The sequence below is a fragment of the Carex rostrata genome, chromosome 2 (assembly GCF_964058835.1).
Source record: "Carex rostrata chromosome 2, lpCarRost1.2, whole genome shotgun sequence".
NCBI classification, from domain to species: domain Eukaryota; kingdom Viridiplantae; phylum Streptophyta; class Magnoliopsida; order Poales; family Cyperaceae; genus Carex; species Carex rostrata.
In genome coordinates, this window is record NC_135919.1 from 17701084 (window position 1) to 17773172 (window position 72089).

General features: G+C 33.1%; 5 protein-coding genes and 2 long non-coding RNA genes across 13 annotated transcripts; 3 read left to right on the top strand and 4 right to left on the bottom strand.

The window, feature by feature from the left end:
- The first annotated feature begins 5077 nt into the window (after positions 1-5077).
- Positions 5078-12958, top strand: LOC144546576 (protein indeterminate-domain 4, chloroplastic-like). Of its 4 annotated transcripts, none has more exons than XM_078295130.1 (4): positions 5078-5292; positions 5777-5976; positions 6754-7153; positions 11577-12958. In XM_078295130.1, exons 2-4 carry the CDS (start codon positions 5790-5792, stop codon positions 12541-12543), a joined length of 1554 nt encoding a protein of 517 aa, XP_078151256.1. In that variant the 5' UTR covers positions 5078-5292; positions 5777-5789; the 3' UTR covers positions 12544-12958. The 4 variants fall into 4 exon arrangements, with proteins under 4 accessions (XP_078151256.1, XP_078151239.1, XP_078151235.1 ...); XM_078295113.1 differs by having other exon boundaries at positions 5080-5298; XM_078295109.1 differs by having other exon boundaries at positions 5081-5226.
- Positions 12959-23535: 10577 nt separating this feature from the next.
- Positions 23536-29624, top strand: ARC3 (GTP binding protein). 3 transcript variants are annotated; one of them, XM_078295163.1, is made up of 17 exons: positions 23536-23672; positions 24238-25183; positions 25520-25578; positions 26071-26135; positions 26247-26381; positions 26569-26617; positions 26704-26816; positions 26907-26975; positions 27066-27176; positions 27332-27513; positions 27595-27815; positions 27912-28279; positions 28391-28495; positions 28570-28707; positions 28878-29044; positions 29133-29235; positions 29603-29624. In XM_078295163.1, exons 2-16 carry the CDS (start codon positions 24798-24800, stop codon positions 29188-29190), a joined length of 2226 nt encoding a protein of 741 aa, XP_078151289.1. In that variant the 5' UTR covers positions 23536-23672; positions 24238-24797; the 3' UTR covers positions 29191-29235; positions 29603-29624. The 3 variants fall into 3 exon arrangements, with proteins under 3 accessions (XP_078151289.1, XP_078151296.1, XP_078151285.1); XM_078295170.1 differs by lacking the exon at positions 29603-29624 and adding an exon at positions 29547-29565; XM_078295159.1 differs by lacking the exon at positions 29603-29624 and having other exon boundaries at positions 29133-29423.
- A 4899-nt stretch (positions 29625-34523) lies between these two features.
- On the top strand, positions 34524-37567 carry LOC144546632 (phytoene synthase 2, chloroplastic-like). The gene is made up of 6 exons (XM_078295174.1): positions 34524-34932; positions 35039-35089; positions 35723-35895; positions 36366-36601; positions 36730-36922; positions 37081-37567. Exons 1-6 carry the CDS (start codon positions 34524-34526, stop codon positions 37261-37263), a joined length of 1245 nt encoding a protein of 414 aa, XP_078151300.1. The 3' UTR covers positions 37264-37567.
- A 1188-nt stretch (positions 37568-38755) lies between these two features.
- On the bottom strand, positions 38756-39400 carry LOC144550609 (uncharacterized). Its single transcript, XR_013510515.1, has 2 exons — positions 39285-39400; positions 38756-39165 (listed from the first exon to the last, which is right to left on the bottom strand). It is a non-coding gene; the product is annotated as an uncharacterized LOC144550609 (long non-coding RNA).
- Positions 39401-42853: 3453 nt separating this feature from the next.
- Positions 42854-45523, bottom strand: LOC144546596 (F-box/kelch-repeat protein At5g42350-like). The gene has a single exon (XM_078295140.1). The coding sequence runs from the start codon at positions 45144-45146 to the stop codon at positions 43362-43364; it is 1785 nt and encodes a 594-aa protein (XP_078151266.1). The 5' UTR covers positions 45147-45523; the 3' UTR covers positions 42854-43361.
- Positions 45524-54297: 8774 nt separating this feature from the next.
- LOC144571648 (uncharacterized) lies at positions 54298-57425 on the bottom strand. The gene is made up of 4 exons (XR_013517548.1): positions 57296-57425; positions 57044-57119; positions 55454-55535; positions 54298-54423 (listed from the first exon to the last, which is right to left on the bottom strand). It is a non-coding gene; the product is annotated as an uncharacterized LOC144571648 (long non-coding RNA).
- Positions 57426-62459: 5034 nt separating this feature from the next.
- LOC144546602 (protein PIN-LIKES 7-like) lies at positions 62460-66306 on the bottom strand. Of its 2 annotated transcripts, none has more exons than XM_078295146.1 (10): positions 66169-66306; positions 65722-65882; positions 65553-65632; positions 65333-65457; positions 64309-64433; positions 63983-64171; positions 63603-63728; positions 63225-63325; positions 62902-63140; positions 62460-62675 (listed from the first exon to the last, which is right to left on the bottom strand). In XM_078295146.1, exons 2-10 carry the CDS (start codon positions 65854-65856, stop codon positions 62551-62553), a joined length of 1245 nt encoding a protein of 414 aa, XP_078151272.1. In that variant the 5' UTR covers positions 65857-65882; positions 66169-66306; the 3' UTR covers positions 62460-62550. The 2 variants fall into 2 exon arrangements, with proteins under 2 accessions (XP_078151272.1, XP_078151278.1); XM_078295152.1 differs by having other exon boundaries at positions 65722-65926; positions 66185-66290.
- Positions 66307-72089: the final 5783 nt, after the last annotated feature.

The window sequence follows — 72089 nt, forward strand, 5'->3', positions numbered from 1 at the left end:
CTAAAAATGACTTCTTCATTCTGATTTCAAACATGCGACCTTTCACAAAAAAATATTATCTTTGCCACTAGATCAAATGTTGATTCTTTTATTAATCCTAGTCTTATTTACAATCTAACATGAACATATATTTGTTGATAATTAATTACCTAAATAATTGCTGTACTGCAAATAAATAAGTTGGTATTTATGTAATTTACCTATACCAATTTTTCTTTTTTCAGGTAGCAGACAAAATGCTTATAAGATTATTGGATTTATAAAAAAGCAAACGAAAATAACTTTTCAAAATAAATCAACAAAGCAAATTATAAATCATTTTTAACAATCCTTTTAGAAATCCTACAACACAAGATGGAATGTTTTGGCAAGGTCGCCTAACCTAATTGAGAGTGCATTGGGTTTTGCATGATGGAATGTTTAGAGCAAATTAATTAATATAATGAGTTCAGACATAGTACATAGAAATTCGATTAGGTACATAATTAATTTATTATGAAACACATGATAGGACTAAAGCAAAGTCACGGGGGAATATAAATGCTACGGTTTTGGTCTGGCATGTAGTGTATCGGTTGCTTTAAATAATTCTGATACACAGAAGCTAGCTAGCATGAATCGACAAAGGCATCGATATCTATAATCTGAATCAAGGGGAAAATGAACTGCAATCAGCCATGTAACGACATCAATATGTAAAAGAAAACATTCTGATCGAATTTTTGCATGTGGAATAAGAAAATTTAATTAATTAACAAGATTGGTTATTTTGCCGCCAAAACAATGTACGGTCAATAATTACAAGTGCACTACATTGTAAATAAATACTTAATTTAATTAGTACATGATTTTAAATTAATTCCGCAGATCCACTTCAGGGATAGAACTAGAAAATTTAGATCTAAGAGCTGAAACGTAAAATGTATAATATGTGATCATCGGAATTTGTTATCAAGTATATATATCTTAGCAAATTAAGTCTATGAGCTGCGGTTACAATATGTCGTACACAAAGGTAGATATAAACTTAATTTGCTATTTATTTACATTTTAAATTTTAAATTACTACTTATTAAGGAACTTAAATGATCCTATAAATTATTATAAATCACGAAGTATAAGTCACATTTTTTATAACTGATCAGTGACAATTGAATGTAACGTTTAGTCTCTCGTTATATATACTAAACATATCACATGTTCAAGAAGTGGCAAAATGAAATGTTTACTGTACCAATAACCCACAAGTGGCATGACAAAAAGAGAAGTATTATGTTAGTCAAAATTTTCATTTGACAAACCTATATAAGAAGGCCGCAAATTTAAAAATCTGTATGTGCTCAAATCTGACTAAATATCAAGGTTCTAAATAGCGATTATAGCGGCATAGCGGGGAGACAAAAAAAAAAAGCTATTGCGAATAGCGTAGCTATAGCGGAAGCTATCACACATAGCGATTTTTCCTTTTCAAACTTTATATTCTATATTTCTACTAATTATCAACATAATCAATATTAGAGAATTTACGTAACAACTAAATGACAACTAATCTAAGTCTATACTTTTTTATCAATTACGCAAATAAGAAGAAAAAAAATCTAAAAAGTAACATTATTTAATAGTTTATATTTCATGGTATTACATATTATAATAGACAAAGAGCAATTAATTTTATAAGATAAATGAAGTCAATATACATATTTAAACATTTTATAATTATAATAATAATCAAAATCAGCTTTCAATTAAAACGAACGATAATAATTTTACAAATGAATACTATAAAAAGAGTAATCAAAATGAAGAATTAGTATTTGAATATTTCTCGATATAAAATGATAGAATAAATCACAAATAAAAATAGAAGCATATAGTTTGGTTTAGTATACTTATCGTAGAAGACCATATAGCATTAGAAATAAGAATAGAAGTACAAAAGTCCATATAAATTGCAAAAAAAAAACTATGTAGCATAGTGGTAGCTATAGCGGGTCTTATATAGCGGTAATAGCGGTCAGCTATTATAGCTATAGCGGTCGTAGCTGAGTTAGCGCAATTTTATCTCATAGCTTAGCGTTTATGATCCGGAAAAGCTATAGCGTAGCTATAGCGCCGCCATAGCTAGCTATTTAGAACCCTGCTAAATATTAAACATGACTTACCAAATCATGCACATATAAATAGGGGTGTTCAAACGGTTCGGTTTAATAGGTTTTGGACGCAACCGAATTAGTTCAGTTTAAACGGTTCGGTTATTTTGGTTTATTGGATCGGTTCGGTTGGCTTTTCAAAACCGAATTACAACTTTGATTCAGTTTGAAAATTTTCAAAACTGAAATAACCGAACCGACCGAACTTTCATATAATATGAATTTGATCGGAACCACCCCGGTTAATTTTTTAATACTCCGATTTATTTCTTAATCAATTGCTTTATATACTTGGTTTATTTCTTAATACTCTGGTTTATTTCTTAATATACTTCGGTTTATTATAAATCAATTGTTTTAAATAAAAAAATTAATATATTTCGGTTTGAACCAAACAAACCAAACAAACCGAAATAAAACTTCGGTTCGGTTCGGTTCTATTTTTAAAACTGAATTATAACTTTGGTTTGCCAAGTTCAATTCGGTTTCAACCGAACCGAACCGATGAACACCCCTACATATAAACATATCACTTAATTTTGCGTAAATTCTTTCACTACCATATAAACATATCAACCGAACCGAACCGATGAACACCCCTACATATAAACATATCACTTAATTTTGCTAATTTTGGAGGCATCTTTTAAGCTAATAAGAGGTGTCACCTAGCTATACGTTAATATTAACACTATTTCATCAGACATCTCCACAATATCGGAAGTACTAAAGTACATTAATATCTTGATATATTGGAAGTTATTAAATTCGAACAATAAATTACTTAACGGTCATATATTTATTGAATACAGTGTCTTAAAATAGTACATTTAGGTTGTTTAAAAATCCAATTTAATATTTAATTATATGTTAGATATATAAGGCTCAACGAAAGCGAATTTAGCAAAATAAAAAATAGAATATAGAACAAAAATGAAGATTTGACAGTATAAAGAAGGAATGTTGAAAGCATTTAGTTGCTCATCTCATCGGAGCTTACACTAGTAAGTCGAACTTTCATCAATTTACACAATATTTGGTGGTTTAGAAGAAGGTAAAATGAGATGCCAAGAAAAAAAAAAAACTTTTCTAGATCTAGTCCAATTAATCTATTGTTTCTGCAAGATTTGTCCACTCGAATTCCTCACCTCGGCTTCTAGCGTCATATCGGGCAAAATCATATTTCATCTTTTCTTTTTAATGATTGGAGAGAGATTTTGATTAGAGCCTAAAGCAGACTTGAAACATATAATTTTGGTGTCATTTATAATTGCAGAATTATGACCTGTAGCAAGTTTCACATGAGATCTAATTGGTGAAAAATAAAATTATGACAAATTCAGTTTTTTTTTTTAAGTAAATGGTCCATAAATAATATGCAGTAGATTGATTATATTTATTTATTTGAAAAACTAGCTAGGGAGACCAGCGTCCAAGTTTATTTTTGAAAAAGGTTTAATTTTTTTTTCATTTTTTTCAATTCTTGCTGAAAATCAATATTTGCATGAAATTAATTATGAAAAGTAATACTTTAAATAAATCATTTAATTTAAATAATGCCAGAGGTTAAAAGTGTAGCAGCATTCCTCACGTGTGCTTTGTCCATTATTCATATACATTTTTCAGGTCACTGTTGTGTTATTTGTCATATGCATATATTGTCATAAAAAATCAGAACCTGCACTACTGACTTAATTAATATTTTTATTTATTATTTTTCAAGCTATAATCAATACAATTGATCTTAAGTTGCCAAATATATATTTGTTTAATTATTTATTTATGCACATCACATAACTTTGTGCTATATTGCTCATGGATTGACGGTGCATGCATGTTTGACACAAGAAAGGCTTATATGGGATAATAAATGGGAGCTGTTTGGGAAATTATTTTGAAGATATACATATAAATAAAAAAATGAGTAATTATTTTTTCCATTTAAAATTAAAACAGTAAAAATAACCTCTTTTTGTAAATTTACATTTGGCAGTGACAGAGAACAATTAGACGACAAGTGCCCTTATACCTCTTTAATTACAGTCCGTTTGGACTCAGTTGGTAGAGGGGCTGGATTTTTGTCTCCTCCTCTACACAAACCGACATCAAACAGCATATATATGCACCAAGGATATCATGTTCTTCTGTAACATTAGTCTCACTGGCGTTTCATATAACTGCACCTTTAAATACATCATAAACCATGCATATAATCCATGTTTAGTTGTAGGTTAAAGTTACGATGAAATAAGTTTCTTATTTTATGTTATGATCGATGGTATAAGATACTCTTGTTTGATTGTGGGTTAAAATTAAGTCACGAGTTAAATTAATTAATTGTTAAATTATATGTTGTTATATTTTATCGTTGAATTAAAAAATTACAAAAGAAATTTAGAACACAAGAACTAATATTCGAAGGTTTTTAAAAGTAATATTATATAATTTAAAATGCAATAGTAATTAATTTAGAAAGTTAAATGACAAATAAATTGTCCATAACATACAAATGCTAATACAAATAAGTTGTCCATCACATATTATATAATTTCAGAAGAAGAAAAATGCAGCATAAGTTATGCAACATAAATAGGTGGATTAATTCATGACGGCACAAGTGATTTCTTATGCTATACTATTTCATCACACTTTATTCATATTGAGCAGCATACGATAGCGTAAGTAATTTTTTATGTTATACTATTCCATTACACTTTATTCATATTTAACAATATAAGTACTGAATAAGGTACTTATTTAAGTCATAACTTATGCCACAACTATATATGATCATAAGTAGTTACACGAGCAAGTGCCACAAAGATTGCAAAATGAATGAGGGGAGATTGGGGCAAAGGTACGGTGCACGTGTAGGCCCCCACCCGTCTCCACACATAACAACAAGCCACCCTGCGTGAGCCCCCCACCCCCTCTCTCTCTCTAGTTGTTTGTGTATAGAAATCAGGAGAATTTATACAGAAAAAAGAAATCAAAAGCTAGAGAGAGAAATAGAATCGACTGATAAAGGACTCGAACGAAGACCCATGACAACCCTTGGTTTCTAATCTTCAACGAGGTATATAGGGAGAACGAGAGAGAGAAGAGTGGGTGTAAACAAAGCAACAAAGTCTCTTTTGGATCTGTTAGGGTTATTTCATACTCTCTTTTACTATGTCTATTTTATTAAAAATTAATTACTATATTTGTTCTCTTCTCTCTTTCTCTCTCAGCTCTTCATCCCTTTCTTCTTGTATCTGAGCAAAACCTCTTTTGTTCTGTTGTATCTTTGGAGTGTTTCTCTTAGGTCTGTTTTGTTATCACCAGAGATTACCAGATCGATCCATACTTGCTCCCCTTTTTAGTATTTGGTATATCTCTTGTCTTTTAATCAGAAATTCGAAACCTAACAATACAGAGATTTTTTCTTCTCAGATAAATACATAAGTTTCATGTTTTCTTCTGAGAATACCCATCTCATCTGATTTTGACTTCCCCAAAACAACAGTTTATTTTTTTTAGCAGGAAGAGAACAAAGAGAAGAAGAGAAAAATAAAAGCAAAGACAAGGCCAAGAAAGAAAGAAATTGAAAGAGAAAGGAGTGGAAACTAATATATAAAATATTTCAGGTTTGCTTCATAAATGATGGCCGCTGCTTCTTCAACGCCCTTTTTCGGAATTAGTGGAGACGATGATCGCCATGCTCCGATGCCGCAACCGCCTCCAGCTCAGCTGCCAGCATCAGTTCCAGCCGCATCGACTCCTGCTAGTGGATCCCAAGCAACAGCTGCACCTCAGAAAAAGAAGAGGAACATGCCAGGAAATCCATGCAAGTTTCTATTCTAAGAATTTGATTTTGTTTTTCCTATTCAAAAATAATCAAACTCAGGGTTATCTTAAATTTTGATAAATAAATGTTTTTTCCATAAGTACTTTATTGGTTCTCACTTGATTGCTATACTTCGTATAATACTTATTTTGATGCAAATCTTCTCATGAATATATATTAATCTGATTTTATAAAAGAAACGTTGGAGATTTATATGTAAATTGACTCAACTGATTATTTTTAATCGTTTTACTTCGCTTTTTGGTGCAAATCAACTGAAAAAAAAAATCAATCATCTCTTATTCTTTCGATTTTTGTTACTATGATACAGAAGGCTTGAATAATTATTACCTTGTATACATGCATCACACAAGTTTTGATCTTCGTTTTGTATCCTTATTAAAATCCATATTTTCCAATATTTTGAGCGTTCTTAAACAAGAAGTTTCAGATTTCCAATACTATTTGGTTAATATATATAAAAATTTTCAATACAAAAGAATTTATAATTAACGGCTAGCAGCTGTATTTCTGGGTGTGACAAGATAAATTCATTAATCACATCCATTTCTTATCCTCTTGCTTTCATTGCATGTACAATATCCTCTCTTCCCTTATCACTTCAAAGCACCCACCCACCCACCCCCCCACACACACTCAAAGTGAAGTTGGAAAAAACACAATTCGTTATAGGTCTTAATTTTCTGTACATTTACAATAAAATTTCCCAAACTCAAGAACCCAGTAACTGATCCAATAAAACATATATACATGCAGATCCTGATGCTGAGGTAATTGCACTCTCACCAAGAACACTCATGGCCACAAACCGGTTTGTTTGCGAGGTATGCGGGAAGGGATTCCAGCGTGAGCAAAACCTCCAACTCCACCGCAGGGGCCACAACCTGCCATGGAAGCTTAAACAAAAGAACCCAAAGGAGGCAACCAAAAGGCGCGTTTATTTGTGCCCTGAGCCAAGCTGTGTGCACCATGACGCATCTCGTGCATTGGGCGACTTGACTGGCATCAAGAAGCACTACTGCCGCAAGCATGGTGAGAAGAAGTGGAAATGCGAGAAGTGTTCAAAGAAGTATGCGGTGCAGTCCGACTGGAAGGCGCATTCGAAAACCTGTGGGACCCGTGAGTATCGTTGCGATTGTGGTACCCTCTTCTCAAGGTATTTCTATTTGCTCATCTACTGTTGCAATTAGTGAAACATAGTTAAAAGTTCAGTTATCAATTTACGATTACTATGGGGAATACCTGGAATTTGCATTTAGTTTACTTCTTGTCAATGCTATTTTACATAAATTTTTAAGTAAAAGAAAGAGGTATGTTTTTTTTTGAAATTGCACTAAATTTAGCATCATCATTGCACTTCTATCAGCCTCAATGAAAAAATGATGTTATATATATATATTGCACTTGAATTATGCAGAGTTGAAAGGAAAGTTATTAAGCAGGACGTATAGCCTAGTTATACTAATTCATATCTAATGTAGAATAAAATATTAGAAGAATTATATGAATATATCCTATGGAGGAATGTCATCATCTTTCAAAGAACATTAATTTATTTGCGGGGCAAGACTTCTTTGCCAATGACACTATAAAATTTTAGAATGCTATCGATAGGTCAGGATTATTAATAAACAAGAAGTAACCTAATACCACTAAGTCACTTTTGGTGCAATTCGTAAAAGAGGCAATGGCGTGTGGGGGGCAAATCAAATCAATCCAATCTATGTAAAAATATCTGTTTGTTCTATCCATCATTGGGCCATCATGTTTTCATTATATAGGGGGGCATGGGTTTCCGGGCAGTCATTGATTCATGCATGATTATTAGGGTTCCTTTTTGTTTGTTTGAGCTAGGGTTTGGGTTTAGGATGAGGTCTGATTTGATTGGACTGGAATTGTTTGGCTTGGATTCCTTTTGTTTGTGCTTCCAGAGGAGATGCTCATTACTTACCCACCTCTCCATTGGTATCTTAAATGGATCATGCATGGATGCTTTCAGAGATGGAAGTTCATGACATCTCAAAATATAGTAACATATATACTTGTAAACATTAACCAACACAAAAAACAATATATAAATATAATTAGTAGCTAGCATCTTCCTTGTTAATGTATATATATGAATAAGATCATATATAGTTGTACACAATAGGAATCCAATTCTTCATCAAAAGCAAAAGCATATATATAGCTAGTGCTTCCAGTCTCCATTTAGTAGAGTGTCTGAGAGTTATCTTCCCTAAGAGGCAAAAAGTGGAAAGTGGTCAGTGTGAGAGAGCAGCTATGCTTCCACGTGAAGGCTTTCTGAAGTAACTGAAACAGCGAAAGAGCTAGCGAGGTCATTACGGTTTCACAGAAAGGCCTTCATCTTTTTCTCCTAGGAACCAACGCTTCCTTGCGGTTTTAACCCCTTTCATTCCACTAATATATATTCTGTTTCCATTTGGCTCCATCTCCTCTAGAATTATCACAATGGAATTTTATTAATAGGCATGATAGAAATTCCAGGTTTTCTTTTTTAAACAGTTCAACTTGACCCTAATAAATGAAACACATGTAATAAATATGTATTATACATAACAATACATGATGTACGTACAAAACTTTTGAGGGCTCAATATGAACAATATTAGAACAATAAACTCACAAAATACTCCATTGTTTCCACTAATAAAAATATTAAAATATTAAAAATATTCAATAGCATCATTGATTATCTCATGATTATGGCTAGCTACTAAAATGTAACCCCCAATTAATATTTTAGAAATAACGAGTAATATATAACCGAGTATTCAAATGCTTCTATTTTCATTTCTCCATCTTGATTCTAAACAATAATTTTTTTTAACTCGAATAAAAAATTCTAAATACAATCTATGTTACTTTCTTTACATGCACTAAAAGTACATTTTATCTTTATTGGGTAAAAATTAGAACTTGTCCAACTTAATGGGTTTTTATACAAGCTAGTTCGTAATATAATTAAAAAACTATGTCAAAATGTTATGACTTTTATCTGTGCATAATAAAAGTGACATAGATAATATTTAATGATACTTATATTTAAATTTTGAATTTCGAGTTATGAAAGTTTATTATAATGAATGCATAGCAGAGGCACAATAATTTGAGACAATGGAATACTCATCTTTTTAGTGGCATTTTACTATATATATATATTGTTGTAGTTATGTTGTTTATTCCTATTATATATATATATATATATATATCTCAACGAGGAGGGTTCGAATGCACTATCATTTGGTGCTCCAATATGCTCCACGTTCTTTCTCTCCATTTTTAAAGTCCGAACAGTCGATCCGAACTGCTCAACATAATCTTTATAATAAAATATGCTTGGAGACCAAATTTTATATTTTTTAGAATTTGTTTACTATTTTTTTAGATAGGTACAATATGACTTTATCGGATGGTCTATAATCTCCTTAAAAATGTGATTTTGTATCTATCTTAAAAAATAGTAAAAAAATTCTAAAAAATATAAAATTTGGTCTCCAAGCATATTTTATTATAAATATCATGTTGAGCGGTTTGGATCGACTATTCAAACTTTGAAATTGGAGATAAGAGATGTGGAGTATATTGGAGCATCAAAATGACGGTGCATTTGAACCCTCTTCATCTCAGCATGCATCTTGAGATTATTATTAACATATTCACCGAAAGTATTTTTCCAATAATTAAATAGCTCTCAAAATAAAACAAACTTTTATATATATTGACTTCTTGTAAACAAATATTATATATGCACAGTAATATTTCCAAAAATAAATAAATCTGTTACTCGAATAATCTCCCTCCACAAATCTAAATGATTAAAATTAGGAATTCTACGGGTAACAATTCTACAGAAGTTGAATCCTATATATATACACACACACTCACAAGTCCCCTCCTCTCTCTCTCTCTCTCTCTCTCTAGTTCACGTGCTGGCATGTAGAGTACAAGCCTTGGAACCTTTTGTTCTCTTGTGGTTGTTACCTTGTGGGGAAAATGAGCATCTAAATTACTTACTGCACATGGCGACGTACACAGAATGTGGCAATATCTATGGTGGATATGTAAAAATAAATAAAATGCACAGTTTCCTTGGTTTTGGAAATAAAATGTTCTCGTTTGTTTCTTGTCCGTATAGATTTGTGAGTTTGGGCGATACGTGAAGGAATGTTTCTTGGCGCCATTGGATTTTTAAACTGCATGTGTTTTCATATATACTCTCTCTCATACATGTAGCCAAATTTTGTCTTAGCATTTATTGCTAGCAATAGTTAAACTACCGTGCTAACTGTCTAAGTTTTTTATTTTTTTTAAATTACTGACCTGGTTGACCAAGGCGCCACTTTTGGTATTTAAAGAGAGAAACTATACGACGGAAAGAAATGCGGAAGTTTATATTTTTAGTGCATATATTATATATAACTTCTTTATGAGGCTCTTTATAAGTAGTGAATTTAATTTATTCTAACTTTAACCGTTTCTAATATAAGAAGAAAATGCCATAATAAAACTAACTTCTTATTCAATTTTACCTAAAGGTAGTTCTATGTTGTGTTCTTATTTAAATAATTAGTACCTATAAGTACATTAATTTATGAATACACAAATCGGAATATTTATGATAAAAGAGATTTTTTTTTAATATAATTAAGCTCAATATGATGTCACCATGAAATAAAATCTAAAGAATACTTATGTTAATTAGTTTCTTAATTTACCTTTTTTTGGGGTGATTGTACGTAAACATTTCACATTATATATTTATGTCCATTTGATTAAATAATAAATGCAGTGTACTGGAAACTTTCTGCAAGCTTGTCTTAATTCCTTTAAATACAACTATTGAAGGTATATATAATAAATTAAAAAAGGTTTTTCAAGTGTTACTATTCCAGAAATTTAAGGTTGCTTTAGTTTTATATATTCTATTAAAAATGTGATTTAGCATCGATTGTTTGACCCAGCAATATAACTTCAAGTAAGAGTTACTTTTGGCTATTAATGACATAAAGGAAAACTAGAAGATTTACTAGTATACTTAATTTTTTTTTTAAGAAAAATATATTCCGATGAAATTACATTGATTTACTCTCTTGTCATACAATGATAAGGATTTTGGGCCTTGGGCACCCAAAAAAAAAAAATTCAAATAATGTTTCACACGGTCCAACATATAGTGATGACGATATTATCTCCATTGCATAGTCAAAATTATTAGTTTTGAAATGAAACAAAATACATTTGTAAAATGCCTGTTTATTACCCACAAAGCATTCAAATAAAATACTTTAAGAAATTTTAAAGGTATACAATTGTACAGTATATTCAGTCAACCATTTTTCTTTGTAACAAGATTCTTTTCTTACTTCTTTATCAGGAAGGTACATTACCATTTCAATCACCAATTCACCATCATCGATGACTTTTTCTCTCAATCAATCTTTTCAAATAGCAAATTTTTTGTTTCATAAATAATGAACTCCTCCTTTGACAGTCATAAAGCACTTCACATTATCTATCTTCACCAATTATTTCTTCCTTTCTGATCAACAATGCAGGAGGGACAGCTTTATAACTCACCGGGCCTTTTGTGATGCATTGGCACAAGAAAGTGCAAGACTACCCCCACCTCTTTCCTCCATCACTGGTGGTGTGGGCCCCGGCAGCAGTCACTTATACGGTGGCATAGGAAACAACATGAACTTAGGTCTTAACTCTCAACTCCCCTCTCTGATGCAAGACAACCAACAACACCCTTCTGCTGATCTCCTTCGCTTAGGTGGTGCCGGTACTTCGCACTTCAACCCTTCACCTTTCTATCTTGGTGGCGGTAGCTCAGCAAATGATTTCAGTGAAGAGCAATTCCAAAGCAAGCCCACCCCTCATTTCCAAGGACATGGCATGATGCAAGTGCAACTCTCTCATGAGCAGCACCAGGCAACCAATGCCGCACCGTCAACTTCGGCTGCAAGTGCAACTAACGCTCTTTTCAATTTTGGTTTTTTCTCTGGCAACACTGCTAGCACTGGCAATCAAACTAACGCTCACATGCTTTTCCCGGAGCAAAGCACCGAGTTCATGGGGTATTCTAACATGTATAACAACCAGGTACAAAACGAGCCTTCGCTTGCATCAGCTCAGATGTCGGCTACTGCACTGCTTCAGAAGGCTGCGCAGATGGGCGCTACAGCAAGCAATGGTACCACAAACTCTTTGTTAAGAGGTCTTGGAAGCACCTTCTCGAATGGTGGAAACAAGGCGCCTACCGGTGCAAATACATTCCCTAGGGGTGAGCAGAGCGGAAACCAGTTCAACGACCTCATGAATTCGCTCGCAAGTGGAACTGCAGGAGGTGTTTTCGGTTCAAGGCAAGAGCAGGAGGGTTTTGGAGCGATGACAAGGGATTTTCTTGGTGTTGGAAATGTGATGAGGGGAATTGGCAGAGGCGCCATGGGAGTTGCTCATGGAGAGCTCGAACAGAGGCGCAGCAGTGGCATTGACATGGCAGCATTGGACCCCAGATGAAATAGTTTGAATAGTTAAGTGTAAATCCAGACGGTGCAAATGGGAGAAATTAAATATAACAATCATGCTGTCAAAAGGAGAAACCTGTCATTGTGCAACCAAGCGTCTCTTAGGTACCTTATGCCTTTGGGTAGTGTTCTTTCAATTTTTATTTTCCTGTTCGTTTGTAGGAGCTAAGCTGTGTCTGAAAAACTTTGGTACCTTGCGTCTGATGTAGCCTTGTTCGTTTTGCTCCCCTTGTTTGTTTTTTGTTTTCTCTTTTTCGTGACAATCTTTGTTGAACTGTTCTCTAGTTATGGAATAATAATGAAAAAAAAAAAGATAGTGTAGTATGATGAGGCTCCTGTGATATTATATCTGCGTTTAACAGATAGAAATTCCAATCATGCATGCTGAAACCTCATCTTTGAATAATCGAAATTGTGTTGCAATTTACCTTTATGCAATATATGCATGTCTAGCTAATGTATAAAAGAATCTATCCAGCAAATTGCGGTTGTCTTCGTGCGTTTTCTATTCTTTCGTTGTATATATATTATATAGGCAGCTTTCTCTTTGTTCAAGTCGTTGCAGGGTTTTATAAAAGGTGTACAGCCTTTTTAATTTGCAAAGCTGATGTAAATTATACAGTTGTAAATTAGACAAACCATTCAAGCTGGCATTGGTACAGTCATTGCTTAGGGTTCTGCATCTCTCTCTCTCACTTTGAAACCTTGACCGTTGGCAGTGTCTGACAAGTATCTCCGTCTCTCTCTCTCTTCTCCTTCGTTCTGTCATGCAAACAAGACCGCACATAGAAGGATATATCTAGCTAGTATACAAGCTTTTGTGTCTTTCTATGGGTGCTTGAGAGCGATCAGACAGATGTAGACAAGATTGCGTGCATGTGCGTGCTGATGAGCAAAGGAGAACGAGAGAGAGCTAGATAGAGAGCCAGGCTGCAGGAGCAAGTTTTTTCATAGAAGTGAAAACGTAACAATCAGTATTTTTTATTTAGGTTATGTCATTGTCAAGAGGATCGAAAAGCTCAAAATGTAATACTTTTTGTATCAATATGGCCAACATCTATGTATATATGATGTGCACAATACGATTATTTACAAAGTACTCTTAGCAAAATAGATTTACCATATATTTTTGTTTCAAATATTCGACAGAAAAAATATGAGAATGCCGTATTTTTTAAAATTCAACATTTGAGTTGTGGGCAGGATTACAATGTAAGTAGCTTGTTGCATTCTAACAGTAACAGAAGTACATTACCATATGGATATATTGTTGAGGTTAAAGGTCAAATAATTATATCTTATATATCTAGAGATCAAATGCTTAAATCTCATCTAGAAATCAAACAATTACATTACGGGAAAGAAAAAACGTACAGCTCTCCACTTTTATTCTAAGGACTGTCCTATGTCGAAGTTGACTGATAATTATAAATCTTAAATGCAGAACATATATATTACCTAATTTCATAATGTTTTTCATGGAATATCTAATCTCTTGATAGAGTAACAACAATCTCTGTGAGCATGAGGCAAGACTTTAATGGCAAAATCAGCTAGTCCCTTCTTGATCGCTCGTATGTCGTATATTTGTGGAATTGGCTTTTCAAGACAACAAGACTTAGTCCTTGAGAAATCATTTCCAACATTCTTGATTGATTTCTTCTCTATGTTCTTTAATGGTGAAAGAAGAAGAAGATAAGACTCACAGATCTGTCTAAAATAACTGATGTTTTGAATTTATGATTTGTTAGTGTCTTGTGCCTTAGTACCAATCCATATGCATAGGGAACACATCCAACACCATGTATGCAGCCGCACAAACAGCTATACGCATCTACAAAATCGTATTTCCCTAAATAACCAACTTTCCTGAATAATGAACAATGATTTTCTGCGGCCACACAAGAGCCGCACACATGGCTGCACTAGGCTCTGACTCCAGTAGTCCAGCCAACTCAATATGGAAAGCAATTCTTCGTAGTTACAAATGTCAGAATCAATCCATTAATAATTTAATATTTACTTAAATTGTTATACATATTTATGGACCACACCCTAATAAATATATAAATATCCAAATATTTTGTTTCATATTAAATAACTTAATTAGGACAACCATATATTACTTATTATACAATTCATAATTATATTACATAAATGCTCAAGCTTATGATCCAACACATATACATCAGCTGTCACATCAATTTTTAACCTTCACATAGGATTAACCGAAATGAATATCAAATCTGAAGTTCAGTAGCAAAGACAATTAATACTCACCATGAGACCATGTGAAAGGTTAAAGGTTTGGAATCGAACAAAAAATATCTTATAGCTTATAAGTATTAATAAGTTGGTTGATTTAACTCCTAAAAAAAAAAATAGTTGAATCAGGATTGCCCGGCCGGAAGGACATTTCATTTCGATAATATTAAACAATATATAAATGATTGGATTTTACCTCCAAATGTCTTACCAAATCAATATTATTGGAATCCTGAAGACGAACAACCGTACCACAACCGATTCAAATTAACTAGCACCAAAACCACAATCCAATACCACAAGTCAGGTTTATAATTCAATTTCACCAACAAGTATTTCAAGCAATATTAGCACGAGAATGGATGTATATATATATATATATATAGAGCTGGGCTACGGTGAGTTGCGCAGTAAAGCGACTATTTTACTTCACGCTCATATTTTGTGATTTTAAAGTTCAAAACGTAGATCCGAACCGTTCATCTTGTTCTCCATATTGAAATGTGCTTGGAGACCAAATTTTACATTTTTTGGAATTTTTTTACTATTTATTAAGCAATTTTGAATGCCGCTGATCTGAGGGTTCACAAAATTTTACTGTTTTTTTACTGTTCACAGCAAAACAGCAGTTTTAAAAAATGCTTAATAAATAGTAAAAAAATTCCAAAAAAATGTAAAATTTGGTCTCCAAGCACATTTCAATATGGATTAAACATCTAACGGTTCGGATCGGTCGTTTGGGCTTTCAAAATAAAAATACGGCGTGAAGTAGAAACGTGTTTTATTTCGCAACTCACCGTAGCCTATCTCTATATATATATATATATAGTTCCGAAGAGAAATGAATCCTATGAATATATGCAAGGGTGTGATTTAGGATTTTTGTCAGGGAGGGCAAGAAAATAACGAATAGGATTTGAATAGCTAATCGGGTTCAAACTCATTAGCTAAACGGATACTAGATAAAAACAATGTTCTAATTTCTAATTTCCAATGATCTAATTTCTAATTTTCAATACTCTGATTTCTAATACCAATTGTCAATTAAATTCAAGAAATTTATCATAATTTTAACTCTAAATTTAGCATTAATTACAAAACCAAAAGTCTAAAGAGGGACAAATAAAATTTCCGAGACTGACAAAGTCGATCCAAACTTATAAATTTATATAAAATTTCAAAATCCAGTGAGACCAAAATTTTGTGAGTCTAAGATAAAACAATATTGAGAGAAACGTACAATACAACCGTTAAATGATCTTTGGATCAAAATAGACAAGATTTTTAAGTTTTAACCCTTATGTCAAGAACTTGCCTTTGGTCTAGTGGCAAAGACACATGGCTCTCATGTAGAAGGTCATGGATTCGAAACCCACAAAATAGAGAAATCTTCTATAATATACATAGAAATTTGAAAGTATGCTAGATAGCTTGACTCCCAAACCATGATTTCAAAAAAAAAAAAACACTTATGTACGATCCCAAGGACAATTAAGACATATTCTTGATTGAGAGGAATATGGTGTTTCAGCATATAATGTTTTATTTAGCTTTTGCATGTTATAGTCAGCAAATTAGCCCGTAACTTTTTTATTACTTTTTAACCTGTATGAATTAATTTATCTAGTTAAGGTTATTTGGTTGCAAGTGCATTTTTTGTGCAAATTATATATACAATTATTTTTTATTAATAAATTGTTCTGATTATATATGTATGTATTTTTTATTATTTTGGATTGTGATGTCCCCAACATATATATTCTTGTTATATAAAATTTTCCAATAATAAAGGGGAGCTGGTCGTATATTTACCGGGATGATTAGCTTCCTCCTTTCAAAAACATTAAGGAAGAAGCAAAATAAATTATTGACAAAATTCAATCACTTTTTTTTTTTTTTTTTAAAAAGAGACAAAATTCAATCACACTTTTACGATATTATTTTAAAAATCATCTAAAAGAAAGATTGTTGATGTAAATGAACAAATTTGTCGATGTCAAATATATATAAGTCTCATAATTTTCCTTCGATTACTTTTTTAGGTTTGACATTATGCGTGAATTGAAGGAATAAACTCAAGTTTTTAAAAGTAATTATTAGTCTTGAGAATTATTTGAATCGTTAAATCCACTTTCGAATTGTAAACTTGAGTCTAAAAATTACATGTATTTATTAATTTATTATTCACTAAATTGGAAATTTTCATACTTAGTAAATTAAATCTACATTTTCTTTTAGTGCATTATAACATAGCTAGCGGTGAAGACTTTGGAGGGAGCGCAACAGGAGGCTCTTCTCCGACAAACAGAAACTGGTTTACCGATTCATAAATAATACAACACTTGAGATTTTAATAAATGGAGGGCATATATTCAATTGGAGCCGAATGCAGGTTGTGGTTAGGAGCAAATATAAATCCGAGAAAGGCTCCATTGTATAGTCATGTGGAAGCTAGATTTATAATTTTCAATTATAATTATTTAAATATTATTTTTTATCAATATATCTGTCAGCTATCGTCGCGAACCATATAAAAAAAATAAATAAAAAAAACATAGCTAGCGGTGGTGCATTAATTGTAACGCACTTAGCCTCGATAGCATGTTTGCACTGTACTTGGTCATGCTACAAAAAACCAACAGTGCATTTGTAACGCACTCCACTATGTTTCCAAGTGCAATAAATAACAAATTTTTTCAGAATCTTTTTGCATCATAATATATTAATTCGTACACAAACGGCTAATTTTAAAAAAATCGGAAATTATATGCCCAATAATTGTTATTGTTGTGTTTACGTTGTACATCATATGCCAGCCATTTTTATTAATACCCTACAAAAAAAAAAATTAAAAACTGCTCCTGTCATCTGTTTTTTTTTTTCAAAACTGATCCGACCGCTAGGCCCACGGGCGGCCCAAAAAACCCACCATATCCCCCCCTCCCCACGGGCGGTCCTCTCTCTTTTTTTTTTTTTTTTTTTAAGATCTTAGTATTTTGATTTAAATAATTTTGTGAAGAAAAGGTTTTCTTTGTTTAGAGTGTATGCCAAAAAATAAGACATTTAATATATTTATAAAGTGATGTCGTAACTCTTTATAACTTTGATTTTATTTGTCAGTTGGATATCACAACTTTAAATATAACACTAATTAAGCTCTAACAGCTGGTTGATCTTCTTCTCTTTTTACGGTTTTTATAATATATGTATAATATATACACATACATATATACATATATACATATATACATACATATATACCCATATACACATATACATATACATATACACATATATATACATATATACAAAAAAAAATTTATAAACTCATTTTTTTTATAATATATGTATATATATAATATACATATATATACATGTATTATATTATATATACATATATATACATGTAGAGTAAGGCTACGCTACTTCGCAAATTAAACGAGGTGTTTTAATTCGCGCTAATATCTCTAGTTTTGAAGTCCAAATAGCCGATCGAAACAACTAGATATTTAATCTATATTAAAATGTGCTTGGATACCAAATTTTACATTTTTTTTAAAATTTTAACTATTTATTAAGATGGTTTGAAAATCGCTGTTTTTTAATGCCTACCGTCGAACGAAAACTTAAACTAAATTTTTAAGGCCCTAAACGACGTTTTTTTTAAATTCTGATGCTTAAAATACCAGGAGATAATCCCTTGGGTGATATTCGCATCTGTTTCCTCTCCCCCTTTTCAAAAAGTCATCATACGCGCAAATCTGACTTTCCTAGCCAAAGTTATGGCTGTTTAAAGTTTTTTCGAAAGCTAAACTTTGGAAATTCATAACTAACTATAAAAAATCCAAATAAATTGAAATTTGTGTCAATTTTGTATATTTTTTAATGCTCTACATGCTGGTGTAATCGCTTTTGCAGTTTGGTCCCTATATCAATCCATACTTGCTGATTTACTAGCAAAGGTCAAATTTGATGTTTTTAGTGCATTGCACTATACCAGCGGCCTTTGCCTAGTGCTTGGCTGCTGAGTTTGGACTTGGTACCATACCAGAGGTCAGTCTAGGGTGCTTGTGCATGGACAGAGGTCTGAAAACGCTATAGCTCCCTATTGAGTGCAGAATTCAGATCCTAGATACCTAAGGTTCAATTATAAAATATGAACCGTTTTCTAACTTGGCACGCATCTTGAAACAAACTCTTATTTTTTCTTAAGACATTGAATTTATTTCGGCTGAGAATTAATCTGGACTGTCTATATAAATTGCACCTCGGGTCCCATAAGATACGGATTATTTGAGTGTGGTGTTCCGGTTTGCTCTTTTATTTTTTTGAGTGGTGATTTGATGAAAGTAAAATGTTGATTTGACAAAAGTTAAAACAATGAGTTGCATATTTGATTCCCATGCACGTATCCTATATAAATCGTAGTAAAGAGTTACGACATTACTTCATAAATATATCAAATGTTTTATTTTTTGGCATACACTCTAAACAAAGAAAAAAATTTCTTCACAAAATTATTTAAATCAAAATACCAAGATGTATAAAAAAAACAGAGAGAGAGAGAGACGACCGCCCGTGGGGGGGTCTGGTGGGTTTTTTGGGTCGCCCGTGGGTTTAGGGTTTAGGGCGGTCCGCGAGTCGTGTGACCCGCCCGTGGGGGGGGCGGTCTGGTGGGTTTTTTGGGCCACCCGTGGGGCTGGCGGTTGGGGCAATTTTGAAAAAAAAAAACAGATGACAGGGGCATTTTTAAAATTAACTTTTTTTTGTAGGGTATTAATAAAAATGGCCGATCATATGCATACTATGACCGAAAATACTGAAAAGAAAAAACATAAACATATATCAACAAATTTTTTTTGAAAAAAAGGCATATAGCCCATTGCATTTGCAATAAGAATTTTTGTACAACACCTCCTGTTTATTAACGCATACCAACATAACACCTCCTACTTAATAGTTCATACTAGAAAGTCAACCAAAATCAGACAATAACCAATTGACCTATTACAATTTAACCTGCCTCGAAGGGCACACAAAATATCAGATATGACCTAAGTAGAAAAAACCATGCTAGACCCACAGCATCAGAAGGACCTACTACTAAGTGTAGTCCATATGCTCTAGTACCTCTAAGCTGAAATAGTATCATCGTCGATCCTACTGAGCTGATCCGGGCCCGCCCATTCGCACTTAATACAATTAAAGCTGCAACTTTTTGATTGTTACATAATGAAAGAATATATGTTAAAACATCCTGAAAAGAGGTCCATGTGTGAAACACCTCCTGAAATTCCCCCATCCAAACCCATATTCTTTTAGCCAACCTGCAAGTGACAAACAAATGATTTACATTCTCGTCAAGTGAACAAAAATGACATTGTGTCGATCCGATCCAACCTTTTTTCCTTAAATGCTTTTTTGGTAAGGATTCTTTTGTTAGCTACCAGCCACATAAATGCCCTAATCTTGAGGATAAAAGAGCATATAAAGATTTAACAGTATACGTATTAGAAGGATCCCATCTCCAAGAGATTTTATCATATGCATGAGTAAATGCAGTGCTACTAATTAAATGCAATACTTCAACCCATTCTATTGCTAAAATTCCTGTCAGAGATCTACGAAATTGCAATACTTGTCCATGAGAAGACAACACCTCACTAACTGAAACCTGTTGTTGGTGGCACAATTCATATAGTTGCAGGTAACTAGTTGACCTTGCTATCCAGTTCTATTTGGTACCATACACTAATTTGACCAATATGTTCTAGTTTTTGGATGTCTTTCCATAAAGGAGAGAAAGGCACTGGCCGATGCGGTGAAAAATACTTATATATAACTACATCTTTCCATAAACTACTATATGAATTATTCTTTAATCGCCACCACCATTTAAAAAGTAGAGCAATATTCATGTGATTGCCAAGCAATGAATAAGAGAGTTGGAGGAATCAATTATAGAATTAATTCAAATCTTATGAGATATCTCAAAAATTTGAGTTGACATATAGAAAATCTGGACCGTTTGAATTTTTACTGCACTAATCTCAAAGAAAAATTGAATACCATTCCGAATAGACCCCGAATTGAATATAATCAAGCTTTAGATAAACTTTCAGTTTATCTCAGAGAATATAGAATTCCAATTGTAGAGTTCAAAAGAGCATGTGTAGAAAATTTCTAATACTGGGCCTAGATTCAAATCAACAAATTAGGTCATGGGCTTAATCTTAAACAATGGGCCCAAATATCATAGCTTTAAGCCCACTGTTTATTTACCATGAGATCGACAGCCCGTATTTTTCGTCCGAATTTTTGCTCGCATTCCCAATTTCGCATCACTCTCTAGTCTCTTCTATGGCTGTTGTCAGTAGCAGCAGCTTTCTCTCGTTCTCTCATGGTGGACTATATGGACGGTGCCATTTCTCCTGTCCCCATAGAGGGAAGGTTTCCTCAGCAGCATTTTTCCACGTGTGCTCGCGAAGTGAGTTACATGCGGCCTCAGTTACGGGTAACTCGGATCTTGTGGAAGTGATTGGGATCGGAAGCTGAAAGGACGCCGTGATAGACTTCTGTTTGAGTTCTAGCTCATTTTCTTCTACTCTTTCTCGACTTCGCTTTTGGTAATTGATTAAATTAGTTGAATTAATCTTATTTATTTTACTGGTAAAAGTCTACAGGTGATATAAAGAGTGGGATGTTATGGCTTGTGAAAAAGATTACCAAATTTTGCTTGACATAATTTTCGAAGCAACTGTTGCCCTGTGTGGATACCAAATTATTTGCATGAAGGATCAGAAATCGACCATGTGCATGCTCCTGATTCAAATTGCAAATCTAGCACCAATTGATTATGTTTATTCATTGCTGCATATCTATTTCAAAATGTTGGTGTATTGTCCCTTGATTATAATATTAATTTCCATTTTCTATGAAATGAATATTTGTTGCAGGACATTGCATATTAAAGATTCTTCTAAAGTGCAGTTGATCCAAAGATGTCATGGAACAGGTACGTGCATTTTACATTTTACATTTTGCCTTTTGCATGCAGAGATATTCATACAATTGTCCACATAAACACATATAGCAATAATGTGATAACCTCTTTGCCTCCTCTCTTTCTACTCTCAGCTCTTAAGACTTGAGCTTTTTCTTTTTTCCAAGAGAAATTGTTCTTCTCAATTTAGTAAGCTTGAGATAGTATAAGTAATTCCTCATAGGTATAATATTTGAATTTTTTTTATAGGCACCAAAAGACTTCTCTCTGGAGACTTTTCCATTTGCGAAGTTTAAATGAACTAATTTAGAGGATTTCAAACTTGGGGCTCTTTACTTTCTCTCAGGGGCGAGGCTATTTTTTTTTTTTTTGGACCGGGCTATATTATAGGCAGGGACGGAGCACAGGGAGGGTCAGCTGCCCCTCTCTGAATTTTCAAAAACAATGCAAAAATCAGGCTAATTTTTGGTCCCTCCCTGGAATTAAAATTGCCTCTCTCTAAAGCCCAATATAATTTCTGCTGAACCCAAAAGATTTTAGTTGAATAAAAATGAGAAATAGATGAAGCCCAACAATTTCTGCTGAAGCTTTTAGTTGCTGCTGAAGCCCAACAATTAAAATAGATGATGCTTTTAGTTGAACTAGTCAAGTGCCCGTGCGTTGCAACGGGAATCGAAATATTATTTTGATCATTTTTTTAAATGTGATTAATTTAAAAATTGATTGCATAATCATATATTAGTTAATAATGAAAACAAACAAGAACTTTAGTATTTCATCCTAAAAATATCCAAGATAATTACATATTTTTAAAATTGCATCACATCCAAGATTTATTATTTTCTTTTGCAAGTAATTCTTGCGCGCTTTCAATCACAAATGATATAAAGTGCCACATATATAATTTTAAGATTAAAAAAGGCCACATATATAATTTTAAGATTCAAAAGGGCTACATATATAATTTTAATAATTTTAAGAGAACAACACACAAAACAGATTTTTAAAACCAAATAATATACATTTAGCTCTGCACATTCTTTACATAACGTCTCTTGTTAGACTTCCTCTTACACAGAGTTTCTTATCAAAAAAATTTCATCATTTATTGGCGTGCTGAGATCTTCTTCAAACTTTCTTTTTATCTCTTCAAACCAAATAATATACCCTCTCTCGACTCTCTCTCTCCCTCTCACTCGAAGCACACCAAGTCGTTTTCTGACTCGCGGCAGCACACCAGCGGGCAGCAGCACTTCGGAGTGATATCGAAAATTCACGGTAAATTTCGCTCTCTTCCCTAATTTTGTAAATGGTTTTGAACTTCACCCAAATTTCTGGAACTCTAATTTACTTGAATTCATTGAATAATGATAAATTGAATTCAACCCTAATTTATTGAATTAGAATAAATTGTCTTGAACTCTAATTTATTCATTGAATTAGGATAAATTGATGTGAACCCTAATTTACTTAAATTCATTGAATTATGATAAATTGACTTGAATCATAATTTACTTGAATTAGGATTTAGGGTTTACTTGAATTAAATTAGGATAAATTGAATCCGATTAGTTAATGGGTTTGAATCCAATAAACTAATTGAATCCGATTTCTGCCCCTCCGTGGCAGAAATCCTGTGTCCACCCCTGATTATAGGGCTTGCCTATCTCAGATTTTGGGTTTGCCTACCCTAGAGCCCAGAACTCAAACTCAGAGCCCAGATTAAAAAAAAAAAAAAAATCTCAACCCTCCCTCCCTCCACTAAGCAGCGCCTTGCGCGAAGAAAAGAAAAAAAAAGTGTGTCGCGCCGTCGCCTCCGCGGCTCCGCCTGTTACCGCGCCGCATTGCCTTCGGTAAATCCCCTTCTCTGAATTCTAAAAGTTCTTGTCAAACAATTAATTCAAATATTCAATCATCCTTTCGCTTCTTTGCCCCATGTATTTTGGATATTTGTGAGACTACTTCTCTCTCCTGTAATTTGACTTGGTTTTATATTAAGTTAGATAATTTGTGCATCATACCTGTACAAAATTATAGTGTTTGGAATCTTCTAAAATCTTTTGAATACCAGATAGGTCCCTTATAATTTTTTTTACCAGTACACTCAGGTGTTTGTGTATTAACTAAAGTGAAAATCTGGTGCAGTGCTAAGCATCAGAGATTTTCACGAGTTTATCTCAATTTTATGATTCAATTGCCTAGATTCTATTTGTTGGGTCAATTTGAATAAAACCAATTGTTATTGTACTTATTTTGTTTAATTCTTATTTAGTACCAATTTTAGTAATTTTTCTGAAATTTAAACTTGATTTTGCATAGCAAACCACAAAGTGTCTGCATTTATATAACTCTTGTGATTTTTAATTAGTAATTTATAAAGTGTTTTGATTTCTGATTTTTTTTCTTCGAATTTGACAGCTTCAGGTATTGGGGCATTTTCTTCATGGATGATCCAGTTGCTTGTCTGGTTGAGTAGTTGATGGTTATAGTCAGTTCAGATTTGAGTTTCAGTTTTTTTTATTTACTTGAGTTCAAGGAAGATTAGTTACAGGTCATCAACTTATACAGAAAAATAAAGAAAGAAAGAATGTATTTTGGTGTTTAATGACACAGTGCCACTGGTATAGTACCAGCAACCAATTTTCTTCTAAATTATGTTTAATGGCATATGAAAAAAATTGATGGCACCATTCCAATGGTACCACTTCAATTTTTACTACATTTGAAATGCTTGCTATTTTTTGAATTGTGTCTTAAACCCGAACCCGTCAGTTTATTAGAAACCGAACCCGATTTTTGCCTACCCCTAGCTCAAATGCTAGCCTCGCCACTGCTTTCTCTCATGGCAATTTTATTGCCTCGGGTCGGTTGGCCAGTAGATATCCAATTGTAGAGTTCAAATGAGCATGTGTAGAAAATTTCTAATACTGGGCCTAGATTTAAATCAACAAATTGGGTTATGGGCTTAATCTTAAATAATGGACCCAAATATCATAGCTTTAAGCCTACTGTTTATTTACCATCAGATCGACAACCCATATTTTTCGTCCGAATTTTCGCTCGCATTCGCAATTTCGCATCACTCTCTAGTCTGTTCTATGGCTGTTGTCAGTAGCAGCAGCTTTCTCTCGTTCTCTCATGGTGGAGTATATGGACGGTGCCATTTCTCCTGTCCCCGTAGAGGGAAGGTTTCCTCATCCGCATTTTTTCGCGTGTGCTCGCGAAGTGAGTTACATGCGGCCTCAGTTACGGGTAACTCGGATCCTGTGGAGGTGATTGGGATCGGAAGCCGAAAGGATGCCGTGATAGACTTCTGTTTGAGTTCTAGCTCACTTTCTTCTTCTCTTTCTCGACTTCGCTTTTGGTAATTGATTAAATTAGTTGAATTAATCTTATTTATTTTACTGGTAAAAGTCCTCCCTACAAGTGATATAAAGAGTGGGATGCTATGGCTTGTGAAAAAGATTACCAAATTTTGCTTGACATAATTTTCGAAGCAACTGTTGCCCTATGAGGATACCAAATTATTTGCATGAAGGATCATAAATCGACCATGTGCATGCTCCTGATTCAAATTGCAAATCTAGCACCAATTGATTATGTTTATTCATTGCTGCATATCTATTTCAAAAATGCTGGTGTGTTGTCCCTTGATTATAATATTAATTTCCATTTTCTATGAAATGAATATTTGTCGCAGGACATTGCATATTAAAGATTCTTCTAAAGTGCAGTTGATCCAAAGATGTCATGGAACAGGTAAGTGCATTTTACATTTTACATTTTTCCTTTTGCATGCAGAGATATTCATACAATTGTCCACATAAACACATATAGCAATAATGTGATAACCTCTTTGCCTCCTCCTCTCTTTCTACTCTCAGCTCTTAAGACTTGAGCTTTTTCTTTTTTCCAAGAGAAATTGTTCTTCTCAATTTAGTAATTCTTGAGATAGTATAAGTAATTCCTCATAGGTATACTGGTCAGGGCTGAAAAAAATAGCAAGTTGTTCTAAAATTATGACTGTACTCTTAAATGCTGCTTCTCTTTTTAGATTAAGTAAACTAAAGAACAAATTAATGGAAGAAATGGTATGGTTTATTTTAAAGTAATACAGGGTGTATTTAATACAGAATGTCTAATATATCCTCATTTGCAAGCTTAACCTTAGCCATTGTTAACTTGCTAATGCTATATGAAGCTCTGATGTGCATAATTTCATCTAATGTTGTTTCCTCCTTTATATTTTAGATGTGATAATTAGAGACATGGAGTTTCCCCTCTCACTTCACCCGCACCCGTCAGCATTTGTTCTTGTTTGTACACTCCCTTTTTTTCTATTAAAGTTATATCTTTGTAAGCGTGTGAAATTATTTTTATTTGATGTGTGAATTGTTAATCTAACTTTGTTGTAGTTGATGTTATAGGTGGCAAGTACTGGGCACGGTTTGGAACATATTACTGCAACAGAGCTTCTATGTCATGCTAAATCCATAGGAGTCCTAGCCATTTCAATATTTTTACGGCCTTTTAGTTTTGAGGGGCGAAGGCGTCAAGAAGAAGTAATTATTTGATTGATTAGTTGATCACTCCACTACCTAGTACTGTGAAATTGAAAATACAAAAAGAGATCATTGTTAATACATTGTGCAAAATTTTCAATACCATGTACAGTTTTTCATCAGAAAATAAAATCTATAATCCCATTCAGCCTAGTGCATACTGACTACTTATTTTTCTCCTTTATAGGCTGATAATTTGATCAAGAAGCTTCAGGAATCCTCAAACTTTTATATAGGTAACAATAAGAGTAAAGATTTAACTATTGTATAACAGTATATAATATTTGAGTTGAGCATGAGCTTCTTTATTCTCCTTATTCAGTGATAGAAGGGGACTCTCTGCTTAAAACAGAAGCTGAAACCCTGTCAGAGGCTTTTGAAAGTGCAAATAATGCTGTCTTTTTGTCTATTAATATGATCTCAGCTATGACTTCGGTATGACTAATGTTTTAGATTTATTTCCAAATATAGTTTGAAATCCGGTAGCTCTTGTTCTGACTCTTTAATTTATGTTATTTTTATCAGGAATCTCATCTTTTGGAAAATTCACCAAATCATCCAACAAAAGTTATCACTCCATCAGAAGTCATCAAAGTACAATGTCACATTTCGTTTCTCGTTCCTTTTCCATTTTTTTGTTTTAGTTTGTCATTCTATAGACTGAAATTGTGACTAACTTGAAAGTTTTTAGAGGGCCATGGAGAAGCTAGAGTTAGTTTTGGTGCTGGTTATAGCGCTAAGTCAGCAATAAAGCAGGCCATATCTAATATCTCATATTTTCACAGTGAAATGAAGGTTGGCACATGTACTCCCTCAATCCTTGACACTTATTTCATTTCCATTTACTTCAATGTATTTTGGTTATAGATGGTACTTCTTTTCTGTTTGTGTAGGTTTTTGTTAGTGTTACTTATTTTGGTTGTTATGGTAATTCTTTTCTGTTTGTGTAGGTTTCTGATGGTTTGGTTTTCATTACTGTCACATCTGCATCAGTATTGGACAAAAATGATTTGGTCCCAATTATACATTCCTTTCGCCAATTCACAAATTTCCATGGCAAAGTTATATGCTCCAAAATAAACGAGCCCAGTTTCGAGCCAAGACTTACAATAGTTACTCTCCTTACTGTTGGGTAAGAACATGAGAATACATATATTGTAGTAGATACTAGATTTAAAGTCTCCTGCTTTTAATGAAATTTATTAATACTCAGGTTTGAACATAGCACTGAACCGAAGCAAGGATTTCTCTCTGGCCTAGCTTCGCGAGTTCCTTTTATCTCTTACTTTATCAGAAAACAAGATGCCCCTGAATTGGAAAATGACTTTCCCCGAAATGATGTTTCAACTTTAGAAGAGAAGCAAACATCCAAAGTTGAATCAGAAACAGTATATTTGGGTACATTATCAGAAGTTAGCAAGCCAACAAGTGAAGGTAAATATCTAAAATATATGGTAGTATATGTATATTGTATTCTTTTCTCGTTTTTTACTTTTTTTTTCTCTAACATGGCCTTATAATCAATTACAGCATCTCAGTCTGAGAGTAGTTTCTGGAGCTTAGGACCTGGATTCCACATGGCGAAGCTTTGGGCACAAGAAAGGGACACAACAAAGGCATCTAAAAATGTCGATGGAATTGACACTTTTACTATCCCAGTTGGAGTGAAATTCTCTGGGAACCGAGAATCTATGAAGGGAAAAAATTATTGCGACGGTGGAGAACGGGCATTTAATGCTGAAAATGCTCGTAATGAGGAATCATCAAGTGATAGTACAAATAGTGGCCTTGGGGCAGTTTTAGAAATTTACAACTCAGCAGTAGAATTAATTAAAGGTAGAAGTATGATTGAACGTAGGAAGCAAGGTGTGCTCTCGAACCGTGCTGCATCTATGCTGGTATATGTTTTTCATTCTTTTTTGCATTATTGGCTGATATTACCTTGAAAAAATATTGTACTTCATTGTTGGCTTTATAATGGTGGTGATGTTTTTCTCTTTTTAATCCAGGCATCAGAGAGAGAAACAGAAAAGACTTGGAGCCCAGTGGTACAAATAGAATTTAAAGGAGGTATTTACAAGGGGCGATGCCAGTGTGGCATTCCTGAAGGAAAGGTATATTTCTAATTATCACTAGTTCACAAAATGATCTAAAGGTATATCTCTTCTTACAACATAAAATGCCACAGGGCCGTCTGACATTTGCTGATGGGCGCATTTATGATGGGATGTGGCGGAATGGCAAGAGATTTGGTGTCGGCACCTTTTATTATAGCAATGGTGATGTCTTTCATGGCACATGGAGGGATGATCTTATGCATGGAAAGGTATAACCCCCCCCCCCTCAATTTTTTTTTTTAAATAAAAAACCCAGACTATACCCTAGTTAGTTGGGATAGTGCTATTTTTTTTTGTTGTTCTTTTTCCGGGGTATACTGAAATTGCAACTTAATTCTTCACATTAAAATTTCTAATCTTTAATTTGATAATTGTGTAGGGATGGTACTATTTTGGAGGAGGTGACAGATGGTTTGCTAATTTTTGGAAAGGGAGAGCTAATGGAGAGGGGAGATTTTATTCCAGAGACGGTGGCATATACTTTGGTTATTTCCAAAATGGGTGGCGCCATGGCGAGAGCTTGTATGTAGATGCAAATGGCTCAAGGTACTGTTTGGTTCAATGCATCCGACCCTTACTGTACAAAAATCTAATCCAAATTCTTTACTGGTTTAAACTTAACTATATTTTATAGGTGGTCTGAAATTTGGGATGATGGCATGCTCATTAGCCGCATTGCAGTAGAGAAGTAGGTCTTTTCAGATATTTTGAAAACAAGCCTACTGGAGAAGAAATGGGTAAAATCATGCTTTTACTGAAATCTTCATAAAATAGTGAGAAGGATCGGATTGGTCTAGTATATCAACTGATGAGATAGCTATATTGGTATGACTTGATCCATTTCAACCACACAAAAATGAACAAAGAGAGCAGAAAATAAAACTTTTTTTTCTTTTTTATGAGAGATCCTAAAATGAATTGTGCTCTCTCTTTGTGACATGTGGTACCTGATATAGATTAGTGTGTATTATTAAATCCGACGAAGTTGTCAGATTCTTGGTGTGAGGTGGGTTAGAATCACATGTTTCTTGACTTGAATTGTGCTCAGGTGCTTCACGAAGTAAAGATGTTTTAGTATTTGGCTTTGGATTTCAGTATTGATAGATAGCAGGGAAAGATGCTACTAGCGGGACTGCAGGACAGATGATTTATGAGAATAAAATAGTAGATCTAGGAATTGTGGTTATATGATCCATTGTAAATATGTTTTTTATCAATGAAATTGTTAGTAGACATTTAAAGTCACTAATCTTCAAGAAAAAGATATTACATTTTTTGGAATTTTTATTATTATTATTTTAAATAGAGAAACTATAATTATTGGATGATTTAGATTTTAAACTCCAGAATTATTTACATCGATGAATTATTTTTTTCTCTATTAAATTTCACATTTTTTTTAAGAATTGTTATTTTTTTTTTTTGATAGAGAAAACTGTAACTATTAGTCAGATCAATGATTTTTTCTTCTATATTTAAAAAATAGCAAAATATTAAAGAAAACATATAATTTTATTTACAAAAAATCTTTTAATATCCTCGGCTTGGATCGGCAGTTCTAATTTTGAAAATTGAAATTTAAGACTGAAATGCCAGTACATTTTTAGTTCGCACTTCTTGTCTCCCAACCAACACAGCTTTATACAATTTCAGCAATAAGCACTGAAGGGGGAGGCATGGGTCCAGCCACCGTCGAATTTGTGCTACCATTAACTGAACAGAGGACACCGCCCAAAGGCTTTCAACATAACACGTGCTTCTTTCTACCTCTAAGAAAAAAAAATGAAGAAGTTCATGCATCACAATAAATAATGAACATATCATGTTCACATGGAAATTATGCGGGCCCAGTCATGTCAGTTTAGTAGGGAGCCCAGTATTAAGGCTTCTAATACCTTTCGACCTGGTAGTGAAACATGTCACTATTATGGAGTCGAATACTCACGCCGGATCAAAATCAAGTTGATACCTGTTTAGAATATAGGAGAGTTTGTTTTGATATTCATGTCAAATTAAAACCGACGATTCAGATCTCATTCTACACGGTTATATATTGCACTCGAAAAACGTGTCATGCAGTGTTGTGTTGTTACTAACACGTGATTTTAGTCTTCTGTCATGTTGTATCGTGACTAAATTAATTTTTCACATACTGTGCCGTGATTAAAATGTTAAAGGGTGGTCAGGTCATGCAAATAGTCACGCCACATGAGCCATGTTGTGTCCAAACATGTTGTGACCATTTGATCATAATTTATGTTAGTTTATTCAAGATTCATTATTTGATCAACATCTAACAGTTCTAATTACACGTGACTCGCGTGCTCATGTCATGCCATGCCGTGACTAGATATTTCGCGTGATGTGCCGTGCCGTGACTAGATATTTCGCGTGATGTGCCGTGCCGTGTCAAATTTTAAAAAGATGATCACGGTATAGAACACGCGAGTCACAACACGGAACCTGCACGTATATCGTACCATTTCGTACTATAACCGTGCCATTTCATAACAGAACCGGCTTCACCGTGTCATTTTTTCCACTCTAAATTCAACTATTATGATATGAATAATTATAAGAAACCCCCCACTCCCATCCCCCCATTTTTCCCGCACTCTCTCTCTTCCTTAACTGTCATATATCCCCCCACTAATTTCGTTAAAAGTTTTATTTTATCCCTGCATTAAATTAGACTGTCATTTAATACCAATCCCCGCATTAATTATGCCTTCCTCTAATAACAATTCCCGCATTAATTATTTCTTTAAAAACAATCTCCGCATTAATTATACCGTTATCTAATAACAATCCCCGTTAATAAATGCTTATCTGTTAATTGATGCTCAAAAAAGTATTTATCATTATTTCTGAGAAGTATTTACCCTTGTAACATAGAGTATTTATCCATGTAACATAGAGTATTTATCATTGATATTTTACTAAAAGTTGCAATATGTCTATGAAGTATTTATCCATGTAATATAAAGTATTTATTCATATAATGTAAAGTATTTACCTATGTAACATAAAATATTTATCATTATGTCTCAGAGTATTTATCATTGGGTGAGTGGATTGTTTATTTAATGGTCTCCAGTTGTGCGGGGACGATTCAAAAAAAAAAAAAAATTTGTGCGGGGACAATATAATGGATTGATTTATTCTTTCATAAATAGAGATCATTGCATAGGGTTTAATACCTAACAAATTCAAGTTAAATACTTTGATACTTCAAGTTAAATACCCGTAGTTTTTTAAACGCTCATTAATGATTGAGCGGTCCCCCCATGTTTAATGGTCCCCAATTGTACGGGGACGATTAAAAAAAAAAGAAATTTTGTGCAGGGACAATTAATTGATTGATTTATTCTTTCATAAGCAGATATCATTGCAGAGGGTTTAATACCTGATAAATTCAAGATAAATACTTTGATGCTTCAAGTTAAATACCCGCAGTTTTTTAAACGCTCATTAATGATTGAGCGGTCCTCTCATGTTTTTTTTTTTACAGTATCTGCGAGAATAAATGCGGAGTGGAGGCTGCGAGAATTGTTATCAGCGTCCTTATAATATAGGTTTTGTGGTAGTAAATTCTGAGAATCGAACATCTGGACGGATAAGAGCAATGTATAGAGTTCGTCATCTTCGTAGGTCAATTGTATAATGTCGTCATTTTCCACTGTGGAGGATACAAGTTATCTCTAGATTGTCAAATATGTGATTAGATATGCTACCAATTAAAGTCGAGCCATTCATAAAGTGTACAATGAATTTGTTGTTAGGAGTCCATCTCCATAACAATTTATTCTTCTTGGTACGGTCTAATTGTAGTTCTATATATAGGAGACAATGTGACATATTCTATCTATACGAAAACGGCCGTTATGATCACATAACAAAAATCCAAAAAGCAATTATATATGTACAAAGTAAATTTTCGAATTTGTTTAATGTATATATTTAGTTAAAATAAATAACAAATAATTATTCTCTGTAATCGTAAATTTCCAAATAGTACACAGAACGCAAATGTCATATTTAATTGAAGAAAAAAAGTAAAAGATAATAAAATAACTTTTATATCTTGTACATAATATATTTGTAAGTTTCAATGCCCCATCTTTTTCATACCTCATTATATCTCATATTTTATATCTTCGTTTTTAAAGTCCAAATTATCGATCCGAATCGTTCAACATGATATTTATACTAAAATATTCATGGAGATGAAATTTTTTGAAATTTTTTTACTATTTTTTAAGATAGATACGAAATCACTGCTTTTAAACTGTTAAAAGAAATGATTTTCTACTCATCTTAAAAAATAGTAAAAAAATTTCAAAAATTATAAAATTTCATCTGTAACCATATTTTAGTATATATATCATGTTGAACGGTTCGGATCAACAATTTGTACTTTGAAAACGAAGATATAAAATATGAGGTATGAAAAACATGAGGCATTAGAACCCTCCTAAAAAAAATGGTGTCTGCAACTTCACATTAACATAATTTATGTCTGCAATTTCACGTTGCATCAAAAATAAATTTTTTAAAATTGAGATTTTTTTAGTTTATTTTTTATGGTAAAAATAAAAAATTTGGGATAAAAATTATTAGTATTTTTTTTTCTACTTTATCCCTCAACCGAGAGAATATTTTATGAACGTAAATGCTAATTTCTAAACAATAGTGAGCATCTCCAAAAGTGATTGCTTATGGATTGTTTATGCTGATGTGTCAATTGTTTTTGTAATTGCTGAGTTGTATGGCTATTGTTTATTTAGCAATTGTTGGAAATAATTGCTTAATAAGAAATTATTTTCTAAATATGAGTTGGCAAAATGTTTAATTCTCAATTGTTTGGTTGATTGCACCAATGTAAGAGTGGATTGTTTAATTTTTAAAATTTTTATAATTAAACAATTAATTTTAATTTCTGAATTGGAGAGGCTCTAATACCGCATTTACCGTCTCTCTGAGTCTCTCTCTTTTTTGAGTCAACGCGGTTAAAATAGAAAGGTCTGCGGTCAATACTCTAGTTGGATGGTGACGTGGCATCAACCGATCCATTAAGACCCCTGTAGAAGGCGTGTGCTCACGCGCTCTATTTGGGCGGTGCTCCCTCCGACGTGTCACCATTTAGAACTTTTTACACCAGGATCACGATCTCCAACACCTAATCTCCCACAGACATCTGGGACCCAACAGATAATTAACCTTTTACATGAGCGCCTTTTTCATGACATGGTGAACTGCGTGTTTGCAAATATTAAGAACCTTGTATAGCGAGTCGGGACATGGGACAAGGGACTTTTTCTGGGGCCCATAGACCCAGATCTTCCATGACACGTGTCGTAATCACACTCGCTCGCACCAACCCGCGCTCCCTTCCCATGTGATAACCCTATCTGTTTCTCTATTGGCCATATTTTGCCTCTTTTCAATTTTCACTACACGTGTCACTCCCCTTCTCTCTGCATTGTTAAACGAAACAAATCAGACCCAAAGCAAAGCGAGTGCTAATTAGATACAAAGAGAGAGAGAGAGAGAGCGAGAACAGTAAACACACTGTTTAGAGTGAGGTGTTTTCGATCCGCGGTTGGAAGAGAAAGAGATAAGAGGTGAGTGGTCTAAGCACTTCTCTTATGGAATCTTTTTGAGTATATATTTCGTAGGAAAAGAAAAGAGCATTTCATTTTCTTTTATTTTTCTCTCTTTTAAAGTTTCTTGACTAAAAGTGGACGCAATAGAAAGCACTACTACTTTGATATGTACTACTCGCTTTAGGCGTGGCCTCTGATTTCTCATTGGTTACTTGCAAAATAAAAATTCATGCTCTATTTTGACAAGTAAAAGACTAATAGAGATACTTTATAGGCTTCGTGAATGAGCATTTTTTTTTTACAATATTTGAATTTTTTTTATAGGCACCAAAAAACTTCTCTCTGGAGACTTTTCCATTTGCGAAGTTTAAATGAGCTAATTTAGAGGATTTCAAACTTGGGGCTCTTTAATTTCTCTCATGGCAATTTTATTGCCTCGGGTCGGTTGGCCAGTAGATATCTACACAAATCTTCGATATAATTCAACAAATATTCATGCAAGGAGGCACAACTGGAGTAATTCATGTTCTCTCTATACCGGTTCGAAGTATGCTTGTGTGGGATTTGAACCAGAAAGCAGTAGTAGAAATTTTTCTATTTGGTCAAGTTTAGTTGTCACTCCTCCAGAGGAAGTCTCAATTTCATCAGAGAAGAAGGTTTATGATGTGGTGTTAAAGCAAGCAGCTTTGGTAAAGAGAGAATCAAGTAATAGTGTGGTTCTCGATGTCCGACCTGATTTGCTTCTGCCTGGTACAATACCAGTGCTGAAGGAGGCATATGACCGAAGTGGTGAGGTTTGCGAAGAATACGCAAAGACATTTTACTTGGGTGAGAAAAAAAATCCTTATACAATTTGGAATCTCCTTTTATTTTGCAAATTGAGTTCAGGCATAAATGTGTTCTCATAATCTAATTAATTAGCTGGTTGTGACAGGGACACTTCTCATGACACCTGAGAGGAGAAGGGCAATTTGGGCAATTTATGGTAATAATTTCACAGATTGTTCTTCTCTTGCTTTCTGTAAATATTTGGCTCTGTGAATTTCTTGCTCAATTTTTTATCTATTTTACCACAAAATTATGTATGTTTCTAATTTCCTCTGCTATTCATATTTGGATTTAATCTCTTACTTAAATAAAACCACAAATCTTTGATTTATTTGAGTACCTAAGTTATATGATATCCGCCAACAAAATATACAAACTAAATGAGTTATAGATTGAAAAAAATAAAAAAAATGGGAGGCATGGAAGAAAAATTGCCAGTACTAAAATTAGTAGTTCAGTACCAACCAGATCCAATAGTCTTGCTAACTTTTCAATTTTTTATTTTCTTTTCTGCCAGATCAGTAGGCCTAAGCTTGATTAAGACTTGACCAGACCTTAAAATATCTGATTAAATATCCATTAAACCAATAAAGAAAAAAAGCACATGATTGAATGTAGAACAAGTCTTACCTAGCCTGAGCAAATGATTGCAAATAGTCTTACATGCAAGTCATTGGGTTTACATTGGCCGACTGAATAAACAAATAAAATTACAAAAGAAGACCTCAGGAATTATGCGATATGTAATACAAATTTTACGAGGGTCTAAGAAGAAAATTGCTGTCCGTAGTGTGGTGTAGGAGAACGGACGAGCTTGTTGACGGTCCAAACGCATCGCATATTACGCCATCAGCATTGGATAGATGGGAATCAAGACTTGATGATGTGTTTGCCGGTCGGCCTTATGATATGTTTGATGCTGCTCTTTCTGATACTGTTGCCAGATTTCCAGTCGACATCCAGGTAGTGTTTTAATGAATGTCTAATTCTCAAAGCACGTGTATTTTCAGTACTGTAATTTTACAAGCTTAAAATCATTTTTCATATGCAAATTTGTTCAATTGCAATACATTGTACAAATCATCTAAATTGAGAAATATTTTATGCCCTCCCCCCCCCCCCCCCCCCAAAAAAAAAACTAAAAGAAAGAAACTCAATATTAATACCATGTATGCCTGTTCTTTAAGCAAAAAATATTAACCTAAAGCAACCTATTTGTGCTTAAGAATTTGTTATAATATGAAAAAGAACGAGGCATAAGGGATGCTTAGCTAGAAAAAAAAAAAACAGAGAAGGGCTTTCGGATAATTTTTTTTGATCATGGATCAAAAAAGGTCACAAGATATATTGATTTCTAAGAACAAAGAGTAAGGAAAAAAATAACAATTAATGTACTTTCAACTAACTAAATTTATTTTAATTCAATGCTGTAGCCTTTCAAGGACATGATTGAGGGAATGCGAATGGACTTGAGAAAGTCGAGATACAAGAACTTTGACGAGCTATATCTCTACTGTTATTATGTGGCCGGTACTGTTGGGTTGATGAGTGTACCAGTGATGGGTATTGCACCGGAATCTAAGGCCACAACTGAGAGTGTTTACAATGCCGCCTTGGCCTTGGGTATTGCTAACCAACTCACCAACATTCTAAGAGATGTTGGAGAAGAGTAAGTAGAACAAACATTCAAAAAATGTTTCATTAATCCATCCCAATCAAAATTAATCTCATTTTAATTAATTATAATGGGTCCATGCCTGATTTACATTCATACATCTATTGCAATGTTAACAACAGTTCTAGGAGAGGAAGGATATATTTGCCGCAAGATGAGCTGGCACAGGCAGGGCTGTCAGAGGAGGATATATTCAAGGGGAAGGTGACGGACAGATGGAGAAGTTTCATGAAGAATCAAATCAAGCGAGCACGAATGTTCTTTCAAGAGGCCGAGAAAGGCATCACTGAGCTCAATCAAGCTAGCCGGTGGCCGGTACACATCCTTTCTGTTCTTTTTTCTTTTCTTGAATTGTTTGCAAATAGTGCCTAATATCATGGTTTATTGTTTTCTCAATAGCAAATTTAGATGTTGGGTCTATTGCTTCAGGTGTGAAATTTGTACTGATATGTTCAATATAATGTATATAATAGGTATGGGCCTCTCTACTGATCTATAGACAAATCCTTGATGAAATAGAGGCAAATGATTACAATAACTTCACAAAGAGAGCATATGTTAGCAAGGCCAAGAAACTACTAGCACTGCCTGTGGCATATGGCAGATCTCTCATAAGCCCCTCTTCACCCAAGCACTCTACACTAGCAAAAGCATGAGAGAAGAAATGAAAAATAGTATTCTATGCACACCGGATATATATCTAGGAGCATGATCTCATAAGATATAGATAGCCTACAATAAATATATATCTCGGTGATGTATGTACAAAGTAAATATTTTATGTGACAGATCGAATGTCAGGGTATACTTGGAGCTAGAAAGTTCGATTCGATGATGTGGTCGAATACATACCGTTTTATTTTTTGGTTTTCTTTGTTTCCATATCTTTGTAAAGTATTCCAAATTAAAAAAAAAAATGCAATTTAATGCTTCTTGCGTCACTGCTGAGGTAGAAGCCAACTTGTGCTAATTTCTAATGCTTTGTTTCTCTTATTACTCTTAAATAGAAAGAAGTCAAAGGAGCTCCGACACCGACAGTGTCATGTTTAAACATGTCGTGTCGTGCTGGTACGTCTAACATGTAAGTTGTACAATGTCGTATTGTGCTACACAGTTCGAAAACTATGCACGACAAGTACGTCTACGGACACGACATGTGCTAGCATTAGGGGTGTAAACGATCGGATATGGGTCAGATAGTGATTTTACCGTATTCGTATCCGTTATATTTTTTTGAATATGGATACGGATACAGATACAGATATTTTTCATAATTAGCTTATTGGTTACAAAATATCTATTATATTATTAAAATATTAATCACTAATTATGTCATAATGTGGCATTGTTCATCAAAATATACATCTATATGCAATTTAATATATTATTGGGTATAATATGCAATTTAATAAATTAATTTAAGAACACATAACACATTGTTGTGGTTTAAAAATAGAAACGGCCGGATACAGATAGTTAAATATCTTATCATATCCTTATCCGTTATAATTTTTCGGACACGAATATATATACGGATACAGATAGTCTCGGATATGGATACGAATCGGATAATTTAGGTAATTTTCCGGATTCGGATCCGGACAAAATCGGATAATATCCGATCTGTTTACACCCCTAGCATAACGTGTTGTGTTGTATTTTTTTTTTCTACTTTTCTAAAAAAATCATTAAAAATAATAAAAGAATGGACAAAATATGGAAAAATGTTCTAAAATAGGGAACAAAGGAAAATTCATATTTTCATAATTTTCAAGTCCTTTTTCTTGAGTCATTTTATTTTTTCTAATTTTTTTTCAGTACTTTATGAATTATAACTCTTGGATGTGCTGCGTCCAAACATGTCCAGTCGTGTTCCAACATTTATGTGCTACATATTGTGCTGTATATAAATCTCTTATCCAGCAGACGCCGCCCGCAAAGGACACAACACGGATACGTCTAGACACGGCACACATGTCGTGTTCTGCCATGTTAGTAGTCGTGTGTGATGTGGCGTGTCCTAACCGTGACATGTTTTTGAATTCACTGACCATATATAATTGATATGTATGTAATGATTTATTTTAGTATTTGCAAATCTTGAAAAGCCGTTTTACTGATTAAGCAAACAGACCGTGCAATCTAGGTAATAAAGAAAGAGACTTCAGCTCTAACATTAATATTGAATTTTTGATATTTAACAAAGAATTAAAGATGCACAATTAATTAATTAACCTTAGTACAAGGCCACTCGTACACTCCTATAACGTGGCAATACAACACAGGTGGCTTAATTAGATACAAAACTTATATTCATACAAACACGTTACAATCACAATCTGTGTATAACATGGCTTTCGAACGAAATTGTTCTCAGAGGCAAATCATCAAACACCTGGCGTGCATTCTTAATTACTCAGAGATGGGGAGAAGAAGGAGGGGGTTTCTTTGAATCGAGGTAGTCTTGCCATGCATCAAGCTGTTGCTTTGTTGGGGGCGTATTGTTATTTTTAATTGATCGATGCACATCATATGTGGTAGCTCCGAAGAACAGCAATCTGCTACCATGTCATTATTTAAAAAAAATGAAGAGGGAATGAACGTAGACAATTGTAAGATATAAACAAATGGTGACAGCTGACAGACTGACAGGTGTTATTTGTAATTTGTTACTTACCCAGCTCCGAGAAGAACTATCTGTCTTGGAAAAAGGTTCTTTCCCAATATCCTCATCGCCTTTTATGGCTTTGTCCGACTTGATTTTTTTATTATTTCAAACTGGTTAGAGCAATTTCCTGCGGAGTTGATATACAATTGAATTTGAGGGCGGAGGGTAAACTTCGGAAATACCCTCCCTTTATTTAAATTAAAGATGACAATCAAAATGTTTTTAAAAATTACTTAAAAACCAAATTGCTTTTAGAAAATGGTCTATGTGACATAATTAATTGGTTCGTTGGTTAAGCTGACTACGGTGTAAAATGGTAACAAAATTATTGGTCTTAGACTCTTAATTATAACATGTTAGAAAATTTGCACATGTATACAATGAACTTACAGACTTACAGCATAGTCTCGTTTTTTTTGTTTTTTTTATAGACACTAGAACATGAGCGCCTTTTAAAACTAAAAATGCGCAAGAATAATGTTATTTGAATTGGTGTGTAGTACAAAAATATATATATTAAAAGTTGTTAATTCGAATATAGTGGAAGAGCCGAAGTTTTTATAAATATCCCAAAAAAAAATTAAATTTAAAAAACTAACCAAAGTTGCACCGTATTTTGAAATCTACCCAAACCGCAAAAAAAATTTGCGCTAATTCAATCTAAAACCGCCAAAAAAAAATTGCGGTTTTTTACAAAACCAACGGTTAAAAAGAAAAAAAAACTGCAAAAAAAATTTTGCAGTTCCAATTTTTTTTTCATTTTTCAGATTTTTTTTAATTTAAATAGAAATATTTATAATTTATTTATTTTTTGTATTGAAATATTAGAAATATTTAATATATTTCTTTGAAAATAGATGAAATATTATATAATTTGATTTATTAGAAAGAATGCTACAAATAACCCGGATCAATATTTTTCATGCCAGATTTTTTGCGGCCGTAAGAAAAATTAATATATTTCTTTGTGTTAGTGGAAAAAAATAAAAATGTTTGGATTCTTAGTTATTGATCCCGGTTCAAAAGTCACTTCTAAGTAAATACAAAAAATATTGTCATCCTTCTATTGCATTTAATTTCTAAAAATTTGTATCTATTTTAAAAAAAACAAAAAATTTAAGTTATTTAATGATTGTTATTAAAAAGAATTCTCAAAATATATACAACATTTTATAAATTAAATGTACTAGAAGGATCACAATATTTTATGTATTACTTAGAAATGACTTTTCAACCGGGATCAATAACTCAAAATCCAAGCATTTTTATTTTTTTCCAATAACTCATAAAGAAATATATTAATTTTTCTTACAGCCACAAAAAATCTGGCATGAAAAATGTTGATCTGGGTTATTTGTAGCCGTCTTTCTAATAAATCAAATTATATAGTATTCCATCTATTTTCAAAGAAATATATTAAATATTTCTAATATTTCAATAAAAAAATAAAAAAATCTGAAAAATGAAAAAAAAAAAAATTAACCGAAAAAAAAATTTGCAGCTTTTTCTTTTAAACCGTGGTTTTGGAATTCTAAAACCATAAAAAAAATTTGCGGTTTTGGAATTCTAAAACCGTTAATTTTTTTGGCGGTTTTAGACTAAATTACAGCAAAAAAATTTTGCGGTTTGGATAGATTTTAAAATCTTGGGCAACTTTAGTTAGTTTTTGAAATTTAATTATATTTCTGGATATTTATAAAAAAAAAAATCGGGTGGAAGAATGTTATTCTTGTGTAATTGTGTTATTTGAAATAATGTAAATACCATTTACATTATAAATTTAGAATAATATTAATTTTAGAAGTATATTTGAATTGTTGAATTAATGAAACATTAATCTATCGCTCTTTCCAAAAAAAATAAAAATAAAAAGAGGAATTCGTTCAATACTGTATTACTAGTACCGGCGCAAATGAGATAAGCATAAAGAAACTTGCTGTATTTTACTATTTTACACAATAGGCTAGAAAAAAAAGGGTAATTTTTTTGTTTTTTTGTCTGTTACAGAATCAAAAGTGGAGTTTGACTTTATTAGAGGCGCTAAGTGTTTTAAAATGCGACAGGCTTATGAAGTCGGCACTCAGAATGCCATGCAAATTTTAAACCGTTTTTCTATAGGCCGAATGGACAATAGTGCATTTTTTAAACCGTTTTGGTTTTGGAGAAGGCTCGTTTTTCTTTAAATTTCTCAAAAGGAGGTCATTTTGAATATTACCCTCTGTTATGGTCTTGTCATATGGGAACTGATTTAGTCTTTAGCCCACAATGAGATATGGGTCATAACTAAAAAAAAAGAAAAAAAGATTCTACCCCTAAGTAAGAACTATTTCCTAAATTTTCATCTCAAGTAGACCCAATTTAGTTCACTTTCTTCAATAAGTGGGCCTAACAGGCTTTCATAAAGGCTCACGCAATAGATGCAAGGCCTTAGTTAGGAATTACCAGGACCACTAATGGCTGGCATATCACATATGGTGATGTGTGGTACTGGTACATCAGCAGCATCGAATCGGGATCGGATCGATGAACATTGAACCAAATTGGGTCAGATGTCTGATCGTAACCAACCAAATTGGGTCAGATGTCTGATCATAACCATCCGATTAATATCGGATTTCTGCTAACAGTTTTGATTAAGTTTGCACAAATCTTGACACAGATCAAAAGGCTGGGAGTTTAACCACCAAAAAGGGCAGTAGAAGGCAGCTAATACAAAAATATACAGTGTATTAAAAAAATTAATCTTGGCGACAAATTAATGACAGTTGGAATCATAAATTGACCATACCACCCAAGTATCTTTACAACATCAGCAAGTGAAGCGCAAATCTACCCATGAAGGTTAAGTGCCTTCATTTACTGGATTCAAGCAATATATTACACCTTTTTATTAAAAAAGTATAAGAAAAACAGTGATCACCTGATTAAACGAGGCATTTACTGATTCACTGTCAGATAACCTAAACAGCAAGTCATAAAGGCCTCTGATTTATTAAATAAATAAAAGTTTATTAATTAATCTAAATTAATTGGCAAAATGGAAAAAGAAAATAGCATCACATCGCCGACCTGTACCAACCACCAAAATATGATTTATGTCCCTTACTATTTAAACCCCATTGGCCATGAAAGCGACCTGATACCTTACAAGACAATCAAGTGAGGCTTCAACAGACCAAAAAATGGATATACTTTTTTCCACATTAGAAATTGGCAAATTGCAACGAAGAAGAATATAACAGATCTGCTTGGTTTCATATCTTACCCTCTTATTTCATTATATTTTATCACAATTTGTTGTATGTTTGGAATCAACATATTCCAAACAAGAATGCCAGTTGTAATACTTGTGAATCAGCAACCATAGTTGAATGGCTGATCCAATATTGGATTGAACATCTAAATTTTTGAAAAAAAAAAAAAATTACTAAATAATCAACTTTTGGTAATTCTGGAATATCGATATCCTAATGCAAATATGGTTCAGATCTATTGTAAAATAGTCTTCTATTGAAAATCTTCGTAAAATTTTCCGGTTCAGTCTCTGACAAAAAAAGCATTTGAACAAACCAGACGGAGAAAAGACACAATGCAATCAGACTTCACCACAAAATAGCAAATGTTAGCACAAGTTACAAGCCAAAACAAACCTAAACAATCCTAAAGAGAGAAAAAAACCACAGATACACTTCTATGAAATAACAAGCTTCAAAGAATAAAGAAAAAAAAAAAGCCATTTGGCGGGTTTTGGATCCGCTCCGGTTATGTGGAACTCATTGGACAGTCCTCGTTAGATCCGGACCATCCCTTGAAGATCAAGAAGTTAGCTTCGGCACCTATTGAAGATCAAGCAGTTACCATCAGATCAAAAATGACAGCCTAAATCTGACTGGGAATCTCCAATGAACTCTGTACAAATTAGAGAGGAGCCGAACCCAATTGGTTTCTTATAATGAAATCAAAATCCAATAAATTATTGCTCTTGATCAATCAGCTATGATCTGACATCTAAAATCAATCAAAAGGAGCAAACTGAAAACCACAGCAAAATAAATAACATGAGAGAAAATCCATGAATGCACACCATTACAAATGCAGCACAGCCAATGATTTCATTGTACAAGACAAAGGGTCGACTTCATGCACCATTTGCTTTCTCGACACACGGGACCACCTCATATCACCACCTGCCATGTGGCAAGCTGTTACAAAATGAAGCACCTGCCCAAATATCCTAAACATCTCCAGCCCGTATATACACTCCGTATCAGCCACGTAGGCCGCGCACCAGTCCATTGGTGCATCAGGGTGCCTTGAAACTAACTTCCATTTATTACCATCACCGGACTTCTCCAGTTCAAAAACCTTTCTAACAGCCTTCTCTCTCCTGTTCACTGGACCATCTCTCTCGCACCAAGAGACACAGAGCATGAACAAGCGGATTCCGCACGATACTATTTTAGGGTTGTACTCACGGAGTCTTGGAGCGGGTCGATTTGTCTGGATTCCAACCCAAAAGCCCAAATCGAGATCATAAGCAGCAAGCTTATCAGTCTCAGTATAAACATAGAATTTGCGACCACAAACGGTACCAGTGCAAGGCAATCCGAAATCAGCTGGTAAACCAGCAATGTCAACCCATCTGTCATTTATCGGGTCATAAATCTCACCTGAATCCAAAGGTTCCTCCCAGCAACCATGACCACCTATTACAATGAGACCGAGTGTCGGTACTGAGCCGGTACGAATTTTGTTAATTACATTTGAGGGATCTGGCAAATTGCCGTCATCTTCATCAAATGCATCTCTAAGACTGAACCTCAGAGATAACCGGTGTGGGTCATCGTATACATCAGAAATTTTTCCTAGACCTAAACGGACCTTTGATTGATTTATCGGGTCACATATGTCAACCGGGTTATGAAAAATAGTGCAATTGGTTGTGATTTCAAATGCTCCAACAATGGGCCTGGACCTCGCGACCCGCATCGAGGCGGCTTTACGCCACAGACCTGTTAATGGGCTGAAAACCAATACTGATTTGTTGGTCTTTAACGAAAGGGGTGAATTGGGGGTACAATTGGGAGCAGTTGAGCAGCCCCCAACAATGTACAAATCAGATCCGACACCTACAGTGGAATACAAAAACCGACCCTGGAGGCGATCTGACTTGATATGATGCCATTTATCACTGGACATGTCCAGTGCATGGATGTCTCCCGAGTGAGATTCATCTCTCATGACCCCCAAGAGAAACAACCATGGAGTACTGTACTGACAATTAGACCTTAACTGTATGAATTGCCAGGATGTTGTTAGATCTCTCCATTTTTTGCACACACAACGGGCTGCCATTAGAGAAGATAAAGGAAGTTTTACCAGTATCAACTCTAGTACATCATCTGGGACTGAGAAACCGGGTTGTGGACTTAACAGGCGCTCTTGGTTAAACCGTTTACCCTTTCTAGAACTCTTCTTATAAGAGAAGCACTCAATAGCAGTTGTTTCTACAACTGAAAATGTTTTTGAAGGTGCAGAATGTTCCATGGAGGTTACTAACCTTGTTTTGACCATGCTATCCAATTCATCACAAGCACAAACTCTACAGCCATTACTCTTTACTGGTAAACTGAGGCACTTGGATGAACCGGGTCTAGGGTGGGTCAGTTTCTTTTCATCTGCACTCCTCTTCCTAACACTGTTAGCTGAATTGATGGAAATTGGGTTGGAAACACTGAGTGATTCCAGATCTCTGTTCAGAGAACCATCATTTGGGATTATTTCAATATCATTTCTGGGGTCATTGAATAAAAGGGAGGTTTTGCAATTGCTATTTGAGCTACTTAAGGTAGCAATGTTCATACTACCCATCTCAAACCATCATTTTTTTCGTAAAATCAAACTAGTTCCAATCTAAACTATAAGCTCAAAATGACCAATTAAAGCAAAGGAGGCAAAAGAAAGTGCGACCTTTTTGAAGAATTGAAAACTTCAACAAATAATTTGCCAAAGTAACCGCATTTAGTAAGAATAAATGAGAAAAGGATAGAAAAAACAGGATTTGTAGACTGGATTTGGAGAGGAAAAAGTGGCCAAGTGGTTGGATTTCGCTGGAAGATAAAGACTAAAGAGGCTTTTATAGCGAACAGTTAAAAGAGGAAATAGAAGAGGAGCTTTTAGAAAAAAAGTACAGAACTGGGACCCTCTGAACAGCGGGGCCCACTCTGAAGGAAAAGGTTGGATGACATAGTTGGCGCGATGCACGCCCCGGTGGTGCAATGCAAATAAGGTCAAAAATTGGGTGTCATTAAGCACTATTTATGTTCTTCTTTATTTTTTTAATATTTATATTGTTTATTTATTTGCTTATTTTTACTTATTTGTTTATATTTTCTGTATTGTAATGACGTACCAACCAGAGGCGTTATATGACGAATTTACATCCATTACACTAAGAATTAGAATATTATTAGGCTTATCAAGCTTTTTTTTTAAAATTTAATTCAAAAACCTATTAAATTTGATTCAAACCACGAATTTTACTGTTGAAATTAGTCCACCTTAGGAGTGATATGTTTGCATACATAATTTATAAATTTTTAGATTAATTTAGTATAAATTTAAGCAGTCAAGAATAAATAGTTTATAAATTAATTTGAATGCATCTTTTATTATTTTTTATCACTGGATTTTATAACAAATAATTTAAATATTTATAAATTTTACATACAAGTGATGTAGATTATTTGTTTGAAGTCAATTGAATGGATTTTTGAGTGAGCTTAATAACACCCAGTTCTCATAGTTAGCAATAGTATTTTCGGTGTTATTGAGCCGTTGACAAATAAAATTTAAAAATCTAATTTCTTGAAAATCACTTCGCAGGACTCAAATATCTGCAATCCAATGACATCTAGTATAATTGACAATTATGCAGTGGTCAAGATTCTTCTCTAACAGTTTATAATGCTCTTATCTATATAAGATTTTAAGATACATTTCATAGATTAAAAATTACATAAATGATACTAAAAATGTCACTAAATATTTTTTTTATTCACAAACTGAAAGTTCTTACTTTAGTTTTTAATTTTTTTTTAAATTATACCAAATTCAAGGATCTTATACAGAGTTTTAAAATAGAAGATAATTAATAGGTGGTAAGTTCATAGTTATAAACTTCATACTTAGCACGCTTATTTTTTTAATTAAGATTCATGAAATACATTAAAAAAAAATGTAAGTGTTGATGTGACAGTTATAATTTCAATTGCATAATGTGAAATCATTACTAATTTAGCAATCTTTCTAAAAAATATCACATTATCATTTGCAATTGTTGCCAAGTGCTAATTTTGGAGATACAAACTAAAAATTACAAACAATATTAAAATATATTATTCAACATGTCTCACAAACTATAAGTAGAATGCATTATTTGAAAGTGATTGAGAAATAATGGCTAAGTTGTTAATGCGGCCAAAATATATATATATATATTCTGCAATTACAAGAAAAGAGATGTTCTCAGTACATAATTGTAAATAAGATCAATTAAGCATCATGATACTTTAAAAATTAATTAATTAAATACTATAGTAACTAACTAGTAATTAAACCATGATACACTATTCAAAGTCAATCATTCACCGATAATACACAAGTATAAAAAAGGCCAAAAAGGAAAGAATTTTTTATTAAAAAGGAAAATTCTGTTCGTCTGTCATCTCCTAAAGAACATGAATGACATGGCCCAATATTCTCTTGTTCATCTTCATATCACGACAATTTGTATTTTTTTTCTTCGCAACTTCCTCACCTTCCAAAAGCAACTGATAAATTATGATAAAAAAATGATAAATTGTCCCTAGCTTCCTCACATTTTGATAAAAAATGATAAGTTAAGGTGGGGGCCAAAGGAAAAGTTAGGGTTGTGATGCCCATTTGGTGGGTAGGTGGGGTCCGGTACATCTGTTCTTTGAAATAGAACATGGGAACATAAGAACATGAGAGGATATGGTCAATTTAGAAATAATTTAGGTTTGCTAGCCTTGTTATTTAATGTTCTTAATTATATTGCCTTGGACTTATTGGGACTTAATTACTCTAGCTCTTTTTAATTTTTTTGTTAGATATTTAAGTCAAAATGCTAAAAATATGATTTTCAAGAGGTTTGAGTTCTAGTCTTTGTGGAACTATATACTTAATTAATGAGAAACTTATGAACATTTTTTTCATAACTCAAAAGGACTTATAAGTAAAAAAAATAAAATATTGTGCATGGTCAATGAACCTTTCAATTTATAAAATTTATACACTAACTCGGCATTCTCCATAAAAGTACTATGTAATAGCAAGTTGTTATCTAGATAGAGCCTATATAAAATGATTTTGTTGTTCGGTTTTATAACACGAAGTTAGAGTTTTATTATTATTTTGTCTGAAATAGAAGTTCAGTTAATTGCCAAATGCATTTCTTTGCAATTTTTTTTTTTTTTTGTGAAAATCGAACTTAAATCTCCTTGTAAAGAAAGTAAAATGGGGAAATTAGATTCATGCCACTCCAAAATGCTGAATTTAGAAAAATGTCATCTCAAAATTTTGATTTTGTTAAATGCCATCCCAAATCTCATTTATTAAGAAAAATGCCACCCTTACCATATTAATGTATAATTCTAAATTAATAATTTACATAAAAGGGGATATTACTTGAATAACCCTGATCCATTTCTCCTTAGAAACACCCTGCTCCATTAACGTAGATGAACATAATTCCAAATTAACACCAACCCTAAACACCCTACTCGTCTCCTCTCCGTTCGCCTCCAGCCCATCTCCTCTCCGCCTTCCTCTCCACTCCGCCTTACTAATATTGGGTGTGGATTCTGATTTCCTAATTACCTGCATCTATCTGAATTTGTATTTTTTTTTTTTAGAGAAAAGGCTCTTATGCGTTATATTAATCAATATAGAGTAAAGATTACATACTGGAGCAACATTCTAATAAACTGAAATCTACTTATCTAATTAAAATAAAAAACCAGCATGGTAAACATTACACTGGTAAAAAACTGAAAATTCGCAATTTGCCTAATTTAAAGAACATTATACTGGTATATACTGGAATTGAGATTTAATCGAGGCATAATTACACACTTAAAGAATAGTTCCAGCCTTGTTTAGTGCAGCTTTCCATCTCAATTTGCCCAATTTCAAACCAAAATTCGCAATACCCAAGAAATTGAGATTAGAACACGGTACCATTTTATTAGCCAAGCATTTGTAGAGACGGAAGAGAGGAGAGGCTCGATTGGGAAGAGAGGGTGGCTGTGACTGGGAATAGAGGAGACGGAAGAGAGGAGACGGGTGAGAAATGAAAGGATCGGACCCATTAAGGGTGTAGAAATGAAAGGGTGAGGGTATTTTTGGAATATACGAAAATACTACTCAAAATACAATATATTTTGTTTATTTTTTATTACAAATGTATAATAATTTGTTAAGGGTGACATTTTTCTTAATAAATGAGATTTGGGGTGGCATTTAACAAAATCAAAATTTTATAGTGACATTTTTCTAAATTTGACATTTTGGAGTGGCATGGATCTAATTTCCCCAAGTAAAATTTATCATCATTCTTCACATCCTCTCCAATGTTACACAAGGGAATCTTTTAAAAATAGTGAATCCAAACCATTCTTTTTAGCTTGGCACGAATCTCAAAGTCCAATAATAGTGTCCCCTGTGCTAGCTCGAATTCCAAAACAGTGAGATTTAATCACTTTCGAGGAAGACCTCTAAATAGGAGAGTAACATGTGTAAATTCGTTTTATATACTTTTTAGCATAACAAGTGCATAAATAGTCTGGAGATTAGTAATCTCATCTTTGAAAAGGTTTCTAACCGACAGAAATTTAATAGGGAATACGAAATATACTATTATATTACAAATGAACCTGTAGATTATGAAGGCATGAAGGAGAAACAAATTCCAAATGCTGGAGTCTTTTAGCAAAAACCCTTCATGAAAAATCAAATAGCAGTAACAAGATTTTTTAATTTGAGTTTTTATTGCTCTATATATACGAAAGCACCATATTTCTTAGCTGGTCTATAAATTTTTTCCTTTTTTACTTACGGTTGCATAATGATTTTCCATTTTCCTCTTTTGAAGCTCAAGTCTAATACAATTTGGGCTTAAGCCTTTTAAAGGCTATAGCTATTGAAAATAGTTTGCTTCTTTGACGGGCTGGATTAATTTGCAATTAATCCAAGACTTGAAAAAGCGGGCCGCATATGCATTTAGTACTTCATGTTATTTCTACAATCAGAAAAGAAAATGGGCAAAGATCTTTATAACAAATTCCTTGGAAAATTCTATGTTTTGAGAAACTTGGTAGATGCTACCGAAGGTTATATTGCACAATAACATTCTTACAATTGACATACATTCTTCAATCACAGCAACCAACAGAAAAACAGAAAGGGAAAGAAAATTTAAAAGCTTCTAACCTACCAGTACCAGCACCAGCACCTCTAACCTGCTGGTACCAACACCAGAGGCGGATCTACTGTAGCGCGGGGGGCAGCCGCCTCCCCCTGAATTTCAAGTTTTAGTGGTGATTTATTAGTACCGATCGAAGTTGCCTCTCCCTGGAAACTTTTTTGCCTCCCTCTGGATGTTTGATTTGTAATTCGAATCAAAATTTAGTGTTAAAATCAAAATAAATATTTTAAATTATGATTGGTAATATTAATTATAAGTTATAGGATCATAAATTATAAGTTAAGGTATTAGAAAATATAAGTCAAAACATTATTTTTTTATCGAGTATCCAATTAGTTAATGGGTTTAAATCCGACAAGCTATTTAAATCCGATTCGATATTTTTTTGACGAAAATCCTGAGTCCGCCCCTGACCAACACCAATCTTTAGCAAAACTTCCACCAAAGTTGAACCTCTGAAGCAATCTTGTCAGCCAATATATGCGGTGGTATCCTTACATCTCTGCAAATAACAGCATTTCGTTGTTTCCGAATCTCCCAAACTGCACACATAAACCAACACATCCAAAGCTCAAATCCAAATCAAATTAAACCCATACCAAAGCCAAAGCTAAAGCCAAATTCAAACTCAAAATAAACTCGAACCAAATCCTGCGTTTTAATTTAAATACAAAATTAAAATCAAATCCAAAACAAGTCAAATCAAATTCAAATTCAAGTCAAATTCCAAATCAAGTTCAAAGGGATTCAAAATTCCTAAAACTCAAGTGAAACCCAAATCAAGTTCAAAGGGATTCAAAATTCCTAAAACTCAAGTCAAACCCAAATCAAGTTCAAAGGGATTCAAAATTCCTAAAACTCAAGTCAAACCCAAAAAAAGTTCAAAGGGACCCCATTTCCCTAGAACTTAAACCAAATCCAAATGGAGCCCGAAGGTACCCAATTTCCCTACATACTATTTTGATTGAAAATTAAATCTTTACAATTTCACTATACGACTTTAACTATATAAATGATTAAAATAGAAATAATATACATTAATGACAAAAAATATATCAGAAAATCACAATCGTAATTACAAATTAAATTAACATGATGCATTCAGTCAACCAAATATTCATTATTATAGAATGGTTATAGTTGTTAATAACTAATAGTAATTTTATTCTGCTTTTTCAGAAAATAACTTCTCAATCAATTAATTGATCTCAAAATAACAAATCAGATTTTAGATTTTTATATGTACTTCTGATTTTCTTATTTAATAGTTTATTAATAAATTATTTAAAACTAGTATTGTGTCCGTGCGTTGCAACGAGAACATATCATGAGAGATTAAAAAATATCTCATACAAAATAACATATTTTCACAAAAATATAGACTAAATAACAAACAACATTTCTTAAATGAAATATACACCTAAATAACATTTCTTAAATGACATGTTAAATAACATATTAAATGACATTATTTTTTTGATATAATTTTTTTAAAAAAAAATTCAAACAAAATGACATATTAAATGACAAAGAACATTCCTTAAATGATATAAAAAATAGAAGAAATGAGGACATGACCAATCAATTATCAATCAATTAAAAAATTTCTTAAATGACATTTAAAAAAAAAGTAATCATGACAAATAAAAAAGATGATACAATTTGTATTTGGAGAGTATGTGTACCAAGTACGTGTCTAAACAAATTTATACTTCTACACATAAACAAACATAAGAAAGATGTATAGAATCATAATATTTGATCAAAAGACTGATATTTAATTTGAAATTTCATCTTTTAATCAAAGTCGTTGAAATCAAAACATCTTCGTGCTTAATATAAGAATAGAGATTTAAGATTAACTACATCAATTACAGCACTATGTAACTAACTAATGTTACTGGTCATTATTAGATAACAGTTTTTATATCTCATTCAATGTAGCAATATTTATAGATTTCTTTCTAATGTTAGACGGAACTAATCTAAAGATGATTCAATTATACAAAACGAGATACCAAATTCAAATTCAATCTAAAAATTTGACCGAAGTGCTCAATATTATACTCTCATGTTAATAAATTAACCATTTGTGTAAACCAATTATCAGACCAAGTATTAGTAGTACTAAATTGAATAACATGAAGAAATCTAAACACATCAAATTCAAAATTTCAAATTTAGTTTACTCACTATCGAAAACTGGAAATACGTTGAAGATTGTTGGGATAAAATTTCAGAAGAATTCGGATAGTAAATAAATTAACCAAAATAAAATAAATCAAGTTTAAACAAAACAGAGAGATAGAAAACAACAGTTATCATTATTAAGATTGATTAGTTTTCAAATCAAGCGCCTTTTCATTAATTTATAATTAATATTTTATGAAACCAATAAAGAACTAATATTAGTTCTTTTTTTAGTTTTCAATTAACATTTAATTCAATTAAATCCGTAAGAGTAAAGATATTATAATTACAATATAATTTTGAGTTTTCCAAATTTAAGTTTCAACAAATTAACAGCAGAAACTTGTGTCTATCGGAAAATTGAATATCCCTATAATTAATAAATTCTCCTACAATTAATAACTCCCATGAATGAACCAATTTTTTTTTCTCTCTTTTCTCGTCCTGGTACAGATTGAAGAGGGAAGGAACAAGAAGAGGAGCAGATAAGGCACCTCACAACTATAGTAATAAAATTTGTGAATTATTCACGAATAATTTGTATTTTTGGAGATGACAAACCGAATGCTAAATTATTTGGTTAATCAAATTTTGATTGAAAGTAATGTTTTTGCACAAAAGATTACTTATAAAGTTATTATGTTGTACACCTTGCATATTTTTCGACATTTTTAAAAATACCCAAAAAAAAAACAAATTATTAAATATATCCAGAGTCCGCCCAAATTTTTAAAAATGTCCAAACCGCCAATATTTTCGGCGGTCCGGAATTTTTATTCCGAACCGCCTATTTCCCAGGCGGTCCGAGATTTTTTTTATTTTTTTTTATTCCAAACCGCCTAATTTATCGGCGGTCCGAGATTTTTTTTTTTTTTTTTGCAAATCAAATTTGCACATCTGGTTAACATAGCAAAACACCTTCAAAAATCGTGAAAATTGACCGACATGCAGTCTTGACATCGTAGAATACGACTATAAAGTTTCATACAAAATCTCTGAACAGGTTGTGAGTTATCAACTCTCAAAAATTGCTCGAACTGCTGAATATTTCATTCTGAGTCCAACTTTGCACATCTGGTTAAAATAGCAAAACACCTTCAAAAATCATGAAAATAGAACTACATGCAGTCTTGACATCGTAGAACAGGACTGTGAAGTTTCATACAAAATCTTCGAACAGGTCGTGAGTTATCGGCTCTCAAAAATTGCCCGAACTGCTGAATATTTCATTCTGAGCCCAACTTTGCACATCTGGTTAACATAGCAAAACACCTTCAAAAATCATGAAAATTGACCGACATGTAGTCTTGACATCGTAGAACAGGACTGTGAAGTTTCATACAAAATCTACGAACAGGTCGTGAGTTATTCGCTCAGAATGAAATATTCAGCAATTCGGGCAATTTTTGAGAGCCGATAACTCACGACCTGTTCGGAGATTTTGTATGAAACTTCACAGTCCTGTTCTACGATGTCAAGACTGTCGGTCAATTTTTACGATTTTTGAAGGTGTTTTGCTATGTTAACCAGATGTGCAAAGTTGGACTCATAATGAAATATTCAGCAGTTCGGGCAATTTTTGAGAGCCAATAACTCACGACCTGTTAGGAGATTTTGTATGAAACTTCATAGTATTGTTCTACGATGTCAAGACTGCATGTTGGTCTATTTTGATGATTTTTGAAGGTGTTTGCTATGTTAACCAGATGTGCAAAGTTGGGCTCATAATGAAATATTCAGCAGTTCGGGCAATTTTTGAGAGTCGATAACTCACGACCTGTTCGAAGATTTTGTATGAAACTTCAGTCCTGTTCTACGATGTCAATACTGCATGTCGGTCAATTTTCACGATTTTTGAAGGTATTTTGCTATGTTAACCAGATGTGCAAATTTGATTTGCAAAAAAAAAAAAAAAAAAAAAAATTCTCGGACCGCCCATAAATTAGGCGGTTCGGAATAAAAAAATAAAAAATAAAAAAAATCTCGGACCGCCTGGGAAATAGGCGGTTCGGAATAAAAATTCCGGACCACCGAAAATATTGGCGGTTTGGACATTTTTAAAAATTTGGGCGGACTCTGATTATTTTTAATAATTTGTTTTTTTTTGGGTATTTGTCACACCCCGCGGCCACGAGGCGTGACAGGGCCCCGCCGTAAGCATACAACTCCATGTATGCTTACAAGGCAATTACAATATTTCCATCACATCACAATAAAATACCTAAAATAAGTTTATATATATAGTTCAAGTACAAAATGTTTGGTACAAGTAGATCATACAAGAGGTATCTCGTACGGATACTGACCATAAAGTGTGACATAGATAGCACTATACAACAAAACAAGATATGCCTCTCTAGTCAAATAACAAAATAACTGCTAAGGTAATATGGTGCTCTATACCAAGGGTCAGCTACTAGCGTGTCTCTCCAGACCCAGCCACACCGATACCTGTAAAAAGAACCCAAAGGGTGGGGGTGAGAATAAATTCTCAGTGCGAAATTTGCCACAATCAGGTTATTGGACTTGCAATCAGACTCCATGTTCAAAAATGAAATCCATACAAAATCACATTAGCAGTTCTATAACAAACAATATATATATATGGATGCACATGCTTGACAACAAGAATCGAATGAAAACAACTTAAGGAATTTCCAAGATGAAGTTCAAACAAACACATATTTGGCCTAACTCATTTTATTATGGCTGGTAGCATCTATAGATGTTCAACCGAGCTGGACCCTTTATCAAACCCACATCTGTAGGGTTACTGGCACCTACAGATGGCCCACCGAGCTGGACCCTTTATTTGACACCCATCTATAAATGTTTTGGCTTAACCATTTACTAAAGTCTGGTTCCAAGTCAAAAAAAATGAAAATTCATATGAAATAAATCAGAATGTCGTCATAGTCAATTGACCGTCCAAATGCATTACCACGTAGGGTAATGCCCCCGAGCCACATACGTCACACATAGGTCACCCACCATCACAATCAACATGTATATATATATAGTCACCCACCCCTCGTCCCAACCGGTACTGGGATATCTCGAGGGCCGTTCACCTAAGGCCATTAGGATCCTGGGATCAAAGCCAGCTTGCAGACTTTGCAAATTCATTCACATATCATCTCAAAGTTAGCTGATACAGCTCAACCTTGCCATTTCATTCACATATCATTTCACAATCATCAATTTGTGGTGACCTTTATCCATAGTCAATTCATAAGAGAACAATCAAAATGACAACCATACAAATATGCAAATCAACCATATCACAACAATTCGGTCTTAACTAGATTGAGTTATGCAAGCAATTCACACAATTACGATTATGCAACTAACAAATATGCAACAATCAAACAAACAACATGACAATTCCAAGTAAGCAACAATCAATCACACAACATGACAATCGAAAAAAATAATTTAATTTCTGAAAATGAAACATCAAACAAGTCCAAGAACCCCGCACCTGATTATGAAAAACGTATCGCGCACCTATGGTTCGAACGTCTCGAAAGGTCACGCAAAATCTTGCTCAACCGAGCCCACACCTATATCAACATATATACTTAATTCAATCTTTGTTCGACGATTGATATGCTTACTTGAGTGATATTATTTTCTTTATACTTTCCTTAACATAATCCATATAAATTTGTATCCACCTTCTTGATGTTAAAAATAGAGAGTGCTATTGGAGGAAGAGTAAACAAGAACACAAAATAAATGAAAAACAGAATTATAGACAGCAGCCCTAAATTCTGACACTTGGTTACTAAAATTGCAATAACTTTTTATAGGAAACTCCAAACAACTTGAAACTTGAACCGCTAGAAACTAGACTCCGAGACGCATCAAATAGACTCTTCATTTGTCCAGAATGATTTAGAATTGTCCATTCAAATTAGCTCCTTAATCAGTCTAAAAATCTGCCCACTGTGCAGTCACGAATTTAATGGTAAATCAAGTTTGTTCATCAACACTTGCTATTTTGATTCAATACGTTGGACATCATAGAATATGCAAAGTTCATCTTTTAGAATTCCAATTGAACAACAACATGCACAAAAGAGGAAACAAAGAAAAGATATCAACTTATACCAACTTGGTCCCCTATTTATTTATTCTTGAGTAGCTATCTGTGCTCACAAATTATTAAATTAACTTCAAAATAATAATTTCTTCTATTCAAATTTATTTTGAAAATATTACTTAAGTTTAATACATTTTGCAACTAGTATTTCTATGAAATTCCCATTAGACAAGACTTATCCTACAACTTTTTACATCCTGTTACAAAGAGGTCCCTAGCCAGGGACTGTTTTCTAAATAATTTTATTTTCTGTCACCAATCAGTCCCTAAACCTTGTCAGACCCGAATTTTTACACTACAAACCCTGTCATTTACCAGAATTGACCTAGAGCTGTTCAGAATACTGGAAATTTACAGAACAGACCCTGAAATGTTGCAGAATAATGCAAAACTATGCAGAATGCTGAAAAATTACAGAAATGACCTTGGGCAACTCAGAATAGCATACCAGTATACAAGAAAATGCTGAAACGGAATACTATTAAACTGGAAATCAATACCAGCATAGAGAGGAGGGTAATTTTGGTTATTCAAAGTTGTATAAATAGGTTGATCAACCCTTCCAGGGTAATCATGACTAATTCAGAATTTTAGAAGGAAAATCAAGCAATTGTTGACAAATCATTCAAGCAAAGGAAATTTAATTAATCAATGACATACGTAGGTTGAGATAAAAGGTTATCAAAACTGATTCAATCCATTCAAAATCTCAATAACCAAATTTAATTTAACACGAGAGTTTCAACCGATCAAAACACTCAAGCCTTAGTAGAAAATATAAAATTTGCAAGGGCCGGTTTGAATCAAGCACAACAACACTAATTAACTTCATGAAGTCAAGAACATTGCATAAATTGACAATGTCACATAAAAATTCAGATTTATCAATTTTCTCAACCACACAAACCCTAAATCCATCATAATCAAAATAATTCCAGATTTTAAGAAGGTGAGAGAAGAACTTACCAATTAACACCTTTATTTGTTGGATTAGACTAGATGAATCAAAACCCTTCTCTAATTTTCGGATTTGTATCAAACCCTAGATAGAAAATCAAGATTAAGATAGAATTGAGAAGAGAATCACTAAATTAACAACCTAGAAGCATAATGGAGATAGATTACTCATAATTTATACAAACATTTCAGATTTGAGCAAAACCCTAACAATGGAGATAAAATTCAGATTTTTGAGGAGAGAGGAGAGAAAGGGAGTACCAATGGGAAAGCTAGATGGCCACTAGAAGGAGAGATTCTCAACAATTTCCATTCTTTTATTCAATTTCTCAAGATTTCTTGGTGGATTTTTGAGGGAGAAGAGATGATCTCTCATTCTCTTTCTTTTGGCAGCACACACACAAGGGAGCAACGAAGGGAAAGAGAGAGGGGTTGAATTGTTTACATGCATTTTGGACATTTTTCAAAATAGACCCTCTACTTGCTTAATATTAATAAAAGAAACTTTTATACCTATTTTCATGCATAAAAGATTGCATCTTGATCCAAATTTATATAAGATATAAATTTCAAGATTCGATTAAATTTGGTTGTTTCGAAAATTCAGACCAAGGTTATATTTGTTTTAAATTTTTGACTCCTAGTTTGCCAATAAAATTTTCGATTATATTTGAAACATTCTAATTTTTATTATTAAAAATTTCTTAACGTAACAGTATTTTTAAAAATGTCAGCATATTTCAGCTAATATTTTGTAAATTATGTCACACTGTGCCGAAATTTTTATTTATACCATAATAAAAATTTACACCATAAATTATGTCACACTGTGTCGAGAAGGGGACCCGATAAGGCACCTCACAACTATATAATATTAGTTCTTTTTTGCACCTCCTCTTTACTTTTTTTTCCGGCATCTTTAAATCAGTAAAATTCGCAAATTTCTCTGTTTGTGTTAGGTATCTAAATAACAACTTTCTATTACATACGATGCCGACTTAGTGTATACTTTTTTTATGAAACGAAAGGTTTATTGATCATGCACAATATTTTATTTTAGAAGTTTACTCGTAAGTCCCTTTGAGTTACGAAGAAAGTCCTAATACGTTTCTTATTAAATAATTATGAGAGTATCAATTCACCGGTTCACAAACAAGGTTATGAACCATGTTTATGGAATATTTCGAATTAGCAAAAGAAGGAAGCACATGACGCAAAGCAGCCGAGACTTGTGGAGAAGTTGCAAAACCGCGGATAAAATCAAGAGATAACATTAAAAACCGAAATTTTTATTTCTACTATAATAATAAATAAAAAAATAAAAATAAAACACCCCGTTTGATCAGAATTCGACAAATATCCAAGCTCTACGGGCATTTGACGGCCTCAAAGACTGGGGTCCATCAAATATCCTGCAGCCCCAACTTTTTTTTTTAACATAAAGTTAGAAACCAAATTTTAAAACCGTTTGGCAACCAAAAGCCAAATTCCAAAACCTCGCTGGCACAGAAATTAAAGTTTTTTTTTTAGTTAATAAATGTTATGTAAAAAAAAAATTGATGCTGCAGAATCATTTTGCGGACTCCAGGCTGAAGCCGCAGTATTTGGTGGATCCCAGTCTTTAGGGCTATCAAATGTCCATGTGGCCTGGGTGTTGGTAGAATTTTAGGATTCTAAAGTGATTTGGTTTATTTTTTTTTATGCTATAAATAAATTAAAAATTTCGGCATTAAAAACAGAAAATACTGTTTGTAAAACACTTTTGTTTCTAAAACGCGATATCATCGCACAGACGCACAGTGAATGCCACAAACTGTGCATATGCATTCACCTTCTTAAATATTAATTAGGAGAAATGTTATCACGTCCCAAAAAGAAAATACTTTATGATTAATTAATGCTTTAATCAGAAAGGTCGTTATCCAACAACACTGCTTCTAAAACACGAGAATGTCACAAACAGTGCACAACTTGGGAGAAAGAGCGATATAGAGTCGACCAATAAGATTCCATTAATTAATATTTAATACTCTATATGTTGACAAGAGAACTGTTCCCTTGAAATATTCACAGAATTAATTTCCCTGACTAATTAAAATTTGAGCCTACATAAAATGATTTTTGCTGTTCGGTTTTATAACACAAAGATTAGTTTTTTTTTTTTTTTTTCCTGAATAGAAGTCCAGTTAATTCTCAAATCCATTTCTTAGCAAATAATTTTTTGTGAAAATCGTACTTACATCTCTTTGTAACGAAAGTAAAATTCTAGATCCATGCATGGTCTATAAAGTTAGAATTTTATTAATCCAAGCCATTCTATTTTAAATCAGTCAAATAATTGCATCACTTTAGTATTAGAATAATAACAACAGAGAAGCTAATTAAAGTCTCATTATATGTTTCAAATGGGGGAAGACGTCGAAATAGGAGATTATGAAAGGCATGAAGAGAGAACAAATTCCAAATGCTGGATTCTTTTAGGAAAAATTCTTCATGAAAAATCAAATTAGCAATAACAAGATTTCTATATTTTAGTTTTTATTGCTCTATATTAGGGCTGCACAAAAAAGTTTGTATTTTGTGATTCGATTTGAGTTTTAATTGATTCGAAAAAAGTTAACAATTAATTTGATTTGAAATTAGTTCGTTTTGAAACAAATCAAACCAGTTCGGTTCGAATATTGTTCAAATCAAACTCAATCTGGGCATAATTCGTTCAAAATTGATTCGCAAACTATTTAGGTTCGAATCTCAAATAATGCAACTAATGAATTCAACCATCAATTTTTGGATACAGATAATTAAATCAAACTTGAATCAAATCAATCCTTAACTCAAATTGAACCAATCAAGCTTGAATTGAATCCAACCAAGCCTAAATTAAAATAAAATTCACTTAAATTTCAATATACTTAATTAAAATTTTAAAATCATAGGGATGACTTAGCCACCTTACCAATACACTAAGATCCGTCCCTGAAAAAGACTATTACATAAACCACACAGAGTACTAATTAAAGTACATAATTTATAGTTTTGCAAAAAATCCAAAAACAAACAACATAGTGAATATATATTTATACACTAAAGGAGATAAACCTTGTGAACACATGAAAGAAGTATGAGCCCAGACTGTCATTAATTTCATCATTCAAACGAGATTTAATCCCATCTAATACAAATAATGATGTCAACATCTCCCAAATATTTGTTTGAGAGATATGCGCGCATCACCGTGCAGATGGTTGCATTACCTTCAGACGACAAGCAAGCCTCATCATGATCGAAGAGTATGTGCCCAGCATACCGTCAACTTCATCTACATGAAATGGCATTTCATGAGTCGAGAAATTTGAGCTCGGTGCATTGCATATGCAGTTTTGAAGTTTGCATCGTCTCTGTCCTGGGCACGCTGGGTGCCGCTTGGTAGGCTCCGATCCTTTATTGTCAGGAGAGCTCATTTTTTGGTAGGTTTTAACACCGAATTGTACGTCGAGTTTGGGATTCTTTTTTATCAGCTTTGAATGTGGTTAGTTTCTGATGAGAAATGTGCTCTGTACATGACTGTCATCTCATCTGGTTATAAAGGAAGCTTAATTTCTAAGGACACGTACTGGAACGGCTACAGTGTTGTTGTTTTATATTTTAATTAGTTAAGAACGCAACTCTGTGAATGTTTTATATTTTAATTAGTCAGGAACGCAACTCTGTGAATGTTTTATATTTTAGTTAGTCAGGAAACGCAACTAGATCTATGAATGTTTTATATTTTAATTAGTCAGGAAACGCAACTCTGTGAATTGAAATCCAGGGAACATTTGATATCTTTAGTCTTAACGTGTCACTGTCAACATAATGTTAATTAATGTGCGCTTTCTTTTGCTAATTCGAAATATTCCATAAACATGGTTCATAACCTTACGTTTGTGACGATTTGCTTCATGTTGCCTTTCTTTTGCTAATTCGAAATATTCCATAAGCATGGTTCATAACCTTAAATGTGAACCGGGGAATTTATACTCTCATTTTTCAATTTCTTTTTCCTTTAAAAACTGTTGCCGATTAGATGAAGAGAAAAAGAGAGCGCCACACACCTAAAAATAAAAACAGATGTTAAAAAAAATGTAGGATAATTCAGTCGGAAAAATAAATTGGCAGAAATTGCATAAAATGATTGTGGTAGGCTGGGTGCGTAGTGGTGTCACAAGTTGAAATCGTATCCTCTGAGATATCTCATATTTTGCGTGACTTTCTGAGAAATCTCAATCGTTAAAGTACGTTCTGCACGAATCTCAAAGCTATAATAATACAGGCCCCCTGCGCTATCCCCGAATAGGCACCGGACACGTCGGTCACGCAAAATATGAGATATCTCAGAGGATACGATTTCAACTTGTGACACCACTACACACACAGAGTCACCAGGACAGGATAATTTTAACACGGAATTGTACGCCGAGTTTTGTATTCTTTTTTATCAGCTTTGAATATTGTGGTTAGTTTCTGATGAGAAATGTGCTCAGCTGTACATGACTGTCATCTCATCTGGTTATATATAAAGGAAGCTTAATTTCTAAGGACACTGGAGCGGCTACAGTGTTGTTGTTTTATATTTTAATTAGTCAGGGAAACAATTCTGTGAATATTTCAAATCCAGGAAACATTTGATCTCTTGGTCTTAAGGTGTGTCACTGTCAACATAATGTTAATTAATGAAATCTCATTTGTCGACTATTTCATTTCTCCTAAGAAGTTGAATGACTGTTTGAGACATTCACTGTGTGACGATCTCGCGTTATAGAAACAGAGTGTGTTTGGATAACGACCCATCTGGTTTTAACATTAATTTATCATCAAGCATTTTTTTTTAATATTGTACTTTCTTTAAATAACGACCCATCTAATTGTAACATTAATTTATCATTTGACATTTTTTTTTTATGTTTTCTCTTGACATTTTTTTTTTTGAGAAAGGAACGAGGGTCCTTGTCTCTTGACATTCAATGTGTGTCTGTGTGACGTAATTTACAAACATGCCAGGTGTACAATATAATAAATTAACAATAAACTTATGGAGTTCTTCATAACTCAAAAGGACTTCCGCCTTACGTGTAAAGGCAGCAAGAAAATATTGTGCATGATCAAAGAACCTTTCGTTTCATAAAAAAATATACACTAACTAACTCGGTATTCTTCATAAAGTATCATTATGTAAAAGAAAGTTGTTATTTAGATCCATGTCATAGAGCCTGAATAAAATGATTTTTGTTGTTCGGTTATATTTTTTATTTATTTGGAATTATATACTAACTCGGCATTTTTCCTATTTTGGAGTCCAGTTACTCTCCTTTGGTAATGCACCAAATCTACAGTCCAAAATGCCAAAATTCTCCCACTGTAAGTTTACCTTGCCTTTTCTTTTGTGTTTTCTTGACCAGCATAGTTGCTTCACTACCCAAGAATAAATTGAATAATAGATGAAAAATAAAAACCAAAATCGGTTTTCTTCTACCCATCTAGGATAAGACCCACATGAACACAGTAGACCATGCAGTAATAGCGATTGCCGCAACTAAATAAGTCCATAGGAAAATCACTGAGCTCTCTTCATGAGCGACATCAAATAGTTGTGCCATTGTAGCTGCGTTTAAATATTTTGAAAAATTAAGTTTTGAAATGAATATCAAGTGATAAATTTATGACCCTAGCAAATGATTAGCATGGATACTACATCTGGATTATATCAGTATCAGAACACAGTAATCTGGTATTGTACTGAAATTCGGTTCTCCTTCTTTCATTGATAAGTTCCCAAATTAGTAAATAATGGAAGATATTGCGATAAATATAAGTGAGGAAATTAGTACCGATATTCATAGCTGGAGGCACGGTGAACTGTATCATGAGCACGTATCGGTACATTGGGTCATCAGGCAAGAATCCAAATTCATATGCCATTTTTACCACAACGATACCAATTATGGGGAGAATTAGGTACCGAATGCAAATAATTGCTACTATAGCTAGGCGCCTGATTACTGATTTGTGGAATCCATGTGTTAGGTTTCCACCAAGGATTAGAGTAATAACAGGAATGGTCCCATTACTGCAATGAAAAAATAAATTGTTAGAAATATTTAAAGTTACAATTTAAAATTATGATAACAATGTATTTTATTAAATTATTTACCCTAAGAGTTGGAGGGTCTCTTGGATGACATGAAAAGGGGCGTTTTCGCCAATAATCAAGGACTTCAGCCATGGAATTGCACCCACAACAAAACCCAAGATCTGAGGTGTAAATGCACATTGCATCAGTTAAAACTAATTTAGAACATTTCCTTACAACAACAAAGTAGGCACTTTTCGCAAAGATAAAAAGTGACTTTTCGCGACGGAGTCCCGTCATAAACGTGTTTTTTCTATTCGTAACAGTACTCCCTACGGTACTTTTCGCGAGGGAGTACCATCATAAATGCGCTTTTCCTCTCGTGAAAAGTGCCTACTTTGTTGTTTAATTTTTCAAACATAACACAAGGAAAAGGGGATTTATTTCTAAATGACATACCGCAGAAATAGTTGGTGGTTCTAGTAGCTCCTCAACAAATTGCACAAATACTTCTTTAATACTTCTGAATAGTCCCTTACTCTCTTCTTCAGCATCCCGATACTCATCAGATAATAGAGGGACATTCTGTAATATACATGTGAAAGTTTGCTCAAAAATTAGCTTTATAAAACAAATTCATTGAGTTCTCAAGAAAATGGTGCCCAGTACAGGATCAAACCCACTGAGTTTTCAAGAGAACGACCTTCAAATCATACAAATTACTTAAAATATTCTTAGAAAAAGTGACCAAAAATCTTGGCTTTGCCACTGTTTTTGATATAGATACTTATTTTGTTTTTAATTTGCTAAAAATATTTAAAACTACAACTAAAACTTACAATTTGGGTTTGTCCAGCCTCTTCATCTGCCTTGGATGATGCAAGGAGAATTGCTTCAGGGTCTGAGGAATCACTTGTTTCTGTTTTGGCTTGATATCCAGTACTGCTCAACTGGTTAGTCTTGTGATATATCTTTCCAGCTTTCTTCATGATACTATAGGTATGAGTCCATATGAAAAAACCCCCGAGCTGTATGTGAAGATAATATTACAGAATTTAGTTATAAATATAAAGGTAGAACTGCTTCTCAAATTAAGAAAAAAATGATTAAAAAGGTAGTATAAATATGGACCAATAAAAGCAAAAGCAAAAAAAAAAAAAATTACCGCCATTGAGAAGGACGAATAGGAGAGACCACGAGATTTACAAATGCTCTCAGATCCTGGGAAAGGATTCCCTTCTTGTTCACAAACGGCCGGGACGATAATCAAAAGTAAATTTCCAAAGTTTCCTGAATGTCCATAGAAAATAATAAATTCAGAAAAAAGAATAAAAAAAACAATGAAAGAAATGCATTTATTGTGGAATTTTCAAGATCAATTGCCATTATTAGATTGTAATTTTTTTTTTTTTTTTGGATATTCTTATAAGAAGAATTGAACTCTGTTCCACATGATGATATACTTCAGAATTTTCAGGAACAAAATCCGTGCTTAGGGGGCATGGGAATGATATTTGCAAGTTTGACTATTTGCAAAATGCATTTAAAAAATAATTTTTGGTGACCAGTGCATTTTTTTGGATTAAGTGGAAGGAGCAGAAATGTGATTTTACTTATTATGATTGTGGTTTTTCTAAAATATGGGACAGATAATTGGGACAGGCCCTGGGTTGCAATAGGTACCAGTGCGTTGGCAGAAGAATCAAGAAAAATTACAAGAAAGAAAAGGGCTAATATGCTAAATTTCAAACTGATGAATTCCTTCTTGTACTTCATTTGATGTAGTATATAAGCTCAAAATTGAAGTGATGCAGATATAATAAGCTAATAGTTTCTGTAGTGTACAGTCTGGTACCAGTCTTGTTGGTTTTTGTGTCAATAGTGAGTATTAAGAATGTCAATGATTGAAAAGGAAAATCTGAGTTGTTTTTCTTTGACTCCATACCGTCGTGTACTACCTTGATAGGTACCATTAAGAATCTAGAGATTGAATTGAGAAACTCCAATGTGGGTTTAATTGTGTAAATTAGGAAGTACTTTCCCTTTTTGAGCTCAGTTTGTTTTTCTTGTTTATTGGATCTATAAACACTTCTTTGTTTTGTAATGAAAATGGGCGCATAAATTATAAAATGCTTTAAAAAAAATATATAGGGGTCATCCGTAACAGTTGTGAAATATTTCACACAAACCTGCTGAACAAAATGCAGTCATGACTGGCTGGAGATACAGCGGCAATTTCAAAAGCTTTGCGGCTAACCAACCGAGGATTCCACCAGAAACATAAACTATGCCGATATTTACTGGCATGAACCACCTACATAAAAAAAATACATGAGTATTGACCCAAAACATTAAATTAAAAAAATTGATTTAAGTTCTCAGATAGAGTGGATATTTATGTGTACTAACCAAGATTTAACATCTTCTATTGTAACAGTCATAGCAAGACTGGTAAACATGAGAGCAGGTGTGAAAACATGAAATACAACCTGTGCAAACACTTATTCAAGATTAGATCTCTTAATTGGAAATGTTAATTGGAGTTATAGAATTTATGGAAATTACTATTTCAAATAACCTTGTTCATGTCTTTCCTTGCACAGGCTGTCAGAATATTGCTACGGTCCGAAGCTAAAAATGCTCCAATTAGACCTATTAAAAGGACTTGTATAATTGGCATTGAAGCCACCAGAAACAAAGACAGGATATCCATGTCTTCTTTTCTTGAATTCTTGAATTCTTCTGAAAAGAGCTCGAGTGTTATAGAAATTGTTCAAGCAATCCTACAATGAGAATGAAAAACAGAGACACCTTCACATTCAAATATCTGATTTATAATTTGTAACCACAGGTTGGAATTTGTAATTCAAATTATGCTTTCTCTCTCCAAAATCAAACAACAGGAGAATGATAAGAGAGAAGAAAACAAAGGAAAAACAAGTAAGAGAAATTTGTCTATGAGAATTCATAATGAATTAGATAAAAACAGTACAATAATTGATTTGGGAGAGAGAGAGAGAGAGACAGAGATAGATGAGAACCTCTGATAGGAGAAAGATGCCAAAACAAGACGCGAAAGCCGTTACGCACTCGCGCTTGCTGTTTGTATGAACGAGAGAGAGGGAAGGAGATTTAGTTGGAGACAACCGCGCGGAGAATCCTTTTATAATAAGACAGCAATTCTACCTCCCCCACATAGCCACATCGGCACAACAAAACATATCACCACCATTTTCTTAAGACTGGAGGCGTCAAGAAGGGCAGGAGGCCTATATATCCAATTCCAGATTTTTTTTGTTTATAGAAATTAGCAAGCTTCTAAATAGCGTTTATAGCGGTGTAGCGGGGAGACCAAAAAAAAAAGCTTTAGCGAATAGCGGAGCTATAGCGAAAGCTATTATAAATAGCATTTTTTTATTTCAAAAATTATATTTTATATTTCTTTGCCTAGTAAAAATGTCTCATCAAGAAAAAAAATATCAAATTAATTAAGAAGTTCTAATATTATTCATATTAAACCAATACAAAGTTCAAATTGTCATTCAAAATATCCCTAATTCAAAAACTATGGATATATTTTATATTCAAAATATACCACTACCATATATTAATGCATGATACAAAATTTAATTGATATAGCGGTATAGCCCGCACATGTTCCATTGTATTGATATAGCTTAATAAAGTAAAAAAAAAAAAAACCAATCTAGATATTAAGGCCCATTAAAATTGCAAAATCATAACCCATGTAGCATAGCGGACCGCTATTACCGCTATTGCCGCTATGCGCTACGCGCTATAGCGGACCGCTATTACCGCTATAGCGGTCGTAGCTTGATTAGCGCAGTTTTAGCCCGTAGCTTAGCTTTCTGGGTCCAAAACCGCTATAGCTTTGCTATAGCTAGCTATTTAGAAGCTTGGAAATTAGTATAAAATAATGTACAGTATTAGATAGATTGTATCCATATTCGATTTTATAGAAGGAATCAAAAAGCTTTGCGGTTCTTTTAGCTAATTTTAAAGGAATCAAAAAAAGTTAGCGACAACTTAATGATTCAGAAAGGTTCGGTAGGGTCAAAAGTTTGTGATTCATGAATAATATGAAGCAAAATCAAGAAATAAAGTTCTAAATGAGAGAAATTTGACACTTAGTGTCTTAATTTTTCTCTAGTTCATGATTAAGAATTTGACATTTAGTGATTTAAATTAAGCTGGACCACAAATGCACACATCAATAGTACAAAGTTCATAGCAATGGAAGATCTAAAAGAAGTACATGCCTCTCATATTATCAATTTGTAATCTAAAAAAGCATGAAGGTGTCATTTGTCTTTTCCTCTTCTCATGCGTGATCCCTAGAGAATTTACCTAGGATTTTTTCTCAACAAAACACGAATAAAACATAAAATTTGTAAAATTTGCAAATAATAGGTGAAATGATCGTTTAATTCGCAAATTACCGTATTATTCATTGTTTGATTCGCAGTTGACTCTAATTCAATTTTTTCATGAATAATTAATGAATCTTATTACTATGTTCAGCACTAGTTGACCACTCTCTTAGCCACACCAAAATATGTCATTTTTTTGTTTAAGAATAAGAAAAGAGCGTGACGTGGTACTATTATGAATTTATGTTACTAGAGCAATTGAAATATTTTTCAGGTTTCTTTATGTTCCCAAAAAAGATTTTGTTCCTTCTATAAAATTGAAAGAGTGAGTCTATGGTACTATGCATATCACGGGTTGTTACCGTGCTACGGCTCTATATTCGAGTTTTCAAATTCTAACGGTCGATCCGAACCGTTCATCTTGTTCTCCATATTAATATGTGTTTGGAGACCAAATTTTACATTTTTTGAAATTTGTTTACTATTTTTTTAGATATTTAGAAAATCACTTGATCTGAAAATTTTGGACCATCCAAAAACAGTGATTTTCAATAAATCTAAAAAAATAGTAAAAAAATTTCAAAAAATGTAAAATTTGGTCTCCAAACACATATTAATATGGAGAACAAGATGAACGGTTCAGATCGACCGTTAGAATTTGAAAACTCAAATATAGAGCCGTAGCACGGTGCCAAATCGTAATATGCATATTACCATAGACTCACTCAAATTGAAATACAAATAGAGTTCATCTAATAACCTCTATAATTTTAAAATAATTTCTATGAATAAAAACTTGCCGTTAATTCGTTCGGAGAGAATTGATGTCTACGGAAACTACGCGGGAAACGTTGTAGTCTCATCTGGACATCTGGTACAAGTAAAGTGAAGATCAGGCAACAGAGCGGAAGCTGAGTCAGCACAGGATTTTGGGAGTCCGAAATGGAGGGCTAATATTCAAAGCTAGATCTTCTATGATCATTATCAAAATAAACGGTGTAACGAGTCGTAAACATAAGGTTGTTTGAATTGCATATACAATGTAACGAGTCCGCAATATTGAATTTTGATGGTTAAATGTTCCACAATGTTCGGAGTTCTGATTGGTTGCATCCAAGAGCGACCCCGGGCCCACGGATATCTCAGTTGTTGTCGTTTGCCAGCACTTTTTTTGTCAAGATATACAATGGCTTAGGGGATATGATGCACTGTCTTATGTCATGCATGTATTATTTTCCCAAAGATGATTTGCACAGAAGGTTGCAATTGAAACTAATATGAATTCACTGTTCATTAGAAAGGGGAGGTAGCACAATTGACTAGAAAAATGTCCTAGAGTTGTTCTATCAAAAGATTAAGAGTTCGATTTCCCCTCACGAATCTTGATAGCTACTACCAAGTTTTCAAAAAAAAAAAAGAATTCATTGTTCATTATGTTTTTGAAATTGATGCCTTTTCATGCAAGCATGTGAAAGAGATCGATGTAGATCACATTTAGGAGCTAGAGTAGAACTAGGGTGTTCTTAAGCCCTCTAAGGTATTTGATGAGCTTAATTCTAAAATTTATTAGATTGACTTCAAACAATAAATTTAAACTGTTGAAATCGATTTATTTCATGAGTGACTATATTTTAAGTACTATATTGAGTGAGGCTATGAAACTATGCATATATAGCACAAATTAGTTTGTATTATGAATCAATATTTTTGTATTCAAATTTTAAATAGTCAATCTAATCTGTTCAACATGATCTCATATATATAGAAATGTACTTGGAGTAGAACTAGGGTGCTCTTAAGCTCACCAAAGTTTTGGTGAGCTTAACTCTAAAACTCATTAAATCGATCTCAAATGACAAATTCGAACCGTTGAAACCCGCCTACCTTACGTGTGATGCATTTACATGTGAAATTTTTAAACATTCGAATTAATTTAGTATAAAGAAAAGCGGTCAAAATTAGAAAGTTAATAAATTAATTTTAGTGCATTCATTTTTTGAACGTTTTTTGACCGCTTGACTTTATACTAAATTAATTTGAATGTTTAAAAATTTCACATGTAGATGCATCACACGTAAGGTAGGCGGGTTTCAACGGTTCGGATTCGTCATTTGAAATTGATTTTATGAGTTTTAGAGTTAAGCTCACCAAAATTTTGGTGAGCTTAAGAGCACACTAGTTCTACTCATGTACTTGCATACTAAATTTTTAAAATTATTTTTACTACTTTTGTAAATAAGTAGAAAATCACTACTTTTGAATATATTTAGAATTTTTAGATAAAGTGATTTTCTACTTATCTAAAAAAATGTACAAAATATTTTAAAAGTAAAATATAGTAAATAGTACATTTTTATATAGAGATTATGTTGAACAATTCAAATTAATTTAAAATTTTGAAAACAAAAATATTGATTCATAATACCGACCAATCCGCACTATGCATAATATCATAAACTCACTCGTATTACATTTACTTGTATCCATTTTGTTAAAGAAAAAAAAAATTATACATGATCAAGGTGAACCGTATGATATTACGCATCATAATATTGCAGTTGATTAAAAGTAGAACCTTTTGATCGATATCAAGTGTTTGTTCAACAAATTACTAATATAAGCAATCAGGGGCGGAACCAGGACTTGAACTTGGGGGGGCCGAGCTGCCGAAAGACGAAAGACGAAAAAACAACTGCATGGGGGTGCCAATCGGTATGCATCTGTAAAAAACCACATAAAAATAACCACCCAGCAAGCACTTCCGCCTCAGTTGGGGGGTGCCTGACCCCCCCTTGCACCCCCCTGGTTCCGCCCCTGTAAGCAATGATCATTATTTGGAAAATCGGCAAGTGATTGTTGCCTAGCTCCTTTGTTGAATAAACAAGCATTCCATATATTATTGGACAATGTTCATCTCTTTCATATGAACAACTAAAAGATCACGATGAACTTTTTGTTGGTTTTTGCTACATTTCAAAGTTTTCACAAAAAAGAAAAAACAAATTGACAGGCGTAAAAAAAAAATAGACATAAACCAGTAAAGGTCTTATTTGTCAATTGTATTGTAGACTAAAGATATTTTCATGTGGAGGCAGATCTATGTGTATATCGGGAGTGCTAGTCGCTCCTATGAATTTTTAATTTTTAATCATGTATATTAAAATATAATTAAATTTTTATTTTTTTAAAATTTTTATATAGTTTAGTCTTTCTCATAAAATGATAAATGTGTACTTGTAGTTCAATGATTAGAGTTCTACTTTATATTTGTGAGTTGAACACTTTTTTTTTTCTTTTCACATATATTTTATAGTTCAACCTCTAAGTTTAATTTTCTAGTTCCATCCGTATTTTCATGTAAAAGATTTAACGACAAAAAAACCACTAATTTGGTAGTTCTACCTTTCATTATTTTTTTGGATAAATAATTATATATTTCGATTAAAAGCCCTTGAATGACATTACAAATTATATCGCTGAAAAGTGAAACAACGCTAACGAATTTAAAGATCAAAGAATCAATTGTCAATATACAAGAATTCAAAAGAATTTTTGTCACTCCAAATTTTGAGGGTCAAGTGAGACGTCGCAACTCGGAAGCATATTTTCCATCTATTATTTCTGACTCAATAGTAAATAATGGACAACAATGCCCCCGGGTCAAATCCAACCCATCACTACCGACTCCTCCAGTTTTACCAAACGTGCACGTGCTATTAATTTGAGGTCAGAACTCAGAAGAGAAGATTTAACTGGAGAGCATCAAGTTTACGTAGTTACGTGGCGAACTTTTGCTTTTGTATGTTGACTTGATTTGGTCAGATGGAGATACAGGCAGCTCCGCTTTTCTTTCTCCAACCTTTATTAATTTAAGAGAGGAAATAATAATGATTGAGCCGTTTGAGGCGGTGTCTTTTCTTTTTTCGTTACTTTGAAACTTATTTTCTTCTTTTCTTCTTTAGAGATGATAATGATTGAGCCGTTTGAGGTGGCGCCGCCATGTCAGCAGTGACGAGCTTTCCCGGGTTATAGCTAATCTAATGTAAAGTCATGGTTAGTTGGTACAAGAAATGTTGATAATCAATTCTACAATAATTGTGGTATCAGTGGATAATCAATTTTACTATATAAGAGGGATCTATTTACACTATTTTATAGTGACATATTTTAACATTATATACTTATAAGTTATTTTGTGATTTCAAAGTCTAAACAGAAAATCCGAACCGTTCAACACGATTTCTATATTAAAATGTACTTGGAGACCAAATTTTATATTTTTTGAAATTGTTTTAGTATTTATTAAGATATGTATACAATTGTTGTTTTTACACAATTCTGGAGCATTGGAAAAACAATAATTTTCAAAAATTATAAAAAAATAGTAAATAATTTCCAAAATATGTAAAATTTGGTCTCCAAGCACATTTTAATATGGAGATCGTGTTGAACGGTTCAGATTGACTGATTGAATTTTAATATTGCAAAAATAACTTATAAATATATTGTGTCAAGACGTGTCATGATGTAATTGGGTGATGATAATTAATATATT

Excerpts from the sequence above, each read along its gene's own strand:
- ARC3 (XM_078295163.1), top strand. The coding sequence starts at position 24,798 with ATGGACCCAAATATCATAGCTTTAAGCCTACTGTTTATTTACCATCAG. Across the intron at positions 26,618-26,703 it reads ATCCTCAAACTTTTATATAG|TGATAGAAGGGGACTCTCTG; the intron begins GTAACAATAAGA and ends CTCCTTATTCAG. Across the intron at positions 27,816-27,911 it reads TAGCAAGCCAACAAGTGAAG|CATCTCAGTCTGAGAGTAGT; the intron begins GTAAATATCTAA and ends AATCAATTACAG.
- LOC144546602 (XM_078295146.1), bottom strand. The coding sequence starts at position 65,856 with ATGGATATCCTGTCTTTGTTTCTGGTGGCTTCAATGCCAATTATACAA. Across the intron at positions 63,326-63,602 it reads AACCACCAACTATTTCTGCG|ATCTTGGGTTTTGTTGTGGG; the intron begins GTATGTCATTTA and ends TTTACACCTCAG. Across the intron at positions 62,676-62,901 it reads GCCTCCAGCTATGAATATCG|CTACAATGGCACAACTATTT; the intron begins GTACTAATTTCC and ends ATTTAAACGCAG.
- LOC144546632 (XM_078295174.1), top strand. The coding sequence starts at position 34,524 with ATGGCAATTTTATTGCCTCGGGTCGGTTGGCCAGTAGATATCTACACA. Across the intron at positions 34,933-35,038 it reads CGCAAAGACATTTTACTTGG|GGACACTTCTCATGACACCT; the intron begins GTGAGAAAAAAA and ends TGGTTGTGACAG. Across the intron at positions 35,090-35,722 it reads GGCAATTTGGGCAATTTATG|TGTGGTGTAGGAGAACGGAC; the intron begins GTAATAATTTCA and ends TGCTGTCCGTAG.
- LOC144546576 (XM_078295130.1), top strand. The coding sequence starts at position 5,790 with ATGATGGCCGCTGCTTCTTCAACGCCCTTTTTCGGAATTAGTGGAGAC. Across the intron at positions 5,977-6,753 it reads GAACATGCCAGGAAATCCAT|ATCCTGATGCTGAGGTAATT; the intron begins GCAAGTTTCTAT and ends ATATACATGCAG. Across the intron at positions 7,154-11,576 it reads TGTGGTACCCTCTTCTCAAG|GAGGGACAGCTTTATAACTC; the intron begins GTATTTCTATTT and ends TCAACAATGCAG.
- LOC144546596 (XM_078295140.1), bottom strand. The coding sequence starts at position 45,146 with ATGGGTAGTATGAACATTGCTACCTTAAGTAGCTCAAATAGCAATTGC.